Source organism: Protopterus annectens, chromosome 2.part2 (assembly GCF_019279795.1).
Source record: "Protopterus annectens isolate FY-2018-M chromosome 2.part2, PAN1.0, whole genome shotgun sequence".
NCBI lineage: Eukaryota > Metazoa > Chordata > Ceratodontiformes > Protopteridae > Protopterus > Protopterus annectens.
In genome coordinates, this window is record NC_056730.1 from 272,012,034 (window position 1) to 272,084,122 (window position 72,089).

Consider the following 72,089-nt stretch of genomic DNA (forward strand, 5'->3'; position numbering starts at 1 on the left):
CAGTGGGCACTTACCGCCAACTCTACATAGCCAGCTTCTTCAAACACCAGACCTTTAAATGAACCTGGATTAAGTCTTAGATATAATTTATTGTAATATCTTTCTTGTGTTGAGAATTCAAATGGACATTAACACAATCTGGGTTGCACAGGGCCTCACAGAGAGACCCATACTGCTTAAAATGCTGCTGATCTTAATCATTCATCCATTGCTCTTGAGTTGCACATCACGACCCCATAAACAAAGACACAGACATACATACAAAGGCACACAGACACAGAAAGACAGACCAAGATTCACAGAGACATGCACATGAGCAAGCACACATATGCAGGTGTTCGCACACACACACACGCACACACACACACACACACACACACACACACACACACACACACACACACACACACACACACACACACACACACACACACACACTTATGGAAAGTTGAGGGTGCATTGGGCGTGTGTGTGCCGAAAACAAGTACAGCTTAAGAAATGTTTTAGAGACAGCAGACTGAAGTGCAGCTGTTAGAAACAGTTTTAGAAGATCCTATTCAAATGTGGGAATAATGAGACGCAAATGAAAAATGTGTGAACATCTGCAGCTACCCTATGTAAATAGGATGCTCTTGCAGCCTTTATACTATTTATAGTGGCTTTTTGATTCACAAATATGTCATGTGCAAATGGGTTATAAAAAGTGAAGTCACACATTTTCTATCCACTTTGCCATCTCAGAAGATGCTTGCTCTTGCTTCCAGTCAAATTGCTTCCCATTGCAAATTACTTGTTTCAGTCATTCTGAGTGGTGCTTGTCAGCCAAGGAAAAGAAGATATAGGCAAAGGATTGTCCATCACATCTTTGCCAACTAGGAATTACTGGACAAGTTTAGAGTCGACTGGATAAAATACAGGTGTTGGTGAGTTTGCATAGCCCAGGGATGGGAAATGGGGGAATGCTTAGCCTTCCTATATCTGTGGATACCGCACAATATTTATCATTGGGACCTTTCAGAGACAAACTAAGGGTGCATTCGGTACCTCTCTAGTTTCTGTCTCAAGAAAAATTCTGCAGTTCCTCGATATAGCCTTGGCACATGTGCATCAATTTATTTTCCAGTTTCACCACTGGACTGTGCCAGTACCGTGGCTGCTTTATATGGAATGGCACACTCTTCTGAGGTGCCTGGTGACTGCACCCATGTTGATACCATAGCCCCATCTGGAAATGGATCACAAGAGGCACAGTTCAGTGCCTTTCTATCACCTGCCAGGTACTTATGCATGGAATGCATCACCAGCATGTCGGCCTGGCATCCTGACAGTGCCCATGTTTCTCACATTTGGCATGAAAGCTTGCTGTACTTCCTATTCCGGCATGATAGGATTTTTCATGTTCTCAGTGGATAAGTCCAAAGTATTATAATATTGATAATCATACTTATTTTTGTTTTTCAGAGTAGCATAGGTAGTATTGAGGAACCAGGTTTACTTTTTTGTTATGTGCCCCTCCTTGTTTTTTTTCTTTTTTTCAGGTGAGACTGGCTGCCACTCCAACCTTATCTAACACACTAGTCCATACCTCCTGGGAGGCTGCTGAGGAGGGTGTTAACCCTATCCTGTCCCATTGAAACATTTGGTCTGTTTACTCCCCATTTCCATTGCCTGGATGAGTTGGGATGCCTTCAGTATGAACTTACTGTTGTATGCAGGATGGTTACCACCTATTGCATCCTTCACAATATGATTGGGTCTATATTATATCATTGAACGCTTAAAAAAGCAAATGATGAATAATCGACCCCATGTAAGTGAAAGCTTATAAACTCAAAAGCTCAGAACAGTGATTTTTTTCCAAGGGAAAAAAAATCACTGTTCCAAAAAATAAATAAACAAATAAATAAAAAAATTGAAATAATACATAAAGTGGGGGGGGCTTTGCCCCCGACACCCCCTGATATGGGGGGCTGTGCCCCCCACCCCCTACTTAAATATACCAACTCTGAGAACACACTACAGTGTCAAAAACGGCAAAGTAACGTAAGCGACCAAGCGAATTCTTTCCCTGGGAAAGAATTTGCTTAAAAGCCACTTCGCTATTTTGCCTTTTCATTGTTTTAAGTTCAGCCAAGATGCATTCGATAGACTGCGTCTTCGATCATCTAATAGGAACCCATATGATCATACCACAGCCAGTCACAGATATTGGCAATGCAGCTTCATCTATCATTTGTTCCAACAGTGATAACAACAACAATGACCAGCTAATCTGTGTAGCACAGCAACCTCTCTAAAGGCTTGTGCATGGTACATGGCTTCTAGTCCACAGCAATGGGCATGGTATTCATTATGTAACAGTGAGAAGTTACAAATATAATAGCTGATACATGCAGTGTTACTCGTGGGCTGTGTTAAGTGGTGCATTGTAAACACTGTACATCGGGCATTCTTTTTCCTTATATCATAAACAAAAAAAAAATTTTCAGGAAGTATTAGTCCTTATCATTTCTGCAGTATACGGTTGTCACTAGCAGAAGTGCTAATTGTACTGGCAGATTTGGGGAAAAGTATAAAAGAACTGGAGTTATGAGAGTGTTTCACTGTGTGATACTTATTGCGCTTGTGTTGACCTACTAAGAGAAAAATAGATTCTTTTCAGCAAAGAAACATACTTTTTAAAACATTTTTTGGCAATTGCTGCCTGTTTACTTTCTTTCAAGTACAAGGAATAATTGACACATTTGTTCTATCTGCAAAGTGGCTTTCAGGGTGATTATGTTCTGTGTTGATGATGGTAAAAATTAAGCTTAGATTTGGGAGGTTTCATTTAGTGTGGGTGATGGCTGCATCAGCTTGATGCTCAGTTGCTCCATTGACAGAATCTACTGTATGCAGGGGAACCTCTTCATATTGACATATCAGTGTTGCTAGACCAAAGTCTTGAGTAAGAAGTTTACCATGTGCTGTGGAAGTGTGATAATGCCTGACTACCTTCTTCTTATTCTCCTTCTTAGAATCCAAATAAATCTCTGCAGCATTTACTTGAGTTAGACATTGTGTCTGGTCTGCTCTTCCAATATACAGACAGACACTCCATTATCCTTATACAACTGTGTCCTTAGTATGTGTTTCTGGTAAGTCCTTAGTAGTGCATGCATGAAGGCTGACATGATATCGTGTGCAGCTATAACGCACATGGTGATCATCATGGCTTTGTACATAGCTCCCACAATTCCTACAGACTGGTGAAGTTCCTCCCATATACTGTGTAGCACTCTAATCATCTCTAACTGACTCTTAATGTAGTAGAATTGGCTGATCTATATGTCACGGCACATCTGCTGCTGGGCAGATAAGGCCTTGTGTGTCTCTGGAGCTAACTGTGAAATATGTGCTCATCTTGCACTATTATGTAAAAGCATAGCAGTGGGAACTGCTACTTATAAAAGGTTAGTGTCTTCATCAAGGGGTTCAGGCTGTACTCAAAAGTAATAGACACTGAACTATATGGTGTTTCCAGTTATTATAATGCTCCTTCTTCATTGTGATGAGTGTGCCAGCCTGTGTCAGTGCTTGTGGAGTTATCCATCTGCTCTGGGATTGGGGGCCCTTCTAATACACTTTGCAACTGTATGTCACGGTCCTGAGCCTTTATCATGAAAATGAGTTATGGCATCATTGCTTACAGACATTCTGCAATCAACATCAGCCTGCTCATGACCTTCTGAAGAAATATGTCAAGATATGGCTAATGTGACCTGAGTTAGTTACACATGATTTTTTTCTTAAAGCATGATATCTGTACCTGGCATGCATTGTCTGTAGAGTTTGTGCTACAGCTGCAGTTGATGGAGTAAGTGATGAGGAAATGTAAGAATTATATGTGCACAGGTACCATGCCAAATACACGTAGCTTAAATTATCAAAGTCAGCTAAACAGTAATGTTCTACAGTGATGAACTGTGAAAGTTGAGGGTGTCTGAAAGTACTGATATCAACTCCACCTTGAATGATTCAAACAGCACTCAACTACATCAAAGTCATCATCCCTTATAGTTAGAGAAGATACTTCTCATCTAGGGTTAAAGATCAGACTGCCGACCTCTCACCACTAGTGCTGCTACAGGCAATTTCATTCTGCCTAGCCTTTGTCCTGACATGCCTCACCACGTCATTAGCACTTTTCTTACAATATGCCAAGGTGAGGTTCTTTCCCATATAGTATTTATGGCTGCCACTGCTTGATTCCTAACCTTAGCTCTCTCTGCCTACATTGATTCCCATTTCCCAAACAGGCATTTCACATACATTCTCAACACATCCAAGAAGATGTGATTTTTCTCAGGGATAATGTTGTCTCTCCTAGGTCTTGGTTCCTGCTTCTGCAACATTTTGCAGTCTAAAAATACATATCAGTAAAGAATTACACCTTCTTAATCTATGTAATATCAATTAGTTCTGTGGTATGCATTCCATTCATTATTTTAAAAGTAGCAGTAGCACAGTAAAGCACTAATCAATTACTTAAATCTATTATGACTTCAAGGTTTGTCTTTCCTTTGCAATACTGCTAGTGTTATGCTGTCATTTGCTATAGTGTGTGCATGTGAGATTTTTCATAGTGAAATGTAGGCCTATAAGGGTTTGCTGTAAAAATGTGGTAAGTATATTATTAATTAACTTGTCATGTAGTTAATTCCTTAGTTTACAGGAAGTTTTCCTGTAGTGTGGTCTTGAGCAATTCTATTGCCAGAGGCCAGTGCCTACATTAAGCCACTACATACATGTAATAATAATGTAGATGGTACTTAATATGGCAAATCTTTGCAGGTAAAAGCACACAAGCATTACAATATTTCCTGACATATCAGTAAACCAGATGCCAGTCTTGAAGATGACACACTGAAATACACTGCTAGCTGGCTTTTTTTCAACAATTGTATGTTATCTTTGAGTTTTTAAACCATTAAAGTTAATTTGTGCTTTTCCTTCATGTTTGCATAAATGCAAACCCAGCAACTTATAAAATGAGCTACAAAAGACTAGCATACATATCATCAGATGTATGAAGTTCTTATGGAAATTAAACAGCCATGCTTAGATCTATGAATCACATTGAAGTGCATATGTGTAAGCGTTATCGTTGACATAGCTCTTGAGTATTACTACTGTGCGGATGAGATAATCTGTGCTTATACATGTGCATAAGTGCATTCCTATAACTTTCTGCACCCAGCTTGTGCCGGCACAATGTGTAAAGGGGTAAACAGAGTGATGTTAGGCTATAATGGGTGTTGTTCACACACTAGTACTATCAGTTTCATACCTATATATATATATATATATATATATATATATATATATATATATAGATATATATATATATATATATATGTATATTTCTGAATTCGGACCTGTGGCAATGAAATCCATAAAAGCCGTCTGCTTGCTGCAGAAGTTATAACTTTAGATGGTGAATCAGGCCACCTCTGGGGGCACCTGGAAGAAAACTGACATTTGACAGCAGCTGGAGGATCAGCTTGCTTCAGTGTCAAGGATTCACTACTTAGAAGACCAGTGTTTCTACATGTATGATAACCTGCACATGCAAAGTAAGGCCAGCTGGCCAGGTGGGTTTTGAATGTATAGGACCAAAGGCCTGAGTTTGATAGTAACTAATCAGTTTCTCATATATTAAAGTAATATATTATCCATGTAAATATATACATTTAATTTTTCCAAGTTGTTTGGGTTTCTAATGCCATGATGGGAATGGACACAATTCCAAAGTCAAAGTATGATTAAAGTTTATGAAATTAGTATTGATTCAGTCTTTAATGTTAGCCCAAAGTGTTCTTCTCAGCACCTGAAATGTGCTGAGAACTGACTCTTTCTGCAATTCAGACAGAGTTACATGGATCGGTATCATATCTAAATACAACTGCAATTTTTTTTTTTTTTGTGAGACCTGTTGCTCCTATTGCTATTGGAACTGTCTAGGTATCCTTCTTCCACAGTGCTCTCATTTCTGCCTGCAAATCCTGGTATTTTATGACTTTCTGTCTCTCTGTACATAAGACACTGTAATCACTGGATGTAGCAATTTTAATGATCAATGCTATTTTTGTCTTCTTTTTATGGACTACTAGATCTGCCTTTCTCACATCTATTTTTGACCTTTTGGTAATGGGTGATCCCATGTGATATAAGCTTCATTATTCTTTATAATTCTTTTGTGGCACATGTTTCCAGTGCTTCTCAGCTACTTCAGTATTGTAATGTTTGCACAATCCCCAATGCAACAGTCTTGCCACATTATTATGCCTTTCAGTATACAGGCCTATGCCATTAATGTATCATACCTGGCGACAAGATGTGCAACTGTTTTTAATTCTGTTTTACAAAAACTGTATTTGTCTGTTTCTCCTACATGTTTGATGCACTTTGCAAACCAATGTGTACATAGTCCACTATCCTGGGCTGCTGATGTTAATCTTTCATCTTTTGGTTTAAATTCACCTCACCATAGCCATTCCTGCATCAGATCCTGACAGACATAAGGATGTTCCAGAAATTTTCTGTACTTGGTACCACATTTATGCCTTTTTCACATTTATTGCCTTCTCATCTAATCCTTCTTATATTCTTTATTTTGTTTTTTTTTGGCATGTTCAGTTGCTGCCTGATTTTTGGTTACTTCTGGTTTGATTTCCATTCCCGCTTGACACTAATATGCTTTTGCTAAACTATGCTGGAAATTCATATTAGACTTGTTCTCCTCGTGGTTTAAACTTTCACTATGTTTGGATCTGGTGAGGTCAGCAGATATGTATGCAGCCATATGGTCACACATCTATACCTGTAATCAATTTTGAGTAGGTCCATACCACCTTCAGAACACAAACTACATGATCTTGGTATGCACTGATTTTTTTATATATTATTTGATAAGCGTGAAGCATTTTTCTTGTTTTCCTGTCCATCTGATCCAATATCTTTTTCAGGCCTATCAATCACCACAAAACTGTAAGTTAAAACAGGAAGAGCAAATTGGTTTATAGCTTGGACTTTGTTCCTAGATGTCAGGGTTGTTTTCAGTATTAATTTTAGTCTTCTAAAATATTCCTTGTTGAGTTTTGTTCACATTTGTTCATGTTTTATTGTCAAGCCTTCAACATTTCTAAAATATGTATACACTCCCTCCTGCTCTATTTCCTTTATATCAAATTCCTATCGCAGACTGATATTTTGTTGATGATGAAACCTTCCTGCCTTACATGTTGCTTTTGCGCATTTATCAAGAGCAAATTACCCTCATATTCCATATGAGAAATTTTGGCCATTTGCAGATGTGCTTTCTGCTCCTCATCTGATGAACTATACAGTTTAAATCATCCACAAAAAAGAAGATGAGGAATATTTACACTTTGTTGTTTTGGGGAAGCCAAATTGTAACTATGACCTCATCTGTTAAGTAGACAAATTAATGGGTTAAAGGCAAGACAAAAGAGCAGCGGTGACTAGGTCACTCTGGAATATCCCCCTTTGAATGTTTATCTCTTGGATAATAATTTGTCTTTTATCATAGCTTAGCTGCAAGGTGGTTTGCCACTATTCCATGTTCACTGTGGTGTAAATAATCAGTGTAGGGTGTGTCGTATACATCTGTAAGCACTCCTTTATCCATGAATGTGGGATGCTTTCAAATGCTTTTTTTATTCCATATGACTTTCTTTTGTTACCGTTTTGTTCTATTACCATGACTGAGTTTTCTTTTAAATGACTATAAACGTTGTTGGCATAAATTCCAGTACATAGTTTATACTTTGTCAGAAGGCAATTCATTGGTCTATAGCTTTTAGAATAGCTAGCAGGTTGACTCTTAAGGAGGAGTATCACTTTTCCTGTTGTTAACGAAGTTGGTGTCTGTTTGGGGTACCCATGTAAGTAGTTCTAACTCAGGGCTAAATCTTCATGTAAAGATGTTAATACTTTTAGTCAGAAGATAGATATTCCATCTGAACCTGAAGTTTTCCAGTTAGCTTTCCTTAATATTTCTTTTTTCAATTTTGCTGGCTGTTACTTCATCCGATTTCATATCCTGTTCATTTCTTTAACTTCTATCCATTCGGCATCTTTGTTATGTTACACATGGTCTTTACAGATACTTCTCCAAAATGAGTCTATTTCTTCTTTTTTGGTGGTGTTTCAATTCCTTTGCTTTGTTTCCCCAAGTCTCTATAAAACATTTTTGGGTCATTAGTGAATTGTTTACTTCATAATTTTCCTTTATATTTATCTGGATATCTGCTAAGTTTTTCTTCTTGTGCTGATATCTTTAGCTTATTATTTGCAATAGTGTACAATAGATCCTAGTTTGTTCTCACACTGCATATTGCTTTTATCACAGCTATCTTTCTATGTACTTTTGCTGTCTGTTCCCTCTTTTATACTTATCTAACAGTAGCATTTCTTGTCTTAACTGCTTTATAGTTTTGTTTATTCAATACTTCCATGATGACATTTGATTTCTCCCCTTCCTTTCCCTTATTGCCCTGGTTTTTTTGTGGTAACACTGTATAAATTATTAATTTAGCTGCACAGTAATATATACAATTTACTTCTGCTATATCAGATGAATTTCTGTTAACAGACTTGATAACTGTTTATTTGTTTTATCAGACTTCGAACATTTTGGGTCTTAATGACTTTCTATAATTTATTTATTTCGTAGATCTTAATATATCTATCAATCAAGCAACTCTTCCATTAGATCATTATCTTCTAAACTGAGGGCACATTCTGTATTTTTCATTTCATGTGGGCATTTTACAGAAAGCCCCAGTACATTTCCATGTTTCATACTCTCTTCAGCTGCATCCTGCATCATCTATTGTTCTTTCATAATGGAGCTCACTGGCCTATCACTCCACAACATTGACTGTGTCAAAGTTGCCACTGTTTCCTGCTCCTTCCCTTACTGTGCAGCTCCAACTGAACTTTTGCACTGCTTTTCTACTGAAGGCTCCAGAGTGTTTTCTTGTGGCAAGTAATCAGATGCTTCTAGATCTACCAGTTTCTCCTTAATTTGGGGACTCGTTGCTTCATCATGCTGTGATGTTACCAGAAATGGATTTTCTACACTAAATCCTTCACTTTGCAGGTAATCCATGCTTTCTGTTTTCATTTCCTTAACTTATCTATAACTAATCATCTTTTCAACTTTCTCCCTTTCTTTTTTATTTTGCAATGTTAAATTTCCCATAGCTGGATGCCTATGCCTGGGTTTCTTTCCAAATATCTTTGATGCTACTTTTTTGGTATAGATTAGTTTTGCTTTCTATTTTTGCATAAATATTGCACCATATTAAATCTCTTTTTCTTTCTCATGTCCATATGTCTTCTTCAGATATCTCCCATTCAAACTATTTCTCCTTACTTTGTGGACTCATTGTTCCATCATGCTATGACATAATCTAAGTTAGACTTTCTTCAGTAAAACTTTCACTTTGCAAGTATTCCATAACTTCAACTTACAGTATATTTGCTTAACTTCTACTTTACTAATCTTCTGTTTTGTGTCTTCTATCTCTCTTTCTCACTCACTCTCTCTCTCTCTCTATATATATATATACATACATACATATATATATATATATATATATATATATATATATATATATATATATATATATATATATATACATATATATATATATATATATATATATATATATATATATATAAGTTTATTTCAGAATATTGAGTTTTTGGAAATTCAAACTTTATATGGTCGATACCATATGTTTCAGTTTCTGAAAACTCGCATGAAACAAAACAGCAAAAATCTACATTTTTGGAGGGGGTAACTACCCTGCACCTCCTACAAACTATATATATCAGTTCTGAGACAGCACTACATTGGGGAAAATTGTAAGTCCCCTGATTCCCAGTGTACCACAATCTGCATACAAATGCTTTGCGTTTTTGGAAACTCAAATGTCTTATGGTCTCAACCATATGAAGCTTGACTTTCTGAGAACTTGATCATCTAACATAAACCCATACCTCTCATTCTCTCTCTGTGTATACACACACACACACACACACACACACACACACACACACACATATATATATAAATATATATATATATATATATATATATATATATATATATATACAAACACACACACACATATATATATATATATATATATATATATATACACACACACACACACACACACACACACACATATATATATATATATATATATACACACACACACACACACACACACACACACACACACATATATATATATATATATATATATATATATATATATATATATATATATACACACACACACACACACACACACACACACACACACACACACACACACACACACACACACACACATATATATATATATATATATATATATATATATATATATATATATATATATGGGTCAAAAAAACATTTTTCGAAAAAACAGAAAGCCGGATCAACTTTAGGAAAAGTGCAATTAAGCAAAAGTGCACTTTCGCGAACACTAGTTTACAGAAGCATGGTACACTGCGGATAAGAAAATTTACCTTTTCCCCACTGTAGTGTGATCCTGGAGTCAGTATATATAAGTAGGGGGGGTGTGGGAGACACAGCCTCCACTCCCCATGCGATGGGATATTTTTAGTGTGTTTTTTTTTCCAATTCGGTAAACCGGTGTTCACGAAAGTGCACTTTTATTTAAGTGCACTTTCACTAAAGTGGGTTCGGCTTTCTGTTCTTTGAAAAAATGTTTTTTTTTGAAGAACAGAAGTAGACCTATATATGTACATACATACACAAGTTTATATACACACACACACACACACACACACACACACACACACACACACACACACACACACACACACACACACACACATATATATATATATATATATATATATATACACATATGTTATCTCTCTCTCGATATATATATATATATATATATATATATATATATATATATATATATATATGGCTCTACTTTAAAAGGTCGAAAACCCATATAGTTGAATTACAAAACATTGAGACCATAACAGCAAAAATCCATTTAATCAGAAGATTAAAACAATGAAGCCCAGAACATCGAAATATACAATTTACCAGAAATTTGGTCTTCACTTAAAGGAACACTTCTCTGTCTAAAGACAGCCTACACTAATAAGTATCAGTGGAGCAAGCCTCCCTGCACCTCCTATGTGCAGGACCCCCTACCCCCTCTAAATTGTATACACCAACTCCAAGATAGCAATACAGTGAGAAAAGGGTAAATGTCCCAATCCTCACTGTGCTGTGATCTCCATTTCAAACTGCTGATACGTATTCAGTGTAGGCTGTCCTTTAAGTGAAGACTGGACTTCTGGTACATTGTGTAGTTGAATGTTTCAAGTTTTGTTATTTTAAGCTTTCTATTAAATGGATTTTCGCTGTTATGGTTTCAATGTTTTGAAATTCGAATATATGGGGTTTTGACCTTTTGTAGTAGATCCATATACATATGGGTTCCGTTAATTTGGTCAACAGGGAATTTGGTTGAAATCTGTTCAATCGACCACATTTGGTTGACTACACAGATAATCGACAGGTATGTGAAATCGGCAATCCCTTGGGCGATCTCAGAGTGAATATATATAGTTAGCAGAGGGTGCAGGTGGAACAGCCCCCCACAAGATGTGATGCTGTTTATGATTTTTTTAAGTAATATTTGCATGTGCCAAGAAGCAACCTTTGTGCATGAGTACTAGGAAGTCAACATTTCTGTGTTTGATGTAGAGTGGTGTATCTTCAGTTTGACCACATTCTTGTTAGTCAACCAACTTAAGAGCTAGGGACTGGTATAATGGTTAAAGTGTCAACCTCAGAGAAATAGGGTACAGAGTTTAATTCTCACTTTTGGAAGAGAAATTGGCTATGCTTAAGATGGCTCACAAGAACAGCTAACATAGTACTTACCTAAGAAACTATAAATAGATATCCTATGTATCATTTAAAAACATATTAAATTCAACTTAATCCAATCATTCTATGAAAATTAAAGGACAAAATAATAAAAAGAAAAACACAAAAAGAAAAAATAACTGCTTTCCCCATGTAGTTGGCAAGTCCCCACGCCGCCTTGTACTTATGTTTACCAACTGTATGACTGCACAACAGCTGTAAAAGGTCAAAATTCTAATCCCCTGTGTATCCTGAGGTCCCATTAACTACTGTTGGTATTCTATGATCATATAGCTCTTTGATTGCTTGTGCAGGCATTACAAATATTCAATATTCTGAATGTTGGGCCCAAGGGAAAGGCTCCTATGTATGTGTGTGTGTGTGTGTGTGTGTGTGTGTGTGTGTGTGTGTGTGTGTGTGTGTGTGTGTGTGCGCAAGCCCCTCTGCACCACCCACAACCCTGCTACTTGAATATATCAACTCCGAGATCGCAGTGTGGGGGGGTGTAGGGGGGCTTGCCTCCTGCTTATATTTGGAGAAGTGTAATATACTTTGTTTTTATTTGCTTCTGTATGTTGTGGTGGAATTTAATAAATGTTGGTTTCCTATGTTTTTTCAATGTTGTGGGATTCAATGTTTTTAGGTTTTAGTGTATTGAACTTTCAAGATTTTGGTCTCAATGTTTTGAATTTCAACATTATGGCATTCAATGTTCTGAAGTGAATCCATATATATATATATATATATATATATATATATATATATATATATATATATATATATATATATTATATGAATACTAAACATGATCTAAACCAACATATGACTGACAGTCAATGGATCCATAACAAAATAACTACATTTTATCTAAACTGCAAAATGTCTAAACTGCAAAACATCTAAGCACAAAATAATGAAAAAAATGAAGTTGTACAAGAAAGGGTTTTCCCTTTCCTCACTGTTGTTTGACCTCAGAGTTGGTAAATATAATGATTAGGAGGAGGGGGAGTGCAAAGAGGTTTGCTCCCCCTGCAAAATATTGACAAAATCTAACTACATACAAATCTAATGTTTTTGCTGGGGGAGCAAACCCCTCTGCACCCCACACATGCCCTGAAAATTATATATACAAATTGTGAGTTCCACAAAAATGGGGAAAGGGTATAAACCATTCCCTATTGTATCTTCAGTTTTGTCAGTATTTTGTGTTTAGGGGTTTTTTTTTTCCTGTTTAGACATTTTGCAGTTTAGATATTTTGCTATTGATCTTTTGATTGTCAGTTATATACTGTTTTAGATAATTCTCCGGATTCATGAACAGTCCGTGCAAGAATAGTCTATTCCTGCACGGACTGTTCCATGTAGGAATAGTGCAGCAGCGTGCCCTACATATTAATGAGTGAGTGCTGCTGTATTTGTACACCTCCATGATCGATGTACAAGTGCAGGGGGCATGTATAAGTCCTGCATGGACACTTAAACACATCCCCTGCACTCAGAAAGTGCTGTATGGCACTTTCAAACAAGGAAGTAGCATAATAATTAGACCCTGGATCTAATACTATGCATTATTTCAGTGTCTGCAGACACTGAAATGTAAAACTGAGCGTGCCAGTGTCCATGGATACTGAAATAAGAAAACAAACACACACACAATCCCTAAGAAGTTGCCTGCACAGTACATGACTGTCCCCGCAATGGCCACATCCCTGCCCCACATGCCTGCAACCTGCTGATAAATATATTTAATAATTTAATATTTCTTTTTTTTTTTTACAATAAAAAATAAAGTTTAAGCAAAGTGCAGTGCGTTTGCATGCTGCAGCACTTAGAATTGTGAAGTTAAAGCCTTCATTGTTGATGTAGCATAGTGGTTAGAGCTCTAGTGTAACATACAAAACATGCATAGTTTGGATCCTACCTCTGGCCAAATGTTTTTATGTGTGGAAGCAGTTGTAAATTAATTTTTATGAATTGGAATAATATTGGTAAGTCATATGCCTCACGTATTGTAGTGTAGGGCTGGGAAAATGCCATATGGAAATGTAAAAAACATTTTTCTTTTTTTATTTAAATAATTGTTTGCGGTCAGCTAAGCCTGCTGCAGCTCTGCTGAAACTAGCTAAAGATTGCTTAAGCATAAACATATAAGCAATCCTTAGCAACTGTAAGCTGTACTTAGCTGGTTTAAACATTGCTAAGTAGATTTGCGCGGAGCTAAGCATAGTTTAGCATTTTTGAAAATCGGCCAAGTACAGAAAAGTGCAGGAAAATGGCCTTATTTAAACCACACAGGTGGGAACACAGACATTTCATCAAGTCTGATCAGGGCAGCAACAATGTCAGGTGTAGGAGAGGGTGTTCACTTTCGGGTGCAACTCTGGGGCATACAGGATTTCAGGGTCATTTTTGGACTCCTTATCAAAGACCATGAAGCTAGACTGCTGCAGGGCCAGTAGCATGGCTCCCAGTACAAAGCGGAGGCCTGGGACCTTCTGGCACGCAATCTCACCAGTGGCCCTGGTATTCCCCGAACTGGTGAGCAGGTGCATCATCACTATGTTGACCTAAAGCATAGGAGGGGAGAGCTTTTGGACCAGTGGATCCTAAAGGCATGAGCGGAAGATGTCCCAGACGTTTGTAAGTATCCAGTCTGTATATCTGTAAATAATTATTTAAAAATTGTATATGTTACTGTACAGGTGTGCTTAATGTGTGTTCTTTCCCCATACAGCTGCTGATGAGAGGGCTGCAAACATTAATGCCCATGCACAGCACCTGGTCCGACTGCACCGAGAGTTTGGTGAGTAAAGAAATATTTGTAATATCTGATGTAATAAATCAGAAATAGTGAAGGTAGTACTATCTGTATACATAATTGTGCTCTAACTGTACTGAATAATTCCATGTGTCAGGCTTCCAGTGTTAGAACTCAGTAGTGCCAGCTGCTGTGTAATACAGAGTTTTGGAGCAAACAAGGTACAATTGAGGAGAGGAAGAGTAGGATATGTATTACACGGTCTGAAAAAGCCTGTTAAGAAGCTGCTGTGTCAGGGCTACTGTAATAAGAAGCAGTCATCCTGTGCAGATCATGCAGTAATACTAACTGGATTTCTGAGTTATACAAAGTGTTGTTATGTCAAAATAATAACGCTGACTACCACAAACTGTTGTCTTTCATTTGACTTCTATCTGAAAAGTACAATTGTGTAGCTACTGCAGCATGCAATAACAGAGGTGAAGTGATGTAGCACTGTTCATCTGCATAGTTCAGAATGTGGATCTGAAATAACTGATAAAATGCAAAAGTAAATATTTTCTTCAGTAATGTCTTGTACTGTGTTACTGCCAGCATTTCCTTGTGTTAACCTCACTTTCAGCTGTATGTAGTGCTGAATGTATAGGGAAGTGTTAGACACTAAGAGGTGTAGACTGCAAAAGTAGAGTGTGTTGACTTGATTCTAAATTGAAGCATATTTTATTAAAATGTCCAAATGTCTAGTTTTATTAATCCGCTCATATTGTGTAAACAGTGCCATCAACAGTTTTTTGTTCTGATTTTTGTTGTAGTTCTTATGGACAAGAAATAAAAATACATTTGAAAAAAAAATAGTGTGTAAATAAAGTAGGCACTAGACAGAAATCACTCAAGTAACAGCCACCAGTAGCTCAGTCTGTTAAGGACTAGGTCTGTAGTTTCCTTTTGCACACACACGCGCATACACACACACATACACACACACACACACACACACACACACACACACACACACACACACACACACACACACACACACACACACACACACACACAAACAAACACACCACAGTTTGAATCCAGAGACTGCTACTAACATGCCTTTCTAGTTCTACAGCTGTAAACTTGAATATTGGTACAAACACTAATCTATTGTAAACAGATATTTTTTTCACAGCTAAAGACATATTTGCAGAAGCAGTATGATGGGTGTATGTATGAAATGTGTACAAATGTTCTGTTGAGCAGCTCAATTCCTACAAATAGAAGCAGGCTAGCCATCTACACTATGCAGTGTGGCCAGTACAAGCCTCTCAAGTGTCATGCTGTCACAGATAGTTTCCCCTGTTACCAAAAAAGCTGCACCCAGATAACATCACAGTACAAGTATGCGATAAGCACACTTACAGAACAGCAGGACATGGAACACATTGTTACTTGTACCAGTAAGTATGACAGGTATGAGTCCCCTATACTTATGTACGTACAGTTGTCATATATTGCACAATAATACTCCAGGTGCGCATATGTACAGGTGTATGTGCTGTAGTAGCTGCATGGCCCAAGGAGAGGTTAAGAGAGGGCAGAACTGTAGAGTATTGAACAGTAGTGTATTGAGAAGTATCACTTAATACAGTTGTTAATGGAATAATTTTCTCTTCCCCCACCTCTCATCTGCTTCAATAATAGCACAAAATGTAATATAGGTATGTTGTTACCAAAACTTACTGTTGGGAGCTTTGTTCCATTTTGTTATTATATTTGATATTGTGTGCATACTAACATACCTTGTTGAATAACCATTATTGTTGGCCTGTTGCCATAAATATAACCGGCATGCTGTTGGAATCCTGACTGCATTCCATTTCTGCATGTGTTCTGTTTGCCATGCCACTGTTACAATTCCATTGTTCTGGGTCAATTGGAACACCCATGCATGCTGTGCCAATTAATGCTTAAATGTTTGATGATTAACCAATACACCTTGTTAATTCTCACTCCATAGCAAGTTCGGGAAGGCCAATCCTAGCAGATCCACCTCTCCCACCCCACATGGCCAAGGCACCGGGTCCCAGCACGTCTGCGACCCAACCGAGACCTCCCTCATCTACTGCATCTGCACCACCCTTGGGTGGAATTGCTGCAGGCATCAGGGCTTCTCCTCCCCCTGCATGTGGGCCCAGTGAGGATCTTGTCACCCAGCAAGAGGTCAGTGGCATGGTGCGCAGTGTCCTCCAGTCAGAGCTGGATGAATAACCATGCCAAGTGAAGGGCAGACTGGCACAGCTTGATGGGCAGCCGGTCCATCCAGCTCAGCCTCCAGCATATTGAGGACATGAAATAGTAGTGGTGACTGCCATCAGGTGGGGACATCAGTCCCACTAATACCATCTAGGGGGATTATGGGCATTCAATTCCCAACCACCCTCCCCATCCATGTTGTCTCCCCCCCATGTGTCACACACCACCCCTGTCTGCTGTCTTGTGTGTCTTGTCTGTCCGCAAATGCAACCTCTCCTACCAAATGTTCCAACCCGCACTTAACTACACTGCTTCCCCAAATCCCACTCTCATCTTAAAAAAAAGAGCATCTGTCACCCAAAATAATTATGCCCCATACATAGCTCTGCATTTTGCCCAGAGACACGGTCCCCTTACTCAATCTACCCCACTAATTATCAACATTTTATGTCACCCACACTCCTCCCTGTGGGGTGTGTGGATTTGAATTCAAAATTGCCCACGGTCATATCAGTAGTTGCTGTCAAATAAATGCAGAGCTATGGTCCTATCCTACACCTGTCCTGCACATCCCTACCTGCCTCTCATTTTGTTTTACCCCCTGCTTGTCCCCATTTCACCACTTTCCTGTCTCCCTTTTTTTCCTTTCTTTATTTAAAATTAGCATGGGTTTAAGTTTAAGTGGACGTAAGTGAAGCTAAGGTGATGTAAGCGTACATAAGCATTGCTTATCTCCATGCAAGCTCATGCAAACCCGATTACAACTGCTTAAAAGTGCTTAATCACTCTGTATCCAATAGCCCTTGTTCTGCCCAGCAACTAAATAATCAGTGCTTACAAGTCTTGAACTCAGTACCCTGCACACCATAACCACAGCAATCTACCACTAAGCCATGTCAGCTGTATATATGTTCATAGGTTCATAGATGTGTACTAGGCTAATGGCCCTGGAGCCTTCAAGCCTAGCCCATAGTATTACCCCGGCATTGTGCCATCTGACCTTAGTTTCCAGTGCCTCTGTCGGGTAAAGCCACTGGAGTGATCCCTGGGGTGAATTTTCTATTTCCGATCCACTCATCAAGATTTCTCTTGAAGAGGGCCAGTGAGGTGCTCTGTTTGACATGTTTGGGAAGCCTATCCTATACCATGGCAAGTCTCTGGGTTATGAACCTGTCCCTCCAGCATGTTCTGTTAACTGTGGTCATAAGGTTGAGATATCTGTAGCATGTGGTACAGAGGGATTAGGATTTCTTCAGATGTAGCATTTCTAACAGAGCTGGGTTAGACATGGCTTTGTAAGTCAAGCAGAGATCCCCTCTAAGTAGGCGATATGAAACAGAGAAAAGCTGGAGTTTTTTTAGTCTGGCCATATAGGACACATTTTTAAGGCCTAGAATCCTCTTTGTGAGATACTTTTGCAGCCTCTCCATTTGTTGCAGGTGTTCAGTGAGGTACACGAAAAATGGGGCACTGTACTCAATCAGTCAGGTTTTCTATATCTACATGTATTTATGTATGGTGATGCATATATGTGAGCAAATATAGACAAAATATATCTATAGAGATATACATGTAAAATATATACATATATGCATACACATATATATAGAAAATTATATAGGTACACACACACACACACACATATGTATATATATATATATATATATATATATATATATATATATATATATATATATATATATATACGCATATGTATACATAAATATACCTAAATATATAACAGCTATAAACAAATGCAATCTGAAGGCCATGCTGCTCAGCACTAGAAGTTCAAATCTCAAACGGCAGTCACTCGAAGTACTCCTTAGTCACAAAGGATGCACAGACATCCACACTGGTAGCCCAACATAATGCATCACAGATACTGCAGGTGTACCTAACATATGGTAAGACAGAAATTCAAGTTGTAGCCTGCTATACGTCCCCAATCATGTCCCAAGAGTCAAACCCCATGTTCCTAAGTACCCTGCAGAATATTACTGTCCAACCTAATACTATCATACTGGTTGACCTCAACTACCCCTCCATTATCTGTGAAAGCTACCCATGAATCAATGCACTTCCCCAATGTTGCCTGGAATGCATCCATTCCAATGGCTTGGACCAGCTTGTTTCCACACCCACTACAGGTAGTAACATCATTGACTTAGTCAGTAATAACATGGGCAACTGTTGCTGTACACCAATAGTCAACTCTGCCATGGTTAGAACTGACCATAATGTCATCACCTTAGAAATCCACATCTCTCCCACCCCCTGCAAAGGTAACCACCATGAAAAACCTTTCCAAAGCTAACTTTGGCCTCCAAAGATTAGAGGTGGCTAACTTCATGGCACCCATCCAAATGGAGACTAGTTGCATGACCTCCAAACACACACCAATGCATTACAAACATATACACAAATGCATGGATTCTGCCATATACAATTGAAACCAAATGCTTCCTTCCAGAAAAGGGAAGCCAATCTGATAGTCCCCTGCCCAAAAAAACTCTACAACAGAAGGAGAAAATTGATATGGAATAAGGTAAAGTCCTAAGACTAGAAAAAAATCCCTTATCAGCCTCAACAAAAAGATGAGATTCCTCATGAAATACTCTAAAGCTATCTGTGAAAACAGAACAGCAGCCCACAGTAAAGACATCCACAAGGCCTGCTATAGTTATGTAAAGAATCTCCATGGCAATGCCAACATGTGCTCTGAGCTACTACACAATGCTAACTGCTATACTGAGGCAACAGATATTGACAAAATACTGACACACAGATTCAGTGGCAACTTTACTCCTCTCCCCACCCCCAAAGGACCAGTCACAATAACAGTACACTGCCAGGCGCCCAGTAGTACTGCTGCTTTGGTTAACACACCTCTCTCCAAGGCCAAGAGTACAGCTTCTCTTGGACCTGGCAATATCTCTGGCTGTCTTCTGCATGAACTACCGAGTGAACTGTCACCTCACCTGTGTGCCTTGTTCAATCACAGCCTCACTTCTGGCTTTGTCCTTATTGACTGGTGCACTGCTACAGTTATCCCTCTCCACACCGGAGGAGTGGCTGCAGACCCTAGGAATTATCACCCCATTAGCCTGACGAGGCTGTCATGCAAAGCTATGGAATGCATCATTATGGACCTAAGAAACAGAGATATGGGAATCTCCAGACTCAGGATCCCACACTGTATGAAGGGTAGATCATGGCTGTTCAACCAAACTGGTCAACTTCTTTGAGTCAGTCACCAGAGCTGTGGATGAAGGCAAGGTAGTTTATACAGCCTACCTCAATCTAGCCAAGCCCTTTGATAACATTCCCCACTCAGGGTTCATGGATAAACTCACTAAGCTATGCATCAACCCCTATAGTAGTTGGATTGCAAACTGTCTCACAGGTAGAACCCACAGTGTGAAAGTAATTGAGGCAAGTCAGACTGCCGGCCAGTCACGTCTGAAATTCCACAGGGTTCGGTCCTGGGCCCTCTTCTGTTTAGTATCAAGTTCTCTAAAGTACATGCCAACATGAAGGGACTCTGGCTGACAATGTTTGCAGACGATTGCAAGTTGGGAGCTATTAACTACCCAAGTGATGTTGACAACCTACAGAAAGGCCTCACTGAGACCAATGACTGATGTCAGAGCCATGCTCTTAAGCTCACTGTCAATGAATGTGTTGTCATCTTCCTTTGGGATGTCAGGCACTACAAGGATGTTACAGCACCAAAAATCAGACACCAGTGTGAAAGTATATACCCACAACCAATTCCACCACAGTCACAGTCACATGCCAGTAGGTCAGGTGAACAGAAGAGTATACGGACTGTGTGAAGAAATACATAATAGTTTACCAGTCACACACTACCCCTACATATAGTAGTCCTATTCTCAGTGTAGTCTGAATCCTGACTGTGGTACAGGACACATTTCAGTCTGCCACTACAAAGGCATACGGCCAACAGACCAGTAGACACTGGAGCAGCATGCACAGTCAGATAAAAAAAGGGGCCATAACACTTAGATCTAACATCTAACATCAGGGCTGAGCTATGCTTAGCAGGTATACACATTGCTTACATGTGAATGATAACCAGTAGTTAGCTGTGTTAAGCAAATTTGTGCACTGGTAAGCGTCGGTAAGCAAAGCCTACACAGTTTAAGTGCCTATCAGTTTAACCATGTTTTACTGCTGTTTTAGCACCATGCAAACCCATGCAAACCTGCTTACAACTGCTTAAAAGTGCCTTAATCACTCTGTATCCATCAGCCCTTCTTCTGGCCAGCAACAAAATAACCAGTCGTGTTCTGTCTTGAACCCAGTATGCTATACACCATAGTTACAGCAATTTACCACTAGGCCACCTTAGCTGTGAGATGTTAGGATGTTTTTTACAACATATCATTCAGTACAGTCAGTTTACAATTAGAAAGACACACTATGCAATCAGGAATGATTGTTATTTACAAATATATACATGAAAAAATATTTACATAAAACATAGATGGTCAACATCACATGATCGAACGTCGGAAAGATCGAAGGAGAAAGTCAACGGCTTCTCATGCGCAGAATGGGAAATTTTCCCTTTCTGCACTGAAGTGCATTCTCAGAGTTGGTATATTTAAATGAGGGGAGTGGAGGTGCAGGGGGTAAGAAAAGTTTTTTTTTATATATTTTATTATATAGTCGATGTTTCGAACTTCGCTCATATGAGTTCTCTCATGTGAGGTTCAAAGTTTTGAAACTTCAACTATATAATATAGACCCTATATATTCATACATGTCTCTAAATGAGTATAAAAACATATGCTGTTGATAGACCACCCATAACTGAGGCAGCATGCATAGTTGGATATGAAAGGACCCATGACACTCACATCTGGCCCCCTCAGTTCAAATAATAAGTGAACAGTACGCTGCTACAAAACCATGATAGGCCACACACAATGGCCAGACATATACAGTGACCTCTTAGCAACACAGCTACGAGTGAAGATAGTAAACAAAAATACAAACAGCCAGTAATTCACACAAGTTAATTTTACTCTGATGTCTTTTCCAAAACCTTCAAGGAGTAACACATTACAAGAAATACTTGACTTAATTAGAAGAAGCAATTAACATGTAAGCACATTTAAATGTACAGCCTCCAGTTACACTCCTCAGTCAAACCCCTGGGGGATAAAGTATCACGTTTAAAAACATATATTGATTCTGTACATAACAATTGTTCTTTTATGTCTGTTTGACCAAAGTGAGTAACAGACTTTTTCCAAAGCAGTACCCTGTAACCCACTACATTTAATTACATGTATATACACAGCCTCCAATTAGAATGCACATTCAACCACCTAGGGAATAAAGTAACACATTAAAGAATTTAAACCGATTCTGTACATAAAAATTCTTCTTTCAGGATTACTACCCCCATGGTGGGAATTATTGAAATGTACAGCTATAGAACTGTCTTCTTCCTCATCAGTAATATCTGTCACATGTTCTATCAGCCTATTTTTAAAACACTTGTTACTCTCCCCCACATAAAATATGTTACAAGGGCATCAAAGACCATTCTCCATACACTAATCTCTTGAATGTACAGAGTCCCACATGTTGTCCACCCTTTCCTTTCAGCAGGCATTACAGAACATAATAATAGCAGACTCTACTTATCAACCTCCTACTGTATGGCATCTGTACCAAGCCTGAAATAATTTGGGAGTGAGGCTCAAAAACATGGCCATACTTGAAATATTGCTGTTATACACTGAGAAAATTGTTGGTGTTACATGGTTTATTCTAACATAACTTTTCTGAGGGATATAAAGTCTGAAACACAAATGGATGTAGGCATGTACTGACTGCAATCATCAGAGTATGCTACTGATTTGCCAAGGACAACACCTGTGTGGGGAGAAGAACAAATATAACAGGCAAACCTCTGGCAATTATGTGGATAGCCCTACAGTTGAGAGCTATGCAGATACAGAACTTTGTCAGACTGAAACCCATGCAGAAGTAGCATGTTCAAACAAACCCTATTAAACAAGGAGTATTCAAAACAAATAACAGCAATACTCACATTCTGCCCCTAGGTCTTGAATCTTTTCCACCATTTAGTTGGCTTTTCTCCACAGGTCTTGTTCTAAGAGGTATTAGCTCACACACCTCCAGGATCTCTTCCTCACAGGTAAGGGAAAGGGCCAATTCCCACATGGAGTACTCAATTACAGGAGTGTGTTGCCATGACATTGGCTATTGGAAGAACTACACAGCTGCTCTGCATGCAATCAGCAACTGGGGAACACCAACTGGTGCTCAGGCCATCACATAGTCATGAGCATTATCCACAAAAGACAAGCTGCCATCTTTTCAAACCACCTCTGTCATAGACAGTCCATCAGTGCAAAGCTGAAGTAGTGTGAGAAAAAAGCATGAGAAAGGATACATCTGTGACATATCCAGAAAAAAAGGGTATGTGAAACAAGTAAGCATGTAATTGAATGCTGTAGGTGGACTGTAATAATGGAAAATAAGGGTTTGAAAGCATATGCCTCAACAAGACTTGCTGTACTGATGTGCTGCTGAACATCACTGATAACCATAGCATGTGGCTCTGTCTGTAGTGACTAGGCCAGCTACTGGGATGTTGTACATATCCATATGTTACTTGTGCATATAACTACGATACACATTTTGTCTTGTAAATATAAAACAACTATACAAAGCATGTGCATAGTAAAGTACTGCTGAGATGTGTATGTTGAACTGCATGTTATATACTGAGCTCATACAATTCAACTGTCCAGAGTTCTGCACATAGACCATATATGTGCCTCATATTTGTAGTAATTTACCCATAGAGTTGTGTCATGTTAGTCAAATCCTTGCAGAATCTGTTAAGACTGACATTACAATATCCCTCTTAATTGTCGTCTGGCTTTTCCCATTTGGGATTGCCACAGTGGATTATTTGTTGCCATTTCTGCCTGTCCTCTGAATCTTGCTCTCTCTCACACCAACCACCTGCATGCCCTCTCTCACCATATCAAGAAACCTTATCTGAGGCCTTCCTCCCTTCCTCTTACCTGGCCGCTACATCCTTACCATCCCTTTTACAATATACTCAGCACCCCTCCTCAGCACATGTCCAAATTCATGTAATGCTGTCTCTCCGACATTGTCTCATATCTGTCCAACATGGCCTGAGCCTGTCATATACACATTACTAAACCAGAGCACCCATGTCACACCCAGTGAAAAACATAATATCTGTAACTCTGCCATATGCAGCTCTGAGGCCCCTGCCTTTTTGTCAATGCCACTATCTCCAACCCATATAACGCAGGTGGTCTCACTACCCTCTTGTAGACCTTACATGTCACGTTTACTGGTACTTATCTGTCACATATCAATTGTGACACTCTTCTCCACCCTCTCTATCCTGCCTGTACTCTCTTCTATGCCTCTCCCCCATAGTCCTCATTACTCTGAAATGTTGATCCCAATCATTTGAATGCATCCACCTTTGCCAACTGTACATGCATCCTCAACATTCTGCTATCCTCCCTCTGATTCACACACAGATATTATATCCTAGTGCTTCTGACCTTCATTCCTCTTCTCCCTAGAGCATATGTCCACCTCTTCAGGGTCTTCAAAAACTGTTCCCTACTCTCAATACAGATCACAATGTCATCTGCAAACAACATAGTCAATGGGGACTCCTGTATGATCTTGTCTGTCAACCTGTCCATCACCATTGCAAATTGAAAGGGCTCACAGCTGAACCCTGATGTCATCCCACCTCCACCTTAAACACATCTGTCAATCCCAATGCAGACCTCAGTGGTGTCACACCACCCTTGCACATATCCTGTACCACCCTTACATATATCTCTTCCACTCATGACTTAATCATAGAATACCACCAATCCTGAATAGGCACCCTGTCATATGCTCTCTGTATGTCCAGAGAGACACAGAGCAACTCCTGACCTTCTCTGTATTCCACCAGTAACAGTCTCAGAGCAAACATCACATTGGTAGTGCCCTTTCCACGCATGACACCATACTGCTGACCAGTACTCCTCACCTCCCTGTGTAACTTAGCTTCCCCTGCTCTTACCCATAACTTCATGCTGTCACTGGTCAATGTTATCTCTCTGTAGTTATCACAGCTCTGCATATCAACCTCATTCCTAACACCATACCCAAGCACTTTCTCTCCACTCCTCATTCAACCTCACACTTCCCAAGATAGCGGTAAACAGTCTGACAAACACACCACTGCCATTTCCCCTAAACAATCCCATGCTTCCACAGGTGTGTAATGTGGACAAACAAGCATGCCAGTATTCATCCTCTTCATACCTATCCTTACATCCTCCTTGTTAAGCAATTGCAGTTCCTGATTCACCATACCCACATCATCCAACCTTCTCTGTCTCATTCTCTTCATTCATCAGCCTCTCATAGTACACTGTCCATGTGCTCAACACAGTCTCGATGCTTGTAAGTACATATACCTCATCATCCTTTATCATCCTTATCTGCTGCACATTTTTTCTAGCTCATTGCATCTGTCCAGCCAATCAGTACAATTCCTTTCATCCCTCCTTAGTGTCTAACCTGTCATTGAGCTCTTCATATGCTCATCCTCAGCCTTTGCCACCTCTCTCTTCGCCATGCACATCATCTCCTCATACTCCTGCTTACTTTCCTCATCTCCCTGACAATCTCACTCCTCCTTCCCCTACCTCTGTCTCTTTATACTGTCTAGTACTTCCTCAGTCCAGCAACATGTATCCTTGTACTGCTTCCTCCAGCTACATGTCACCCCAAGTATCCATCTAGCTGTCTCCCTTATCAGCTCTGCTGTATTTAACCAGATATTTATTAGATTGTGACTGCCACCCAGTTCCTGTCTCAACTCTTCCCTGAACTCTACCACACAAGCACAGATATCCTGCTCTAACTGGTTGAGAGGGATGACTGCATAGCAGGAGTGTGAATTTAGTGTGCTATACTTATTTATTTAGTTTTATTTACACCATTTGATCCTTGGTGCTGCCTCACACTCCTCCTTATCTCAATCACCAACATCATCTCACATACCAACATTTCCTGCTGCCTAAATACACTTCCCCTGTCACCACTTTACAGTCTCCGATCTACTTCAAACTGGCCCTCCTACACTGGATGTATTCCACCTGTGTGCATCTTATTCCACTCTTGTATGTCACCCTATGCTCCTCCCTCATGTTATAGTGCATATTCACACAGTCATCTCCATCCTTTTTGCAAAATCCATTACCATCTCACCATCTCCACTCCTTTTAACACCATACATGCCCATCAATTCCCCACTCCCTCTGTTTCCTTCACCAACATACCCACTGACATCTGCTGTAATGCCCAGTCTGTCACCCTTGGCTACAGTCATCACCACGTCATCCAACTGATGTCACATTTCTCTTTTTTATCCATCGCACAACCAACTTGCATAGCATATGCACTAACAGCAGTCATCATTACACCATCAGCTCACAGCTTCAGAAACATCACTGTCAGACACTTATGTCATCTTCCAAAAACACTTTTGGCATATTGTTCTTTCAGCAGAAGCCCTACCCCCTTCCACCTCCAGTCTACACCTTGATAGTACAATCGTGACCTGCCTACCATACACCCAGCCATAATCCCCTTCCATGTGGTCTCTTGCACACACACAGTATGTGAACCATCCCCTGGCCATCATATTAGCTAGCCTGGTCCCTATACCACTCAAACTGCCAACATCAACAATTTGTACCCACAATAGCATCCTCCTAGCCTTTCCCCTCTCTTCCTGCCAGATGACTGTTGGACAGCCTCCATGGGATGCCTGTCAGTGCAAAGGCTATTATGCAATTAAATGACTCAAATATGTTACAACAATATTGAGACACTGTCACTGATTTTGTCCCATTGCACCCATGTATACATGGCATCCTACAGATATCCTGCTCTAACTGGTTGAGAGGGTTGACTGCATAACAGAAGTGTGAATTTAGTGTGCTATACTTAAATAGAACAGACATGTATGTGAGGTATTAGCTATGCACATGTCATTATGAGTAGGTGTATGTGTCCACCTCATGAAAACAGACATGGGATGCAAAATGTCAGTTAAGACAGCTATATATGTTGTACATGAGTGTAATCTTAGTTACTGTGCACCCAAATGAGTAACATTTGTACAGCTATTGGTTGTTGCATTGCCCTGACACAGCCATGGTTAGTACAGTAAGCATGATTATCATTACTAAATTGGAGAGGTGTCCAACTGTGTTATGACTTTGTGGCCATGGCCACCACAAACAACAGATTGAACACATACATGGCTGTATGGATTCAGCAATACCTTACTTGTCATACCTGCCTCCACCAATGTACAGTAATCCCCTTTGCTGGACAACAGCATTACACAAACCACAGACTTGGTCCTTATAGTGGCTGTACAGAGCAAAGTAGGGGGAGGAACCAACCTGGCATCAAGTCAACTATTGGCTGAACAAGTATATAAGGTCACAGGTGGATTACTGTAAGGCCAACTATGATTACAAATTGTAGACATCCAACAGGGATAATCACAAGGCCATCTTCCCATATGTCTGCAATTTTGGAGGAAACATACCAACCCAACCTGTAATGGTGGACAATCAGATCACATACACACATAACATAGCTACAGGCAACCTGATGCAGATAGGGTTAGGGCAAACATCCCCTCCCTCTGGCTCAGCATAACTATAGGTGGATATGTACTGCACCTACACCCCTCTCCTCATCACCAGTGAGCAGGTACATATTGCCTACTGAAAGGCAACAAATGTAAGTATCCATAGGACATCTTATCATTCCTGTCTGAATCCTACATGAACTCAGGCATGTGCTTCCAGCTGCAGTGCACACTGTAGTCACACCAAGCCACAGCACCATCCACACACCATCTGCATGGAAGATGGCTAATGCCATCCATTTACACAGAACTGAATGAGGAATGACAGATTATGCAAACAACTTGCCCTCACTGTGGGCAATATGTCTCATCAGGAAGAGGAGTGCAATGCAAGTTCATACTGTGCTGATATATTACAGGGGTATGGTGTGGTTGTGAGTGTTGACTACTGGTATGGTTGTGACTGTTTGGCTACTGGTATTCAAGGTACATGTGCAGGTACTGGACATACTGTTGCCAAATGTATGGGGTCTTGAGATGTGTTTCCCTGTTGGTGTCTACCAGGTGCAATGTCACATCACTGGTGGGAGACCTTTTCACCAGCAGAATGCAATCTGATAACGGAAGTTATAATACAGAACCACACAGTACTGTTGGGCCGATGCCAGCAACATCTGCGGGAGACGACCGCTCTGTGAGATGGCCCTGTCCACAGGGTAAATTAGGTAGCCTACACACACGTACATATGAGCATGTGCGACATTATGCCACCAACCTCATCCGCCATGCCTGGCAAAGGGCTGCTGCCATGGCCAGGGACCCCACAACCACAGGTGGGAGACTAGCCATGCAGCCCCCACTGACACCAAATGTGGAGCTCCTTGCCAAGCTTGGGCCACCCATCACAGTACAACACCAGGGTACAAAGCTCCACTTGCTGGATGGGGTGGCACCTACACAATGGACAAGGAAATGTGCAAGTAATGTCCCAGTGGGGATTAGTAGACTACTGTATGAGACATACTTGTATCTGTACAGTATCTACATGCATGGTCCAGGTACAATTGCAGTTGTGGATGGGGATTTCTAATGCACAGAAGTGCAAATCTATGGTGAAGGACAGCAAATTGTGTAGTATTGGGTGTTGTACTGTAAATGGTCAGACATGCTGCATCCATTGTTTTCAAAGGGCAGATGTGAGCCTGCTGATAATACTGCTCTCCCACAACTACATAGGTCACTCTGGTCTGCATATGTGACAGCAGCCTGAAGTTGGTGAGTATGGAAGTGTTCATTTGTGCTTTGGCAATACCCCAGGCATGTGGAAGGCATGCAAGTTACCATGCACACAACTATGACTAATAGCCATATTGCTTTATGTGCATGTTCACTTGTGGTGGGGTTAATTGTATTGCATCACAGTGAAAAGAATGTAACATTGCTGTAGCCTACCTCACAACCTGTCAGTGCAAGACATCTGGACAGACACCAGTAAAATGTATTGGACACACTGACTAAGGTCAGGACATGTGTGAAACATTACTGCTATAAGTAGATATGAAATGTATGCACACATCTGTTAAGATGCCATTTGTTTCTGATATATACTGATTGAGACCACAATATGTCAGTCCACACATTTCCCAACCTTTAATGTAACCCATGACAGGAACAGTTCACTTGTAAAACCAAGCATCTGGACTAATGTATTGTACCTACAAGCCTGGACAAGTGTGAGGGTAGCAGATGTTGTGTCAGTATACTGTTTCAGTCAGGTATGATACTTGATGCTGCCATATGTGTCAGTACACTCACTGTGGCCTATTTGGCAACTATATCACATACACGGGCATTGTTAAGGCCGACAGAGCACTGATAGGTTCCAAACATCTGGATGTTCCAGACACATCTGTACAGAGGACTGGTGTGGCCTGTACAATGGTTTCACATGCTGCATGTGAGGCATATGCCATTACCACACTATATAAAGTAATGGTATTAGGAGGTGGTCACCTGCCATGTATGGTACACACATCAAAATGGTATCAGCCACACACATACAGTTGCCAGTACTGGGATCAGAACTCCTGCCTATCTAGTAATATCTACTATAGTGTTACGCAGTTTTCAGACACACCACAGAGCTTATACAATTTCATCTAGTCCAAAGATACTTCTAAGGTGAATGACATCAACAGGACTACTACATTGGAGTGAGCGGAAGTGTAAAGGTTAGTACACAAGTCAAACTGGTATAACCCATGCAGTACATAATTTTCACACATAAAAACACACAGACTTGCCAGTGTTCAGATGGGAACCCCTGCCTATCCATTATTTGTACTATAGTGTTACGCAGTTACTGCATGCGGTACAGAACTTACTAGCCTTACAATTGGCAAAGGTGCTGTTAACTGACAAGCTGAGGTAAAGTATTACAGGTGGCAGGAAGTCTGCCTTAAGTTTCTTCCATACATCTTGCTAGTTCTTTCTGTCTTGCACTTCAGATAGCATTATAGCTTTGCACTTCAACAGGTTATTGTATCAATAAATGAATCACACCTGGGAGCCATCAACAGTACATGTTCATCATGGAATTAGCCCCAGTACTTACTAGTTATGGCCCCCCCTCCTGACATGATTGAAGTACGATTTTCTGTGCTTTCACCCATTAACCTGGTGCCCTTGTCCATTCTGAGACACTGTTGCAACTGCCTCATATACACAGACAACCCTCTCCTCTAACCTCCAAACACTCAGACCAGTGAGAGTTACCCCTATATCATCAAATGTGGCAATATTTACTCTCCAGCAAAGACTGGACTAGCTGGTCAAGAGGATGAGATCAACACCTGCACCACACCATGTGGACCACATAACTCACCATAACACCCACTATGACAGCCCTGACATACACTGAAAAGCCACACACATACATTCATATAGGCACTCAATGGACATTTACACAAACAGCACAGACCAGCAAGACAGACGCCCACTCAGACACCATGACATAGCACATGCAAAAGGACACATATATCTCCTATACAGTGTGCCCCCTCAACCTAAGCTTCTAAGGCTGACCACCTTGCACAATACAGTGATCATGGGTGACTCAGTACTGCGGCACACAGATGTCCCACTCACTATGTTGATTATGGAGGAGGTAACAGCCAACTGTCTATCACATGCCAGCATCCAACACATGACACACCCAGTCAGGCCACTCCACAACAGCTATAAGTATCACTCTGTCATCATCCATGTGGGTGTGAATGACCTGAGACACACCTCCCTGGGCTACATGACAAGAGACATGGTTGAACACTCAGATTATGTGGTCCAGGCAGGTGTATCAGTATCCCTGAGCAGTATACAGCTGTCACCCAGAATGATGTTGCAGTACTAGCAATAGATAATTGACTGCAACATTGGCTTACATGTTGTGTGTCATTCTCAGTGGATCCAGTATCTCTCTGCTTTGGATAACATGATTGACAGACCTCAATGTCTTGCCAGAGATGTCCTAAATCTGTCAGCCCTGGGATTCCAGGTGCAGGGTAAGTGTCTTGCCATCCCTATAGTGCCTTATTAGGTAGTGTTCCAAATCAAATTACCACTGTAACAGTTAGATGTATGCAATCTGAGGGTCATGCTGCTCAACAGTAGACATCTAACAGTCAAGATGCAATCACTCAAAGCACTCCTCAGAGTAGAGGACATTGACATTTGTGCTGTAATGGAGAGGTGGTTCATAGCAGCAGACAGCAGCCCTGCACTAGCAGGCTATGACACATTCCACAGCTGTCAGCACCAAAACAGGGACCACACCTCCAGAGGTGGTGTTGTCTCCATATCCATAATGGATATGCACACCTCCAGACTAGTATCCCAGCATAATGCATCGGAGGTACTTCCGGTAAAACTGACTTTGGGGAATAGTGCAATCCACACCATAGCCTGCTATTCATCCCCAGCTATGTCCCTAGACTGTCAATGCACATTCCTCAATATCTTGGCATCTATGAAGGTCCAACCCAACACTGACAAAGTAGGAGACTTCAACTACCTCTCCATCACCTGGGAAAAGTAGTCATGCACCAGTACACTGGCTGAATGCTTCATGGAATTCATCAGTTCCAATGCCCTGGACTGGCTCATGCTGACCCCCACTAGAGGATGCAACAACCTTGACCTGTGTTGATTGCTTACATATGGGACTGTTGCTCAACCACAGTTGTCAGTTCCTGCCTGGTCAGATATAAACATGATGTAATCAACATGGATCTCAACATCTCACTCACACCCACCACAAAGGTAACCACCTTGCAAAACCTCTCCAATGCTGTCATTGCAGTCATAAATACAGGGGTGGATGACTTCACTGCACCCATGCCAATGGGAAGTAGCTGCATGAGATTTGCATCATACATATATGCACTGCACAAACATGTACATGGATGCATGGTAATAGCCATATTCAACAGAACACAGACACTGTCCTCCAAACACTGGAAGCCATTGTGATTGTCACCTGCCATTACTAATGTGTAAAACAGAAGGAGGACACTGTTGCAGAAAATGGTGGTGTCCCAAGACTGCTGAACCCCCATATTAGCCTCAAACACAACTTGGGATCCCTCATGGAATCACCTACAGGCAGCTATGAAGGCAGATTTGAAGCAGACCTGACAACAATCACAAAAGCCTTTGATAGTTATATCAACATCCACAGCAATAACCACAAGTGCTGTGAGTTACTGCACAATGCTGATTCCTATCCTGACACAACAGATATTGGCCACAGTCTTGCCAGCACATTCAGTGCTAGCTTTACCCCTCTCTTCCCCCAAGGGAATGATCACAATGGTAGATGAATGCCAGGCACCCAGCATTACTGCAGGCCAGGTTAGACTAGCATTGTCCATAAGCAAGGATACAGCTTCCATAGGACCCCAACATATCCATGGCTGTGTTCTACATGACATACAAAGAGACCTGGCACCACATCTGTGTGCCCTGGTCATTCACAGCCTCACCTCAGGCTTTGTCCTTCCAAAATGGTACACTGCTATAGTCATCCCTCTCCATAAATGAGTAGCATCTACAGACCCTGGGGATTATTGAGCCCTTAGCCTGACAAGTTTACTATGTACGGGTATGGGCACATCATCAGGGACCTGATTGACCAAAATATGGGTGATCTTCTAACTCTGGACCCCACACAGTTTGGCTTTGTGAATGGCAGATCATGCCTGCTCAACCTGATTGACGTCTTTCAATGAGTCACCAGGGCTGTATATGACAGTAAGACACTGCATACAGCCTACCTTAATCTGGTCAAGGCTTCTTATACCATTCCTCAGTCAGGAAGTATTGTTAAGCAAAACAAACTAGTCATCAACCCCTATATCAGTGGGTGGTTTGCAAATTGGTTCACAGAACACTCAGTTTGACAGTGGCAAACTCCATGTCAGACTGGCAAACAGTCATGAGTGGAGTCCCACAGGGATCAGTACTGGATAGTGTCCTGTCCAGCATATAATTCTCAGGAGTCCAGCCCAACACAGAGGTACTCTGGCTGACCAAGTTCACAGAGGACTGCAAGCTGGGAGCTATCATGAACTCCACAAGTGATGCAGTCATCCTACAGAAAGGCCTCAGTGAGACTAATGAGTGGTGTGGAAACCATGGCCAGAAAGTTAACACCACAAAATGCATCATCAACCCCTTTGGTAAAACACTCAGTTCCCAGTAAGTTACACATCAATGGGAGCCCAATGAGCACTGCAGGCATTATAAGAGATCTGGGGACACAGGTTGACAGCAACTTCTCCTTCAATGCACCACATTACCACTGTGGTCAGGAAGTCCTTCTGTATGGCACATTGCATTACCAAGGGTTTTGCATCCAGGAATATAGAGGTAATGATCTCTGTCTACTATTCCCTCATTAGACCACTCCCCATGTATTATGGCCTATTTGCCATGTATCTCACTAGACACCTGCTACAGCTGGAGAAGTCACAGAAGCACCTCACAAAGGGGTTCCTAGGCATTGAACACACATCTTACACAGACAGACTCAGAAAACCCAAGCTATTCTCTGTGTCATATCACCTAATTAGCAGCTATCTGTGCTTGATTTACAAAGCAATGTCTGACCCAGCTGGTTTAGAAATGCTACATATAATTCCATCCATACCTCACACTGTAGAGACCTCTACATCAGTACCAGAATCACCACGACATGCTGGTGGGACAGGTCCTTCACCAAGAGACTGCAAATGCCCTGGAATACACTTCCCATACATGTCATGCAGACCACTTAGCTGACTCTGTTCCAGAGAAATCTTGATGAGCGGATGGGTAATAGACAGTTCAACCCAAGGATCACTTCATTGGCTATACTTGATACAGGGACTGGGACGTAACTTTGGGTGGCACAATGGGAGGGTCCTTCTATGTGCTAGGTTTGTTAAGGCTCCTGGGCCATTACCTACTAAACACTTGTGAACCTATAAAGGGAATGACATCAACAGGACGGACAAAGTAGTGCAGTGGGTGTTAAATTTATCAAAATACGTTGTCCTGCAAACAGACTCACATGTCAGATGTGAGAATGAACCCCTGTTGAACTTGTGATTTGTACCATAGTGGTTGTTCAGTTACCGCACACAGAGCTGACTGGGCTGAGATTTAGCCAAAGGTGCTGATATGGGGAATGACATCAGCAGGGCTGATAAACTAGGACAATGGGCGAGAAACATATCATAATACTTCTACTTACAAACATACATACCCACACACACATTTGCTGGATACAAGAGTAGTACCCCTGCCAAACTAGTCATTGTTTCACCTATAAACAAACAAAATCACAGTTTCCTCAGTCTTGAATACACAACTATCACACACACACACACACACACACACACACACACACACACACACACACACACACACACACACACACACACACACACTCACACACACACTTCTACATTTGCCAAGTCTGCGATTAGAACTCCTACCTAACTAGTTGTTTGTACTGTCATGTTATGCTGTTGTCACATGAAACACAGAGCTTATGGGGCTGAGGTTTGATGGAAGACACTTCTAAGATTACTGATATCTGCAGGAATGCTAAAGTAGGGAAAGGAGAAGTGTACTGGGTTGGAATGGATGCAAAAGCTTTTAGTTGTAACAACACACACACACATACACTTGTATATTTGCCAGGACTGAGATTAGAGCTCCTACCTAATTAGCTATCTGTAGTATCATGTTATGCTGTTATTGCATGCGCCACAGAGCTTATGGGGCTGAGGCTTGATGGGAAGCACTTCGAAGATGACCAATATCCACAGTTCTGCTAAAGTAGGGAAAGGGGAAGTGTACTGGGTTGGAATGGGCCCAAAAGATTTAGTTGTGAATACACACACTTTTACATTTTGGGAACTGAGATTAGAACTCCTACCTAACTTGTTATGTACACTATCGTGTTATTCAGTTATCACACATGCCACAGAGCTTATTGGGCTGAGCCTAACAAAATTGACTTCTATGGTGACAGGCATCTTCAGTACTGCTAAGGTGGGGCAATGGAAAGTGCACTGTGTGGGTAAGGCCTGTTCATTCCTAGGTCCTACTGACATTTCTCTTTGTGTATAAGCATGCCCAGTGTGTCCTTCTATAGTACATGTGGGACTCCATTTCTGGGATTGTTGTACTCCAGCCCCGTTTGTTTTGTACTACAGCCATACCTCTCAACCTGTTGGTGCAGGATATTTGGAGATAGCCTATCCAGTTGTGGGGACAATGGGCCATACGATGATTGTGACAATTTCTCTCAGTAATGTATGGGTTTCTAGGGTTACAGGGCTTGTTTTAGCAGACATCTGTCATATATACCATTTGACACTGTCATGTATTGTTTCAGTACCTGGTGACATACCTCCTCAGATCATCACAGTAATTTACCAGAGGAATACAGGATGGATTATGCAACACAAGGTTTATGGGCTAAATGGTATGCATTCTTGCACAATCCAGCCTGTTGAGGGGTGTGCCTACAAGCAATTGACTGTTGCTGCTGTGGAGGCCCAGGACCTTGGTGATATATTACAATGGTGGAATCTCTGTGCATTTATATTCTGGCCTGGTCTGATTTCCAGTCCACAGTTGGGTAATATAAGTCAGACAGGATAAGGGTGACAATCAGACTCCAGATAGATTTGTAGGGGATAGGATATGTGGGGGGGTGTCCTGGGCAGATATGTTTTCCTATAGCTGCCAGTACTTTGCATTGGGCTCTGCTCAATGGTTGACCGCACTTGGAGGGTCTTGTGTGTGTCAGACTTTTTGACCAGCCTGGAGGTGTGTGTGTTTCTCATACATATATGTATGGCCCACTTCATTTTTCTTGGATAGCCACATGTTGGAGTCAGGATGTTGCACAGGATGAGTGATCAGGGAGGGGTGTGTTACTCCCCATGGCTGTGCTCCAGGGTTCTGTGGGTGCAGACATGTCACCATCTTCCAGGGTTAGGCCTGCCTGCAGTGAGTGCATTCCCATGTTTAATCTCCTAGCCCTGCCTATCGACTGTACAGAGTATCACAGAATGTCCACATCCATGACTCATATATCTTGTTGGTTACCCAAACAAGTGTGGTTTTCCAGCAAAAGTGTTTTGCAAGGCACTCAGGGTTAAAGGCAGATATTACTGACCGTTGAAATTCCAGTTTCAGACTTTGTACCCATCAAACATTCCATGCTACTGCAAATTATTCCATCAACTTTATAATGTTGTTAGAGCAGTATTTCACAGGTGTCCTTCTCTTTGGACCTTCAGCACCCCATTATTCATGCCTTTGACCAGATTTCTGTTTCCCTGTGGCTGACAGGTTTGTGCCTAGCAGTTGTCAGCGTGACCTTTCTTTGCATTTTGTGGACTGTGTTATGTTGGTGTTATGGACACCATGACACACCCTAATGGGCACTGTGGATGAGGCATAGGCATTTGCCAGAGGCCTGTAGGCCAGGTGTGACAGATGCAGACCATCTGTAGCAGGGCAGTGCATTCTGATGATCATATGTTCCCAGGCTGCCAGCAGGAGACACCCCTGGGATGACACCACTATATTGATTGTGAATATTACTGACAATTGCTTTATGTTACTATTGTTCCATCACTCTGCATGACAGCTGGATGCTGCTTAAGTCTAGGAACATGTTACTGACTTTCTATGGGACTATGGGGGGGTGACATGACTGTGCACGATACACATCTGCACAGACTGTGCTGATATTTGCTTAATATTTTGGTCCCATGTAGCATAGTGGTGTGCTTTATCTTTCGGCTACAGGCATAACAGTATCAACCACAGCTCAGATTGCTCTGGCATAGACATTTGTAGTTTCAGACTTCTTAACTTTCAGGGCCATATTACCACTGCCAGACCTGCTGTGATATCACTGGGTAAAAGTTTGTAGGTGAGAATTTCATGGATGTCACCCTGTGGGGGCCTTTGCCTGGTATTTCTGTATGGTTGTCTACAGCTGATCTGCTGTGTGGGGTTGGTGGTGGGTATGGGAACCCCACTTTGACATCCATGCATGTGTCATATGATGCCCCCAGCTATTTGGCGCACCACATATACTGCAGTGGTATTTGTTGACTAGGGTGGTACTGCATGGTGTGGGTAGAGCAGTACTGGGGATACACATCCTGCTATCCCACAGAGATGTCAGTTGTGTGCTGCTATCCCAGTTAGCCACCCCATTCTCTTACATGCTTGATCAATACCATAGACATGCTATCAGAAAATTCCACTCCATTAGTATAATTTATTGCAGAGACTGGCTTACCTTGTGACTGCAGCTGTTGTGAGGGTGGTGCTTGAGGCTACTATGTTGGATGTTCACAATACACTGCCTATACATGGTCAGGTATAGGTGGTGTGATATTTGGAATACATTTTACTGTGTGTGCGAGTCAGACAGAGAGAGAGAGAGAGAGATCAGTCCCTGGAGCCCTACAGTGTCTGTGTATGTGCTATGCGTTGCCTCTTTGCCAAGGCCAGGGCATACTGGGCACATCTCCTTCTGCCTACAGGGCAGGCTCAGGATGTTCCTCCTCTGAGTCCCTCTGTGCCTGTGGAGGCTTTGGCAATGGTGGGAGGCTGTGTGGCCCTCCCCATTTGTTCCTGCTGCAGCTGTTTCCACAGTATCATATTGTGTAGCATGACACATACTATGACCATGTGTACACATGTGGCTGGAAAGTACTGCAAGGCTCCACCGGATATGTCAAGGCAGTGGAACCGTGACTTGAGCATCCCAAACACACACTCTATAATGATCTCGGTTTGTGCGTCTACCTCATTATGGCATTCTTGTGTGGGTGTGTGTGCATTTCTGATGGGTGTCATCATCCACGGCTCTAGTGCATAGCCAGCATCCCCTCTGACAAACCACTGATACAGCTGTGAGGAATGCTAGAAGTGGGAGTCATGATAGCTTCCAGGGCAGCCAGCACACACATTCCTGATAATGCTCTGGGCATTGCACATGACCTAGCAGTTGATGGAGTGGAACCCCTTGCAGTTTATGTAGACCCTATCCCAGTCAACAGGTGGTGCTTTGATGTGGATGTGCATAAAGTCTATGGCACCCAGTGCCTCCAGGTAGTCTGCTACACAGTGGAACAGATACATATTGCGGGTCCACTCCTCATGGGTGATGGGGAATTTAATGTGATCCTTGGCATGTGGTCTCATGGCATCCAGGAACTGATGGAGTATCCTGAATGCAGATGCCTGTGAGACCCCCATGATATCCCCAGTTGATCTTTGGAAAGTACCTGTAGCTAGTATTCTTAGAGCTACACATAGATTGGTATCTACTGGGATGAGTTCCCCTCTGTTTGTTCTGGATGTGAGGCGAGGCCAGCACAGCTCCACAATTTGCTGCAGTATGTCCCCATCCACCCTGTAGCACTCTACCATCTCCAGATCATGTAGCCCCTGGTAGGTTACCCTGGGCCTGAACACTCTTCTCCTCCTCCTCATTAGTCTGGGGTTGTTGTCAACATTGTCCTCTTCACCACCCTCAGCCTCTTGCACATACTGATGTATGAGGGCGACAGCAGTCCCTAACATTTTGTTAGTTTTGTCAGGCAAAATTTCCCCGTCTGTATACACCGGTGGTGTAAAGTTTGTGTGAAAAAAAACAGACTGAAAGGTGTTTGCATTGTTTCTGGTGGTGTGCTGCAGATGCTGCCTGTGTGATTGGCTGAGTATGAAACATTCCACCTGGCAGCTCTATTACTTGTATTTGAGTGCCTCTATTCTGATATTTCCATTTTTTATCTTGTTCCACTTGCCATTTCCTGTTTTTTTTTTATTTTTGTGGTTTAAACCCCGGTGTGTGCCACACAAACCCATTTAGGCAAGGTAAACAATGCTATACAACCTCAGACACATCCCCTTGCTTTCATATACACAGTGCTACCATTTCCTGTGTTTTTATTTTTTGTTTGTTTGTTTGTTTAAGTCCCAGTGCACTCCGTGCAAACCTGTTTAGCTAAGTTAAACATATTTTAGCAGAAATGTCCCTACCTGGACACGAACATGCTCTTTATTTCATGGTGTAAGACATTACAGCCTCAGAGACACCCCCTTGCTTAGCTGTGCTTAGCTAAGCGTAAACCCGGGCAACATAGCTCCAATGTGCTTACAGCAAGCATGGCACACCCCCTTTTCATGTTAGTTGCTCCTCTTGCCTACATGATCCTGTACTAGCACCTACACGGTTAGGTGCAGGTTTTGGACTTAGAATATTTTGCGATTCAGTAAATTTCCCCTCATTTGCATACCCCACTGCCTTTGCCCATAGATACTGTACTGACACGGAGCCTTTCCCCTTGACAACCACTGTCCCCTGGTATTGTTTTGATTCTGCATCCCATAGACTATAATGGCAAAATGCAGATTTTCTTTCAACTTGGGTTTTCACATTTTTTTTTTATTTTCGGCACTATCATGTTTGCTCACCGCTGTGCTATGGTTAAACTGCCGAGATCGGCCACACAAAAAAAAAAAAAAAAAATATATATATATATATATATATATATTTTTTTTTTTATTATTAAGATTAAACATTTATTCATGCCAATGGCCATATATTTAGCCATTGTCATGCCTACAGATGTGAATACATGCTTTTATTTGTGCTGTCATGCCTCCATTTTCTTTTTTGCAGAAATCTGTTCATTTAGTAATTGAACACATTTCTGCACTGACATTGTTCCTGAATGGAGACCTGGCAACTTCCTGAACTGCTAATTCACCTAATTTGCATGGTTTTCACCAGCAAATTAGGTGATTAGCATGCCGCACAGTCTTCCATGCAGGAAGAGTGTAGACAGCTCGTGCACATCAGATCAGCTGTGTGCTGAATCACTTGGTAGCTGAACTCTGTGCAGGAGCTGCTATACTGTTGCTGCATGGAGTTTTAGCTATTCTGAATCCCGGGGAATGTGTTGTACTCTCCTCTCTCTCTCTCTCTCTATATATATATATATATATATATATATATACACACACACACACACACACACACACATGCACATTAGGTACAGATATAGAAATCAGTTATAGATATAGGCATAAACATAGATATAGATATAGATGTATGGATCAACTTTCTAATCTCGAAAGACCATAATCCTGAATTTCACAATATAGAGATGAAAATATCTAAAAACAATAACTTAAAACTCTACAACACCAACTTTCAAAAAATCAAAAAATGAAATATAAAACAACCTTCCTTCCTATACTATGAAAAACCACAACAACAAAAAAACAACAAAAACCTTTAAATCTGTGTTTAAGAAAGGGGGCAAGCCACCTTCCACCTCCCATGTGATGGGCTATGCCCCCCACAGCCCTCGCTAATTATATATATCAACTCCAAGGTCACACTACCATGAAGAAAACTGCAGATCTACCGTTACACAGTCTACACTTCCATTGCACACTTTCAAAACAATACCTGCGAGAAACAGACACACCATACAGCTACAAAAAGCACCACTTGCAAAACTAACACACACATACTGTCACCTACCTACTCCACCCAACTCATCAAAATTTCCAGCAACTTAAAATATAAAAAATTCTCTCCCAAATCCTTACACACTGAACACTTACCTTAACCTTCCATACATAACCACACATTGGTGGTCATTTCTATATCCCACAAACCACTAAACTTTAAAGAAACAGCATACAATTCATAGCAACACTGCACTAAAACTGCTACAGTTTTAGCATTCTCAGATTCGTTATTCTAAAGTTTTGATAAACAATATTCTTGACATTTTCGTCTCGATGTTATGAACTTTGGGATTATAGTTTTTCGAGATTAAAAAGTAGATACAGATACAGATATAAATATAGTAACAGGCCATTGTTCCACTGGACGTTGAGTGGCTTAAGTGTGAGAATTTATTGTCGCTGTGAATTCTTCAAAATATATTGTACTTTGTGAGCCAGTGGTGTATATTCATAGATTATTACTAGGCTAGCTGTCCTTATGGACCATTTTTAAGCTTAGCCAATTAGCCCCTGTGAGAATCAAACCCTGCACCTTGTGCTTCGAAGGTAAACACCTTAACCATTACACCACCTTCCCTCCCAATTTGTTGGATTTTCCCTTTTTCTTCAGGTTACTGTGATCATGGAGTTATCATATACAATTCTGGGAGATGTAGAGTGCTTGCCCTCTGGGAAAAATAAAAGATTTTTTTTCAGTCATTAATTTCTATATTTCATTTGATAAATTGTGTGCCAAAAAATTTGTCAGTGGCCTGTAGATAAACCTATAACCATGCTTACACATATACATACATACATATGCATATGCATGTATTTATATACTTTGTACATTATTAATTCTTCATGACTTAGCAAAGGTAGTAAAATAAAACTGTCAGGAAGACTGACTCATGGCCATCAGTATAATAAAAGAGTGGGAACATTGGTATATTACATGCATATTTGAATTACTTACAGAGTAAGTTTTAATTTACTGTACTTTGTTATATAATGTAATACAATAACTGTTTTTTTACTGTCAGTGCTATTACATGTGCTGATTAACATCCTCATAATATAGTCTTCTGGTGAAATTTTTAGTCAGAATTGTACTTGTATGATGCAGTACTAATGGGCAATGAAGCATCTTTCATGGAGATGTGAAATGCTATTGATAATGTGTTAGCCATTTCCAGAACATTCCTCAAGTTCTACAAATGTTGCTTAAAGAGATACCATACCCATCATGTAGGGCTGAGTTCAGAAACTTACTGAAAAACATGGTGTGCAGTAGCTTTGCATTAATGCAAACTGTAATACTTTAGGCCAGAACAAGGACATAAAAAAGATGATGTCATTGCAGTACCATTTTAGTAGTGTGCACAGTCTCCTGCGTAAATGGGCATGCCTTCGTTGAAGGTTGGGCATAGAGCTGGCACCTTGGCGTTTCGTAAAAATCTACTGCCAATCATTAGCGGACTGGAGTTCTGCTGTGGCAACCCCTTACCGGGAAAACGCCGAAAGACAAACAACAGTCTCCTCTTTCAGTGACACCTTCATTAACTACCTCAATGGATACAACTGGGATATTCTAAAATATTTACCCCTAGATGATGCTGTGACCCACTTTAATGGGACAGCCCTTAACAGACTAAATAAACTAGCTCCCATCAGATCAAAACAAATCAAATCCAGCCCCACCCAATAACTCACAAGAGAAGACAGGCAACTCATGCTAAAGAGATATAATGCACTAAAAGCATGGTCTACTGATAAAACACCACAGAATCAATTATATTTTAGACAGTTTAGGAACCTTTCTAAGCAAAAAAATCAGATCAGACAAAACTAAATACTTTTTTCAAGCTCCAAGACAACCATCAATAGAACCTGTAGGTTTTTCTGGAATGCACTCAGAAGCCTGTTTAACCCAGGACAAACTACAACTACTTCACCAACTACCACCAGCAAGCAGCAACGTAGTCCATATAGCTACCCAATTCAATACATATTTCTTATACTCTGTCCTCTCCCTTCTTAACAGCAAACCACCCACAAGTCTCACTATATCAAACAGTACTAATCACTTTTCACCCTACAACCAGAATCTACCTCTTCTATAAATAAAACACCTCTTAAAACCAAAAATTCCACACCAGCTGCAGACAACCTGTTACCTGAATATCTCAGAATTGCTGCAGATACTATAGCATACCGTGCATCGATACTGATAAACAAATCAGTTACGGAAAGCTCCATCCCTACCATCTAAAAAAAAATCCCACTTCATATCACCACATAAAGGGGGGAACATCCACTGACCTCTCCAATTGCTGACCTATAGCCATCCTACTTTCACTCTCCAAAATATTAGAAAGTATATACATTCTCAACTACTTTCTCCTCTTCACAATAACAATCTCCTCTCCAACACTCAATATGATTTTTGAGCTCACTTCAGCACCACTACTGCTCTGATCAGTTTAACCAAAATCATAAACTCTTAAAGAAATACCTGCAACCTTGTAGCCTTCTTCTTCTTAGATATGTCAGAAGCATTACAGCTTCAAGCCAATGCCTGCTTCATGAACTATTCTCTCTATGACTCTCCCATTCATCCTTTAGCTGGTTTCACAGCTATCTCACCAACAGACTCAAAGCTGGAAATGAGATCTCTCCCCCTTTCTGTCTGTCTCTGTTAGTGTACCTCAGAGATATAGCCAAAGTCCTTTACTATTCAACATATTCACCAATAATCTTCACAAAGCTACCAAAGGAGCCTCCATAGTAATATACACAGACAATATCATGCTCATATGCTCTGCACCAACTGTACTGCTACTCCACAAGAATATTTTTTTCTCAGTTGAGACCTTGCTAGATGACTACCATACCTCTCAACTGTCCAGATTGTTGGCTCATATTTTGGGTCTGCTCCACATAGAAGTTTTGGTTTTCTGGCAAATAATTGAGGATTCAAGTCACTAAATAATGACAATCTTTTAACTTTGTGACTTACTATCCTTCAGAAAATAAATGCTAACACAAAATGTTTTATTCTTGCAGCTTTTTAAGTTTATAAGAGCAATATTTAAAATTTGTCCCTGTTTTGGGGCCTTTTTTCTCCTATTATTTTTGGCTTTGTCCAGATTTCTTGTGCTAAGAGGTGAGGCCTATGATGACTACCCACTACTTTTAAATGCTAAAAAACAAATTAATGCTGTTTTTACACAAATGTGTGTCCATACAGAAACAATCCTTCAGTATCATATCAGCCAATAATACCTCAGCTGAAACAGTTTCCAACACAAAGCTTCTTGATGTCTTGATAATTTAAAATATGATCAACACATCACTCAAGCCATCAAGAAAACTCATCAAAAGTTGCATTTCCTCTACAGAAACAACCTGTTTCTCACTGACTTTTCTAGGAATTCTTTAGCGACATCTTATCTTCTCCCTTCACTTCTCTACACAGCGCCCATCCTTACCAACCTTCACTCCACCTTTAAAAATTAACTTTACTTAATTGCAGATAGTTTATGGAATTTCCTTGTAACAATTAATACATTTGCGATTATGTGAGGGATTTCAGCTATGCCATAAGAAGTAGGGCAGTGGATGTGTAACATATCCCACCACATCTATCTGGAATTTTGGAAAAAATTATAGGTCATTTATATATCAAACTGATTTAAACAGATGTTTCTGTTGAAAAATGTATTTGCAAAGCTGCTTGTGGTAAAAATGTACCAACAGTGTGCCTGTTAGATAGAAAAAGAAATGCACTTGTATTGTCAGGCTGTATTATAACTATTGAAATTAATATTGTAACAGAGGATACTGGAAGGGAAGTGATTACGCTCAGCTACAGCTAACTTTGAAAAGTAGTATGTGATTAAATTACTTAATGTAGGCCATAAAGATTGCATCTTACAGTTCTGATTGCAGCCAGAGATGAAATGTCTGTCCCAGAGAATGGTTTATTAGCTCTTATAGGAAGAGTGGACATATTTTATTGTTTTATGACTTCCAGAAGCTGCAACAGATCTTTGCAAAGCACTATGTGTGTGTATTATTGACACATATGTGCGGGATTCTGGATCAGTTGCTAGGAAAGGGGGTAGTGTGGGAACCAGAAGTCAGATGACAAGATGTATGTGATATTATTATGTAATCCATTGCAAAAGCAATGTCAAATGATGTCAAACTAGATGAGACTGAAGTCTCAGAGCAGTCTGTTTTTGTGACCTGACAAAAGAAGTATCTCTCACGCACTTCATCTTGCCTTGCTCTAGTAAGTAAATCAATGAATAATAATTCTTTAGATCAGTCTGGAAAATATATTGAGATTAGTTTAGTAGTGTTTTTCTGTATATGAATAAATCTATTCATCTGTGTTATTTTAATATTTCCTGTGACTGAAACTCTATGACCTACAGGAACTAATAAACCATTCTCTGGCAAACAGCTTTACAAATACATTTTTCAACACATACATCTGTACAAATCAGTTTGATATACGAATGACATATCATTATTTACAAAATTCCAGCTAGCTGTGCTGACATATGTTACACATCTACTATCCTACTTTTCCTGGCACAACTGGCAATACCTCACATCGTCACAACAGTTATTCATTTATATTAAAGTAAATGCTTTTAATATAACTGATTATCAATGAAAAGGAGACTTTTGACTGGATTTTCTTAAACATACCCTATCTGTATTGAATGTTTCACTATATAATGAATGTTACCATTTGCTCACTTTGTATAGGTTACTGTTGATTAGGAAGATCATAACGTATTTTCTGTACTTTAGCCTGAGTCATGTCTAAAAAGATTCAGGAGGCCAGCCCACTTACCCAATGAATGAATAGTAATGCATACACAAATATGTATATAACTTCATTCATTCATTCATTCATTCATTAATAAAATGCAGTAACAGTAATTGCAACAGACCTGATGCTCAACCAGTACTTGTCAGTATGTGCTCATTAATTCTTGAATTGCAAAATATATAATTGATTAACAACAGTTTAACGTTCAGGAATAAAAATATTGCTTCTTTTATTTTTGTAGCATTGAAATGAAGGCATTTGCTATTTGACACTTATGAGTGATTTTGTAGTCCCCACCTCTCTAACTCATGCTCTTTCTCTCTTTTTTCTCTCCCTATTATGTTCTATTTTCTGCAGATTCAGAAGTTACCAAGGCACCTCTCCAACAAGTTTTCCAAGCATGTAAACATTCTCATCTTACAGCTTCCACTGCTTGTCAGGATGGGCACATTGGCTTCTCCCTTATGAGAACCCTGAAGTGCTGTAACGTGACAAGCCAGGAACATTGGCTTCAGGATCTGGCTGAGGTCACAGTTAAGACAACAGTGGACTGGTGCTGAGACTATATGAATCTCTTCTCCGGTGAGTATAAGAGTAATTATCTCTGTCAATTCCAGCCACAGAGCAACCAGAGGCTTCATCCCCACAGCACTGGGATTACCCATGCAGGCACATCTGGATGAGGGGGTAAATAAGGCCACCAGTCTGGGATAGCACTGGGCTCTTTATTTTATTTATTTGTTTATTTATTTGGTATTTACTTAACAAGAAAGTCCAACTGAGCATGAATCCAATTTTCAGCAGAGGTCTGGGGAGAAAAGCTACAACATACATAGTTCAATTAATAAACTACATAATATTATCACATGAAGTGCAGTAACACGTGAAGTGCAATTTTTTAGGCAGTGTTCCAAAGACCAAATTACCACCATAACAGCTACGAACAAATGCAATCTAAGGGTCATGCTGCTCAACGCTAGAAGTCTAAATCTCAAAATGCACTCACTTGAAGCACTCCTTAAAATGGAGAACATCAACATTTGTGCTGTAACAGAGACCTGGTTCAAGGCAACAGAAAGCACCCCTGCACTACCAGGCTATAACTAATTCCACACCTTTTGGCCTCAGAACCTGAACCGAAGCTCCAAAGGAGGTGGTGTTTCCATATTCATAAAGGATGTGCACACCTCCAGACTGGTAGCCCAACTTAAAGCATCAGAGATACTTCAGGTGCAACTAACTTTGGGTAAGACAACAATTCAGGTCATAGCCTGCTATAGGTCCCCAATCATGTCCGAAGACTTACACTCCACGTTCCTATGCACCCTGGAGAATATTAGGTTCCAACCTAACACTATCATACTGGGTGACTTCAACTACCCCTCCATTAACTAAGAAAATTACTCATGTACCAATACACTTGCCCAATGTTTCTTGGAATTCCTTAATTCCAATGCCCTGGATCAGCTAGTTCTTACCCCCACTAGAAGTAGTAACATCCTTGACCCAGTCATTCTTAATATGGCCGACCATTGCTCTACACTAATAGTGAATGCCTCCCTGGTTAGATCTGACCACAAACTAATCACCTTGGAAATCCACATCTCTCCCACCCTCCCACCACCCCCACCCCTGCAAAGGTAACCACCGTGAAAAACTTCTCCTAAGCTAACTTTGGGATCCTAAAAACAGAGGTGGCTAACTTCACGGCTTCCATGCAAATGGAGAATAGTTGCATAACTGCCAAATCATACACCAATGCACTGTAAGAACACGCACGCAAATGCATAGATCTCTCCATACCCTAGAACCAAGACGCTCTCCTCCAACAAAAGAAAGCTAATCTGGTGGTCCCCTGCCATAAACAAACTCTACAACAGAAGGAGGAAACTGATGCGGAAAAAGGTGAAGTCCCAAGACTGGAAAAACTCCCTTATCGGCCTCAACAAAAAGTTGAGATCCCTCATCAAATCCTCTAAAGCTAGCTATGAAAACAGAATTGCAGCAGATAGTAAAGACAACCACAAGGCCTTCTATAGTTATGTAAAGAATATTCATGGCAATACCAAGATTTGCTCTGAGCTACTCCACAATGGTGCCTCCTACACTGAGCCAACAGATATTGCCAATATACTGGCCAACAGATTCAGTGCCAACTTTACCCCTCTCTCCCTCCCAAAGGACCAATCACAATACCAATAGATTGCCAGGCACCCAGTATTACTGCTGCACAGGTTAAAACAGCTCTGTCCAAGGCCAAAAATACAACTTCTATGAGACCTGACAATATCCCTGGCTGTGTTCTACATGAACTACAGAGTGAACTGGGACCTCACTTGTGTGCCCTGCTCAATCACAGCCTCACCTCAGGCTTTTTACCTACCGAATGCGCACTGCTACAGTCATCCCTCTCAACAAAGGAGGAGTGATTACAGACCCTGGGAACTATCGCCTCATTAGCCTGACAAGTCTGATATACAAAGCTATGGAACACATCATCATGAACCTAATAAACAAGGATATAGGGAATCTACAATCTCTGGATCCCACACATTTTAGTTTTGTGAAGGGTAGAGTATGCCTGCTCAACCTGGTCGACTTTGAGTCAGTCACCAGAGCTGTGGATAAAGGCAAGGTGGTTCATACAGCCTACCTTGATCTGGCCAAGGCCATTGATACCATTCCCCACTCAGGAATCATAGAAAAACTCACTAAGCTAGGCATCAACCACTATATCACTAGGTGGGTGGCTCACAGATAGAACCCACAGTGTGAAAGTAGCTGACTGCAAGTAAGACTGCCGACCAGTCACAAGTGGAGTCCCACAGGGTTCGGTCCTGGGTCCTCTCCTGTTTGGTATCTACTTCTCTGAAGTCCAGGCCAACATGAAGGGACTCTGGCTGACAAAGTTTGCAGATGATTGCAAGTTGAGAGCTATTATTAACTCCCCAGGTGGTGCTGACATCCTACAGAAAGGACTCACTGAGACCAAAGACTGGTGTCAGAACCATGGCTTTAAGCTCAATGACAAAAAATGTGTTTTCATCCCCTTTGGGAAAAACTTGGTCCCCATAAATTACCACATCAGTGGTAGTCCACTTGAACACAGAAGACATTATAAGAGATCTAGGAATACAGGTTGACAGCAACCTCTCTTCTGACCACCACGTTTCCACTGTGGTCAGAAAGCCATTCTATGTGGCACATCTCATTACTAAGGGTTTTGCATCCAGGAAAAAGAGGTCATTGTCTCCCTCTACTCTTTCCTCATTAGACCAATCATTGAGTACAATGTCCCATTTGGCATGTACTTCAGTAGACACCTGCAACAACTGGAGAGGCCAAAAAGTACCTCACTAAGAGGATCCTGGGCCTTAAACACTTGTCGTATATGGACAGACTCAAACAACTCCAACTATTCTGTACCTCATATCACCTACTTAGAGGCGATCTCTGCTTGACTTACAAAGCCATGTCTGACTCAGCTCTGTTAGAAATGTTACATCTAAAGAAATTCCAATCCCTCTGCACCACATGCTCCAGAGATCTCAACCTCATTATCACAATCAACAGAACATGCTGGAGGGACAGGTTCATAACCCAGAGACTGCCCATGCTATGGAACAGACTTCCCATACATGTCAAACAGAGCACTGCACTGACCCTCTTCAAGAGAAATATTGATGAGTGGATGGGAAATAGAAAATTCACCCCGGGAATCACTCCAGTGGCTCTGCAAGACATAGGCACTGGGAACTAAGGTCGGGTGGCATAATGCCAGAGTAATCCTATGGGCTAGGCTTGTAAAGGCTCCAGGGCCATTAGCCTAATACACACCTATGAACCTATGAACAAATAAATGAAAAAGGTGAAAAGGTGCCTCAATTCAAACCAATAACCAAAAAAATAGGCACTGGAAGGTTCAACAGATAAAACCACAAACTTTATTAGATGCAAACTATGAGAAAACAATAAAACAAATGCCTGATGAAGTTGTACTGATGAAAATGCGATGATTCAGTTAAGGTGTTCACTTTATTGTGTTCTCATAGTTTGTATCTAATAAAGTTTGTAGTTTTATCTGGTGAACCCTATTTTTTGGTTAACCTATAAACGAATAGTAGATTTGATACACAAGATAAATAAACTCAGATCAGAAAATCATACAGTGAATATTAAACAACGGTCATAGGATACTGAACACCTAGTAAAGTACAGTCAGTAGTGATGATCAATGGTAAATATTGTAAGCATTTTAAATAATTGCAAAAGACTAAGAGAAGGGAAAGAAGAGAGGAGATTGGGAAATGGAGTTAAAGTAGGGAGCTATCAGAGAAGTAACTGGTGCTTTGACTAATAAGAGAAGGGAGCAAAGCAAAAGGGGTAAAAGAAAAGCAAGGAAAACAAAAAGGAAGAAAGGAGAAGGAAGGAAGAGATGGGAGAGAAAGGAAGAGAAGGAAGGAGTTAACAGGCAGTGTCAGCCAGGTGTAAGACAGGAACAGAGCCAGAAGTTAAGGTGAGATATCTTTAGAGATTGTTTGAATGTATGAGTACTGTACATGTAATTGTTCTAATATCTGTAGAAATACTGTTCCAGACCTTGGCTACTGAATGGGAATATAGGCAGTGACCAATAGATTTTTTCGGTTTATGGATTTCGGTGAAGTGTTTCTCAGATGAGCAAAGTGGGTGATTAGGGAGGTAATGGTGAAGAATGGTGCCGGTTGCTGGGCAGAATGAGGATTTCTATACCATTTTATGAGCAAGGAAGAGTTGGGTGAACTTGAGATAGTGAGGTAACTCAAGCCAGTTTAAATATCTGAGGGTGGAGCAGTGGTCAGAGTTGTGAGACTGAATGGCTGCAAATCTAGCTGCTATATAATGCTAAATATAGCAAAGCTCAAGTTTTGATCTTAGTGAGATCTGAATTTTGGTGAAAATGGGTGAGGCATATAGTAGTGAAGGAAGGTATGTATTGGCTAGAGTAACTCTTGAGGAGTTGGTAAGGAATCTTTTTGATCTACGGAGCATGCCCAGTTTTTGGTGTGTTGTTTTTATGCACTTTTGAATAAGAAAGTAAAATTTCAGTTGATCATCTATTATGACACCAAGTAACTTTGTGTAAGGTACAACTTCAGTTTCAGTATTGTTGAGAGAGGATATTTTGAAGGTGTCTTTTATGTGTGTGTGAGGTTTGGGGAGAAATAAGAGCAGTTTTGATTTATTTGGATTTAGGAAAAGCTAACTGCCACTTAGCCAGTTTTCAGTATAGAGTTAAAATCCTGCTGAGTGATAGATTGTAACTGGGAAGGACTATTAGATGAGCAAATGACAGTGCAGTCATCTGCATATTGTATAAGTGTAGCTTGTTGGGAGGATGTATATAAATCATTTATAAATATGTTAAAAAGGAGAGGACCAAGTATGGAGCCTTGTGGGATACTTGTATTAACTGGGAGAAAAGATGAGTAAGTAGAGAGCCATTTAACTGATTGTAGCTGGTTAGATAAGTAACTGGAGAATCAAGTGACTTGTTCTGGAAAAGCATAAAGCAGACGTTTTTGAGCAAGATTTGGTATGTGACACTGAAAAGAAAGTTTTAAAGAGATCTAAAAAGAGGGAAGAAACTAAATTGTTGTTATCTCTGGGTGTAATGATGTGGTCCAAAAAGGCAACAATGCCCGTTATCGTGCTATGATCTCGGTGAAAGCCGTTTTGGGTAGCGGTTAATAGATTTTTTTGAGTAAGTATTGCAAAAGTTGTTTATGAATACATTTTTCTAAAATCTTGGAAAGAGGGGACAAGATTGCAAGTGGTCTGAAGTCTGTTATTTCAGTAGAACTTCCCCTTTATGAAGAGGAATGATGTAGATGGAACATATGACTCACGAATGGATTGACTGATCCTCATCCTCATGTTTGTCTATATATGTTGTTTCTCACTCCCACTGCCAATCCACCACTGTTCCTGTCTGTCTTGTTTATATTTTTATGTTTTATCTTTAAAAAATCATTAAATTTTCCCTAATCCTCTCTCCGGCATCCTTCTTCAACTTAGTTTATTCAAAAACATTTGAAAATGGAACAGTGCACCCATACTGTTACACCTCCTCATATACAGACCTCTTAATGTGTTCATTTATTGTTTCCCTTGCCTGCTTTCTTCCATATATATGACTGTTCTATCTTACATCTTTCAAACCTATAAGAGCCATAGCAAGGTGTCCATATATGCACACAACCAGAATGAATAAAAACCTTAAAAAATATTTGCTAAGCTGTGGGCCATTGATGCAGAGCCCAGCCTGGCATAAGATCTCATGAAACGTTTTTGAGAGATCCTCACAAAGTTTGTGCTTACTACCTTTTGACAAAAATACACAACAGCATCTGAGACACTACATACATACGGGTTTTTCTGTATATAACTACACCCATTTCTCACTCTTTTTCTAAACCACATTAATTTCTTCTTAGTTACACTGTTTAAGGTATGTAAAAATGTACTGGGCATTCCATCCCAAGGCTGAGAAGTTCTAAAACCTTTGCAGTTTGTTTGCACTTTGCTTTCATGACTATAGTCATAACAGCACAAGTCACATATTCCCTTTATGCATCTGTGAAGCATGGGTCTATGAATACCACCCTTATAGTCACAAATCCAGCTATTACCTTTGCTTGATCTATGGGAGAAAACTACAGTACCTGGAGAAAACCCAGGAGAACACAGTGCCCCCGTGCTGACCGCAGATAGAAAGATCACCAGAAAAGAATCAAACTGCAGAACCTCCTACGTCGAAGTAACAATGCTAGCCACTGTTCCACTCTGCCACGTGCTGCTCTTATTGTCCAAAAATAAACAAATAAATAAAAATGAAAGGCTGAACAAATTCACTGTCAGTTACAAAAGAAGCCAAATAGTCCATGCTCCTACAGACAGACATCAACAAGAGTCTGTAAGTCAGTGTGGATTTCCTGAAAAGTCTTTCCATAGTTTTATTAGAGTATTTTACTTCCACAGACAAGTGCTTTTCCATTTATTTTTGATGTGACAACTGTTGTAAGATTTCTATAACTTGCCAATGACTTTATTTGGGGTTATATGTTTCTGTATCATATGAAATCAGGTTGTCTACAGAATGTCCTTAATTTAACACCACAAAATTCAGAATATTTTCTTTTGGCCCCATAAACAAATAAACCAGTTTTGTGGCATAAAAACACACAAGTCTATATTTGCAGAAGGCAATAACTTCAGCAGTCTTTCATTTTGGCTGAATATACTTAAGTTAACATCCTTAAGAATTAAGACTCTGGGCTGATTTACAAAGTATTTATATTGTTTGTTTCAACAATCTATACTAGAATAAAATTACACTTCTTTGTTTATTGTAAGGCTAATATTTGCAGTCTGGAAGGGATACACAGAAGATTTACAAAGCTGCTGTTAAAGCTATAAATTGCTAGAGGATAAACCCTGGACCATTTTTTAAGCCATGGACCATTTGGGGGAAAATGATATTGGCCTGCACAGCTTATCACAGTAAACATTCTATTGCCCTTATGAAGTTGAATATTTATGAACCTGTATATATGTAAACATCAGCTTTAGAACCATATAGGGGTAAAGATCTGATCCACAATTAATCAATAGCTCAGATGTCTGACAGACCTACCAGAGAAGGCTAGAGTTGCCATCCTACAAGAGGATGTATGCTGGTGAGGGTACAGTTTTTGTTGAGCACTGGAAGAGCTTGAGACTTAGATCACTTTGCTGAGCATTCTCTGGTTGGGGAGGTATGTCACATCTACTGCCATGCCATGCCTCATTGCCCAGCCTCCCTAAATTATAAATAATGTCAGCATACTAGGTGGGTAGAGAACAGGGAAAGCCCTGCCATACCAGTCAGAATATAGAATGTTGCAAACTCTGTCTGCAATCCCTGCCTCTGCTCAAATTTGATAATGGTGGCTTCAACAGTGGCAGAAATAACAGAAGGATGCAATGATTTCCTAGTCCCCTTTTCTTCCATCAGGCCTTGGAGGAAGTTAGAGCCATGGGAAAAAGACCGTCAGCAGCAGGGTACTGGGAAACCTAAAATGAAGTTGAAACATGCATTTAAACTAGTGAGAAATATGAACCTTAAAATAGATGCATTTTTTACATAGTTAGTACCCCGACTGTGGAACAAATCAACTTCTATAATTAAGAAATATGAATCATTGCCAGGTTTTAAGTTAGGAATATGTCGGAAAATGATAATACAAAGTACTGTTTTAGAAATGGAATGTCCATCTTTAGGCCTAGAATATGAGTAATGTATATGTGACCTGTATGTAGCATTTTTCCTATTTGAGGCTTATAGACACTTTTTGATATCAAAGTAAAATCTTATGCTAATAATATGTTGTGATTGAGATAACATAATGCCCTTAGGCGATAATTGTACAAATAAAGAATTGTAAGCAGTGTTGAGTTGAAGCATTTAGAAAACAAAAGTCATGTGGACATAGGAAGAATGTGAAAGCTACTCACAAAGGCCCTCCATCCAGGATCCCGAACCAGAGAATCAGACATTATAAGGCAATTAATTACTGTACCCCCTTTATATATGTCTATGTCTTATCTAGCTATATCTTTATCTATATTTGCTATATCTCATTTAAGTCTATGTATGTATATGCATGTTTAGCAAGTCCAATGTCAATTTCTGCTCTGGAAAGGTGACATCTGTATTTACATATCTATGTTTATTCTATCTTTTTATTCAGATATAGCATATACTTGCTAATGATTAAAGGTATCACCATTGTTTTTGGAAGCAAGGAATGTGATGAATACAACAATATCCAACACAATTTAAGGTAGTTGTTGCTTAGGTTCCTCATTCTCCTGATCCTGTTATAGTTTTTAGCATCTTCACACCCTTGTATATTCCACTCATTTTGATTTCTTACTGGACAGCAGAGTCTTCCTTATTCTTTTTAATGCCTCTTCCTTTTGCCCTATATTTTAATGTTCTGACCATTGCATGGTGATTACCATATACACAACCTGCTTTTGTTTGGGTCTAATCCACCACATTTAGCTCTCTTTTACAAACAGTCATTTGTAGCAATAAGTTACAGTATCCTTTGACCAAATATGTCACTTTCGCCTGTGGTGTCATTTTTGTCCTTTGTAGGACACAGCTCCAGGGGATTGTGCTAATAATTTTCAGAGGCACTGGGCAAAGTTTGAGCTAGAATAGAAGTACTTTAGAAATATGACATATCTTTTCCAGGAAAAAGAACTCAGAAGATGAATTACTGTTACTTTTGCAGTTAAGAGTGCTGCCTCGAATGGACATGTTGTGGTTTTATTATTCACACGAGTGCTGCACTCTGCCCTTGATTTTACTGCATATGCTGTAAAGTTCCAGGCATATCCCTCAGTGATGTTAGGATCTGAACTTAGTTTCAGGTCAAAGATCTTTATACCAGACTGAAACCTTTTATTTTACAATTACTGTTTGAAGCCAAGCCTGCTTTCAAATAAGAGGACTGACTCATCTAAAGAAGTGTGTCTCAAGTAGATATGCTTTAAAAATGCAGAAAATGTATGACTGGATTTATCTTTTTTTTTTAATCTGGATAATGACTGCCAGTAATGCTATATTTTTATTTTATTTCATTTTTTTTGTAATGCTGGACTCTCAGTATGTTTTTGCTCTGTTCTTTTGCTTATGAACTGGTAAATTATAACTGTTGATAGCAGTGACAATGTTGATCAGCAATTACAAAATTGTGTGTTCCTATTGATACAAATTAAGCCTAATCAATACATGAAGATGTATAGTTTGGAAGGAGGCAGCATTTTCAGACATGAAGTTAGTTGTCAAAGCCTTGCATGTTTGTTAACACTCTTGTTATTTTCAGGCCATACTATCCATATAATGTTACTACTGCCATCAAGTTTTCTCTCAATATTTATCACTTTATCATTTGTTGACCAGGTTAGTCATGCTAAGCTAGTAGCTTCTTTTCAGGAGGAGAAGCAGGATTGTATTTATACTGGCTAGGGGAAATTTTATCAGAGAATCGGGGAAATTATCCTATTCTTTTTGGTAAATGCCATGGGATCTTTTACATCCACCTGAGATACCATCAACTCAAACAGAGGAGACTTTAGTTTAAGGTCTCACCCAAAGGATGGCACACTCAGGAGAGCATCAGTCCCTAGTGACCCACAGAAGTGTCAGTAATCGAAAGGGTTATAGCCTTCTGATCTTCCAAAAACAAAGACAAGTGCTTATAATCAGTAGGACTGGCAAGGAACTCATGTAGTTCTGCCTTTTAATAAGCTCACATTATATAGTATTCTCTGTGTTTTCAGGGCTACTGATTTTTTTGGAGATGTCACTGTACATTGAACTGGGAAATCTGCACAGCTGTCCCTATGCTGGCATTTCTTTTATCCTTCCCTATCAGTGTATTTCAGTCTCTGAGGAACTCTAAGAAAATAACGCCTCCTGCTTATATGCTGAATCATGAGAAGACCTACAGGATCTTGTGATTGTACAGTATCTGCTAAGTAAAGAAAGTTTAGTCACTGCTTTTAAAGGTGTGCCTATGATAATCTAATGTGATGCCAATGCCCTAGTCTGTGTGCAATATCAAGTCGTGTAATATTTTTGAAATGTAAAATATCTGCTAATGAAAGTTGCAGAAATGTTTTTTTAATTCCTATGACTTCCTTGAAAACACCTTTCACACTATTATCTAGGACAGGTGGTCAGGGCGATACCATTTATTCTGTCCTAACTCACAAGAATCACCATTTGTCTATGAATAAGCCATTGCTGGGATTCAGAACAGTTTTTGTTTAATACTAGTCAATATTATGCAGTGAGCAATCATGTGCTGTGTGGGATTGATTCAGACACACAGTAAGTGCAATTGCATAAAGCCAAGAAAAAACTACAGCCTGTATAACATATGATTTGTAGTATAAATACATGGAAACTGTTACAATTAAACTGAGGGAATGGGCATAGCCATGGCTAATGATACCAATTAGAAATCCACAGACCATGGTAGAGACTGCTTATATTGGTGGTGCAATCCATAAACATTTATATTCCATTTGTATAGATGCTGAAACCAGGGTTTTTGAACACAGCAAAATTATGCAGTTATGGGATGCAGGCTGCAAAAAATATATATGGAGTTTCTACCACATTAGAGGCTTCTGTCATTGCCGGTAGTAATAGTATTGTATGTCGTTGTCTTTGGTGAAATCAAAGTAATCTCTCTGTCCCTAAAATACCAAGTCTGTCCACACTAAGGTATGCGTGACATTAAGAATATTACCTAAAGGGACCTTTCAGTATCCAGCAGGAAGCGCATTGGGTGTATCCCAGGTATTTGCTTCAAGGATGTCCCACCAGTTCCATTATGCCATGCTACTGTATATGGAGGAGCATATGTGGTTTGCATGTACCATAGAAGAGACAGACAATACCATATCGGTATTTTATAATAGGTACCGAGGGCATAAACTGTACTCACATTACAATAAAGGCCCCATCTAGTGAGGAAGGAAAATAGCAAATCAATAATAGGGGGTTCTGCCCTGTGAATTGCTAGATGGTCTGTAATGAACATGGCATAGTATGCAGTGTGTCTGTAGGCCACTAGGCAGTGCACTCAACTCTCTCATGTAGCACTCATGACTTATACCAGCAGTTTGTGCAGGGCAGTCTTCCACAGTACTTCTTATTAACAATGTTGGATATGCCTTGATACATGGCTAAGGGCATCTGTTACAAACCACAGACCATGGCAGAGAGTGCCTATAGTAATGCCCTGTCATAGACATGGGTCATTGTTAAATATGTGTTTGACTTACTAAAGGTTCACTTCTGTCATCTGAATGTATCTTGCAGTGCTCTGCACTATGACCTTGCAATGTGCTGTGAAATCTATGCAGTATGTGCAGTGCTACACAGCATCCTGATATATAAACTGTTGCAGCAGGGCAGAGACATTTGGGAGGAGTAAGTGCCAGACCCAATGTGGAGAAGGCACCCAATGATGAGTCTGTGTACAAGCCAAATGCATTGGCTAAAAGGCTGTATCTGCTTCCTAAATATGGATACATGGACTGGTCACATTGTGTATCAGACATAGGGTCCTAAGGTAACACAGTACTGAAGTCCAGGCATGTGTGTGTGTGTGTGTGTGTGTGTGTGTGTGTGTGTGTGTGTGTGTGTGTGTGTGTGTGTGTGTGTGTGTGTGTGTGTGTGAGTGTGTGTGTGAGTGTGTGTGTCCTTGTGCATGTGTGTGAGTATGTGTGTGTTTGTGCATGTGTGTGTACAGATGTGTGAGTGTGCATGTGTGTGTGTGCAGGTGTGTGAGTTTGTGTGTGTTGTGTGCGTGTCTATGTGCATGTGCTAGGATGCATTTCCAGAAGATGATGCAACCCTGTGATAGTTTCTGAGATTCTGGAATTGCATCACACACACACACACACACACACACACACACACACACACACACACACACACACAAACTCACATGTGTGTGTGCAGGTGTGTGTGTTTGTGTGCGTGTGTGTCACATGTGTATGTGTGTGTGCTAGGATGCAATTCAAGAAGATGATGCAACTCTGTGATAGTTTCTGAGATTCTGGCAGACAGGCACAGGAAACCTACAAGAGATGTATGCCCTGACCCTGCACATCTGCTTTCCTGAAGGATCTATCTCAAAGGATGGTCACAGGCCTGGTTCACAGCTTGCAGATAGAAAAGAGCTTTCTTTGAAGTTGAATAGTAGCTTGTCCTGTGGAGGGCTGTGCACAAACACTCTGGCATGTGTACATCCATATAATCCTATAATGCCTTTAGCACTGGATGGTGGTTTGGTGCTGATGGCATTAAGGGTGTGAGATCATTACCTTCTCTCTCTGCTGTGGTAGCAACCCCACCTGAGCTAGAAGTGGACTGGTCACATTAAGTGTGTTGGCCATGATCTGCTGCAGCACAGGGACACATCAAGCATGTAAACTCCTGAATCCACATTCCCATGATGATGCAAATCTCGCTCAAGCAGTTGCTTAGGTTTTCACATTGAACACATATTACTTCAACCATCTCAGTTATTCCTGTGTTGTTCTCTGACTGTCCTTGTCTAATGGTCCAGCACAAATCCTGGGTAGTGGCCATAGACTCACTCAGCTTGGGAGGTGAGCAGTATCCAAGGCATCCTTGGCCACTGACATTCTGATCCATGATGTATGGAGTATGCATGATGTATGGAGTATGCATGATGCATGGAGCATGCAGATGATTCTACAGTGGTATGTGCTGCTACTACTCTATAAGAACTACAAACACTAACTCGAGTCCTTCATAGCCATAGAAAATTGTTTAACAAACTCCCACCTAGTTTTGAACCCCCCCCCCCAGAAAACAAACTCATGGTATTTCATCCCACTAAAGCTACTATACCCCTCTCCACATTCAATATTGTATCAACAAAAAACACTTATCATCTCACCCACACCCCACGCCAAACTTTTGGTATTTGAAATAGGCAGCAATATGAGATTTGACATCCACATATCCCAAGTAATAAAAAAGTACACAAAAAATTGGTACACCATATAGGAACAAGCAATACCACACTAAAAACACTAAAACTACTAGTGCCTAAACTCTTCGTATCTCTACACTGCTCTATGCTTCATCCATATTAACTAACCTAAGCAAATCTGAGTTAGCAAAACTAAACTCCTGTTATAACAAAATTGATAGGTTTGTAGCTAACTTTCCCTTTATTTCATATCACTGTACAGCACTGAGCACTCAAACACTAACTATGGCTCAGAAAATCTTCTATCAACCAGAGAAAACTCCAGTCCTACAAAACCTACTACATCCATACTTCAGTGCCAGAGCTCTGCACTCTAGTAATAAACCCTTGATAAAGGCAACCACAGCCAACAATCATGCTGGAGAACCCTTCTTGTCAAACTACACACTACCTTCCAACTTAACATCTTCCTCAACGTCAACTCAGTTTAGAAAATGCTAAAAACTCATTTATCGGCAAATTTGCCTTGCCTGTTCACCAAATCAGATTAAAACATCAACATTCAGCTGGTGCTATCACCCTTTCTAGGTTGACTTTACTACTATATATAAACATAAGTACTTTAAAATAATGACAATTTAGGTAGGACAACTTGTGTATAAATACCTCTGTATAGATTTTGTATTTCATTTAGCATAGTAGTTATGCAATGTATTTATGGAACTTGGTTTCTTTGGCTATACTCACAAATGTGTAACTAAGTATGATACAAATGTATTCAAATGTTGTTATCTTGTATGTGCTATGTGGAGCTTTTATCCCTGGGCCTCCGCTGAAAAAAGATCTCTGTCCAGTCGGACTTTTCCACTAAATAAATGTAAAATAAAATAAATAAATAATAAAATCATGTAATTGTCTTCCTCGATGTAGCTGACAGCATCAAAAGTGTGTACTGTGCAAGTGGTGATGTGACACCACTACTGTCTGCATCTCCCTGCTTGTAAGTGTCATTCTGGGTCTAAGGGTGGGTTGTACAGGCACAGGATCTTTGTCTGTGGAATAAGGTGGGAATGTGGAACTTACACTACACAAATCTACCACTGATACTCTGATCCCTACTGGCATTTGGCTGTCATTGTCCTCAGAATCAAACAGTTTCTTGATATCAGACATGCCTATAAACATAGTGGAGGACCCTGTTAGGTTATCACCTGTGAAAACACCATGAAATTACAGAAAAGTAAGTAGGAATCCATAAATAAGAATTCTTCACCAACACCTACAGCTCATTGAATATGCTACTGTTTAATAGAGTGGTATAGGAAAATAATGGTTAACATACCTTGGGTATGTTCCTTTGGGCCTGTAGATCTGATGTTCTTGGAAAACAAATAGGTCATACTTGTTCAAAATACCTGCTTGTACAACACTGCTATTGCAGATATTAATCTTTCTTTAGACATACCAATCGGGGCATCACTGTTAAAAATGTCTATGCCCAGTGCAAGTTGGCAATGATGTCTATCACTCCATGTAAATGTCAAAACTGTCTGGATTGCCATGCAGATAAGTCACATGGGAGCCCTGCCACAGTCAATAACCTTGAATGACATGAAGATTCACTGGGTCACAATTCAGAGAAATATAGTTGCGGATGATATTTCCCAGAATCACTCTCTACTCAAGAGAATCCTGTCTTTTCATTATTTGGCCAAAATATTTGAGTTTTAGTTTTACTGTCTGACCTCCGAGTTAAAGGTCTAGATTTGCTATCTTAAGCATTACCTCAATTAATTTTCATACATTCAATAATTTTTCATTTTTGTTGTCTAGCACCACATTTCAAATCAACTGATCTTCTGACACATAGCTTTACTTACAGTTCATCACTCGTAGTCATATATTATTCCTGAGAAAAACATTGCTTTGACTATATGGACATTTACTGACAACGTGATGTCTTAAATCTTTAAAATCTTATGCAGAATTGTCATAGCTTTCTGTCAATAAAGCAAGAAGGCAGGATTCACGAAGGCTTGCACGGAGTGTAAGAGATGTGTAAGACTCCATGCAAGCCTCGCGATCCAGGAACAGCCCGAAACTCCGTGTAAGAGACCAGCTAAAACGTCTCTTACACGGACTGGGCGTGGATATGCTAAATACCTCACTTGCAGCTGAAAGGCATGCAAATGAGGTAGAGTAGCGATCCACGAAGCAGAAAGCAACCCATGTAAGAGCCGTTTTAGCTGCAGAAATGTACTCAGTTGACAACTGAGTACGTTTCTGCAAAGATCAATATGGAGCCATGTCAGCTCCAAATAAAGGGTGCATATGTGTCAGGCAGCATGCCAATGGCCAAATATGTGGCCACTGGCAAGGTACCCCGATGCAAATATGACAAATAAATCTTTTTGTTTAAACGCCGATGTTTAAACGCAGCGCAGCCCCGCGCAAATGGGTTGCGCTGTATAACACATAAAAATAAAGGGTATAAACCCACAAATGTGGGTTTTATGCAATACATGGATTTACAATACAGGGACCAGCAGACCAAAAACAACATGGCCACCGTTTAGTGGTTGCTAAGGGGGGAAGCTGAGTAACTAAGCATTAGTAGGCAATCTGATGTAAATGAGTGTTAGGATACTGAATTCCACTGTCACATAGCAAATGAGCACATTCTGAGTAGTGTAAGAGATACATAAGGAGGAGGAACAGAGTAGGAGATAGGTGACATCACAGGGGGGAATGGCAGAAAGAAATGCAGTTCATTGGTGGTCAGTGTTACATGACAGATGTCAGACACATATCATGGAAAGAGGAGTGCCACAAGATAAGCATGGGAAAGTCAAGAAATGGAAGGTGTACACTGTTGCTTACACCAAAGTTTCTTGCTGGGCGTGCATGCGCACATGTGAGCACCATGAAGCGCGAGTAGGGCGGTGTGCGTGTGTCTAAGGCAGACTGAGCATGTGAGAGCCTGTTGGCAGACTTGTAAGACTGTTTGCGCTGGTGTGCGTGCGTTTTAACCCGAATAGGCAGATTCTGAACCATGTAAGCATGTGTGCGTGTAAGCCACTGTGAGCATGTTTCTGCTGGAATGCGTGTTGCTCCCCCCTGAGGAAACGGAAAGGAAAAAGGAAGCAACAAAATTAGTAGGAAGCTAGCAGGGAATACTGCTGGAGCTAGCAGGTGAAAACAATTAGAAGCTGGCAATTACACAGGCAGAATAGTAGCATAGCCAAGCACTTAAAACTATGCAAACAGCAGTGCAGGATGTTTCTCACAAGAGACACTGCAAGACAGAAGTAAGCTATTAGAAGTGAACACTGAAAAAGCTGAACTCAGAGCAGAAATGCTAGGGGCTGCCATAGCTGTCATAAGGAGACATAGGCGACTTGCTGAGGGTGGTGACAATGCAGATGGTGCCAGACAACCCACAGTGAGGAGACGGAGAAGAGTGTACAGGCCCAGGGTCACCTACCATGGGTTACATGAGCTGGAGATAGTAGAGCGCTATAGAGTGGACAGAGACTTCCTGCAGCAAATTGTTGAGCTGTGCAGGCCACGCCTCACACACAGAACCAACAGAGGGGAACCCATCCCAGTGGAAACCAAGGTATGTATTGGCCTAAGAATACTAGCAATAGGTACCTTCCAGAGACCAACTGGTGATATGATGGGGATATCACAGGCATCAGCCTCCAGGGTACTGCACCAGTTCCTGGATGCCATGTCAGCACATGTCGGTGATCATTTATATTTCCCCAATGACCGTGAGGTATTGGCCAGCAATATGCGTCTCTTCCAGCAAATACCGGAATACCCTAAGGTAGTGGGTGCAATAGACTGCACACACATATGCATCAAAGCACCAGCTGGTGAGCGGGGTCAGGCCTACATTAACCGCAAGGGCTTCCCCTCCATCAACTGCCAGGTCGTGTGTGATGCCCAGGGCATAATAATGAATGTGTGTGCTGGCTGCCCTGGGATCTACCGTGATTCCCATATCTGGCATCTGATGCAGCTGTACCAGACATTTGCCAATGGGGACATCCCACACGGACACCTAGTGGGGGATGCAGGTTATGCACTCGAGCCATGGCTGATGACACCCATCAGAAACGCACACACACCCGAGGAACGCCATAATGAGGCACACGCACAAACACGTAATGTAATAGAGCATCTGTTTGGGCTGCTCAAGTCACGGTTCCAGTGTCTGGACACATCTGGTGGAGCCTTGCAGTACTCACCAACTACATGTACCAAAATTGGCATGGTATGTGCTATGCTACATAATATGATCATGCGAAAACAGCTGCAGCAGGACCAGCATAGGGCTGGGCCAAACAGCCCCCCACCATTGCTAAGGCCATCACAGGCAGAGCGTGACTCAGAGGAGGAACAACCTGAGCGTGCCCCAGTAGGCACAGAAGGAGGCATGCCCAGTATGTCCTGGCCTTGGCAAAGAGGCAACACATAGCACATACACTGGCTCAGTAGGAACCCTGGGAATGATACCACTCTCTGACTCACTCATATAATAACATGGATGCCTAAAATGACATAACCTGCTCTCAAACATGTACAGGGAGTATAATATGTGCATCCGACAGAGGCAGCCCTGCAGCACCACCTGAGGCATGAATGCCATGTGTTAAGTAATGTAACACCATGTAGTATATGCACACTTGAGGACCCTGACTAACATCCTACCCTCACCAAGCATGATGCCACAATATGATGATGGGATGATCATTCGCAATAATTGGCTGAAGTATTGCAGTTAGTCAAAGGGGATCCAATGTGTGCCAGCCTGGGATGACATGCTGAGCATGACATGATGCTCCACCTGCTAGGGGTGGTGTGTACCTATCAGTCCAGGCCTCATCGATACTGACAAAGGCTGTCATTACCCACAGCGTGCCCTGAATAGGTAAGGCTCAAAACACAAACCCACCCCCATAGGTACCACAAGGGATAAGAACCTAGATGTAATGCTACCCAATGCCAGAAGTCTAAACAGCAAGATGCGTTCAGTGTCAACTCACCCAGTATGGAGAATGTTGATATCTGCCCTGTAACAGAAAACTGTTTCAAGGCTCACAACAGCATCCGAACAATACCAGGTTACACCTCATACTGTGCTGTACAGCCTCAAAACATGGAACAAGCAACAAAAGGAGGGTGACTAGCAATAATTGTCAAGGATAACCACACCCCCATGTTGGTACCACAACAAGAAGCAGCATGGACTAGCCATGGTCAAGTAACAGTGGCTAAAACTGCTTCCCAGTTTATAGCCTGCAACAGACTACCGTCCTAACACCAGGAACTGCACCTGACCTATGTTGGAATACATGAATATATCAAGCCCCCCAAACCACATTATATTGGTTGACTGAAAATACCCAGACATAGACTGGGAGCATTATACTAGCTCCAACACTGTAGGAGAAAGGTTCCTAGAATCCATAAACTAAAATGCCCAGGAACAACGTACCACTCCCACAAGAGTGGTAAGCATACTGGATGTGATAATCAGAAACATGGGTACTGGATGGCAAGATGAGAAGTGTATCCCTCACTGGTAAGACCAGACCATAGAGTCATCACACTGGATATACACATCCTGACCACAGTCCCTGGACAGAAAACCACAGCGTAAAACATGTGTAAAGCATAAGTTGCACCCCTCCAAAATGATGTGTAATCCATTAAAGGCCCTGTGCAGATGCAAAATATGGGCCACACCTCAGAACCTGTTATACAGGCATTCCATGAACACAGCCAGGAATGCTTGGAATATGCAATCACAAATAACAACAAGACACAATGCCATACACGCAGGCATCTGGCATGCTGGACTCCAGCCATTACCAAACCATGCAAGAGATTGAGGAAGCTACTACATGATAGAGCAAACATAAAAAGGGAAGTAATCACTGATCAGTAGTATGGCAATAAAATATGTCCACACATACAATCCATTAAGGCCAGCTACAACAAGTTGAATCTGTGAATCCTGAGGCAATGTTATACCTGCCCCAAGTACACAGACAACCCTCAACACCCCCAAGAAATACAAATATATGTGAGAGATGCAACCATTTATCCAAACTGGAGGCTGAGCTCCCTCAACTCAGTACTGCCAAAACTAGTCAGAAGGAGAAGGTAACCACACACACACCACAAACCCAGTCCCGCATAGACCCATCGCAACTGCAAACCAAACACATAAACACAGAAAAACATTCGCGGAGGCCCTAATTACAAACACACCACACCAACAGAGGCCTCCAAAGCAGACCCCCAAGCAACCACAACCTCCAAACATAGCACATGCAACACATAGCACACAAAGCTGATGTGCCAAACAGTCACAGGCCAGAAGGAGAAACAACATGCCTGATACAGTTGTAATAGGTGACTCTATAGGCAGACACACTGCTGTCTCGCTCACCAGACTGAACAAGGGAAAGGGTACAGTAAGCTGCCTGTAGGCTGCTACAATACACCACATAACCCAAGTACGCAGGTCGCCCCAAAGCAAGTAGAAATATGATGCAGTCATTGTCCATGCTGGTGTGAATGACCTGAGATGTACCTCCCTGAACTACATGAAAAGAGACATAGATGAGCTCTCTGAGTATGTACTTCAGGCCGGTATGACACTGCCCGTTTGCAGCATCCTACCCTCACCAAGAATGATGCCACAGTACAAACACAGAATGATCAGCTTTAACAGGTGGCACAATTACTGCTGTCATTCCAAGAGGATCTAATGTCTGTCTGCTTGGGATGTCATGCATGACAAGCCATGCTGCTGTTCCAGGGATGGCTTGCACCTGCTACCCCTGGGCGTCTGGATATTGGATAAGGCTTTTGCCACCTCCATAGAGCCTTATGTAGGCAAGGCTAAAAAGACTAACCCACCACCCTAGAAAACATAAGTGGTAAGAAACATAAGTGTAATGCTGACCAATGCCAGACGTGTAAACCGCATTATGCATGCTCCTGAGGCCCTCCCCAGTATGGAGAACATCGATGTCTGTGCAGTGACAGAAACCTGCTGCAAGCCTACTGACAGCACACCAGCACTACCAGGTTATACCTCATATCATGTGTTATGGCCCCAAAACCTGGACCAAAACATAAAAGGAGGGGGAGTATCCATATTCAGCACAGACAACCATATGTTCAGGTAACTGACAATGCACAAAGCATCAGGGACCACCCATGTGCACCTAACCTTAGGCAAAACTGCTGTACAGTCTGTAGCATGCTACAGACCACACTCTCACACACAGGAACCCCACCCAGATGTCCTGAAGACAGTGGACAGTATGAATGTCCCACCAAATACCAAACAAGGTACTCACAAATTACCACATAGGTGGTAAACCATTATGTATGGAAGGAGTAATCAGGGACCTAGGGACACAAGTGGACAGTAACCTGTTATGTGACACTCACATTGCCAATGTGGCTAGGAAGACTGTCTATATTGGACACCGTATCATGAAAGGATTCACATCTACGTCAACAGAGGTCATTGTGCTCCTGTACTGTTCTCTTATCAGACCCATAATCTAGTACAATGCCTCATTTGGGATGTACCTTACCTGACACCTGCAGCAGTTAGAAAGACCTCAAAGGTACCTCACCAAAAGGATAAAGGGTCTCAAATATATGTCATATGCTGCCTGGCTGTAGACACCCCAGCTGAATGCAGTCACATACTGCCTGCACAGAGGCATTGTATGTCTGTTGTACAAGGCCATGTCCAACACAGGAGTAATGGACATGCTCCATCCCAGAAAACTCAAAGCCATTGGAGCTGTGAGAGTGAGAGATGTCAACCTCAACACATAATGAAATAGGATGTGCTGGAGGGACAGATACATAACCCAGAGGCTCCCCACACCCTGGAACAGAATCACACTCCATGTTAGGCAGAGCCCCTCACTGACACTCTTCAACAGGAATATTGCCAAGTGGATGGATGATCGTAGATGTACACTGGGGGTCTTCACTGTGTCATGTCCAGACAGAGGCACAGTAAAGTAAATCATAAATGGCCATAATATTCACATAGCAAGGGGCGGTGAAAGCCACACACACTCTGGCTAGGCTTACAAATGCCCTAGGGTGGATAGCCTAGTATGAACCTATGAACCTATGAAGATACAAATTGTACAGGACACTAAGGATAATCCCAAGGCATACTCAACTGATGGTAGGAACCGTGTTGGTAATTCACAGATATGATCTGAATCACACAAATATTACAAATAACATACCAAATACACACACATATTGCCAACATACAACCTGACAGGTGCAGTGCAACCCCCCCCCCCCCCAGAATGCAAAATATCTATCCCAGCAGACTGCTGGCCCCCTGACATTGCAGATGCTGAGGTAACAGCCAGCATCTACAAAGCAAAACACACAGCAGCAATGGTATGAGATGGTGTCCTGGGCTGAGTCCAACATGGACTCCAAGAAGAATGGAATGCCAAATAACACTACTGCACAATGTCAGCCTTACCACAGGATATGTACCCAAAGAGCAGTGTACAACAACAGTGGTCCTTCTCAACAAAGGTGTTGCCTGAATGGATACTGCAAACTACCACACCAGAATCCTGACTAGCTTGGTCTGCACAGCTATGGCAAGGATCAGCATGTACCACAGACATAAAGATATTGGGAACCTACTGACACTGGACCCTACCCAGTGTGGCTTTCTGAAGTGCAGATCCTGCCCCTAAACATGTCTGCCTCATTTGAAACAGTCATTAAGGTCACTGATGAGGGCAATGTGGTCCACACAGCGTAGCTGGACCTTGCAAATGCTTACATACAATACCCTACGTGTTCATTATAGATATGCTCACCAGCTGAAATATAAACCCCTATGTCAGTAGAGGGGTTGCAAACCAGACCAAGGACAGAACTGACATGGTCAGACATGCTGCAGCCATGTCAGACTACAAGCCAGATATATGTGGCATCCCACAAGGCTTGGTCCTGGGACCTCCCTCATTTGGTATATATGTCCGATAGGTACAGGCCAACATGGAAGGACTGTGTCTGAACATGTATGCAGAGGACTACAAACTGCCCACCATATCTGACCCTCCAGCTGACACAAGCATCTCACAAAAGGGCCACATAGAAACAGACAACTGGTGCCATAGCCATGTCAGCAAGCTAATTGCATAAAAGTGTATAGTCAACCCCCATGGATATACAGTACGTGCCCACCAATTACCACATAGGTGTTAACCCATTACGTACCTAACATGTAATGAGAGACCTGGGGACACAAGGTGATAGATATCCTGCATTGGACAAACATGTGGCTGTAGCATTCACAGAAACATACCATATACCCATCTAATCATGAAGGTTGTCAGATCTAGATAAGGGGAGGTCATTGTGGCTCTGCAGTCATCCTTCATCAGCATTACAATTGATTACAATAGTCCCTGTGGGATGTACCTCAGCAGACACCTCCATCAACTGTAAGGTCCCCAACAGTACCTCACCAGGAGTATCAAAGAGCTTGAACAAATGCCATGTGTTGCCTGATTAAACAAACTGCAGCTCCACACACTGCCATACTGCCCACCCAGAGGCAAGCTGTGCCTGATGTATAAAGCCATGTCCAAGCTGGAATCAATGAACATGCTGCACCTTGTGCAATCTGAATGGCAGTGAGCTATGCACATGAGAGACCTGAACCCCAGCACTGACATACATAGGACAAGCTGTACTGCATGATCCATAACACAGAAGCCACACACACTCATGAGTAAACTCCCAGTGCAGGTTATCCATAGAGTCACTCATCGATTCTCCTCAAGAGGAATCGTGATGAGTGGATGGGAGATGGTAGGTTTACCCTGGGTATCACTGTTATGTCACAGGTAGACGGAGGCACAGTATACTAACCATGACATATGTTATGGCAAACTCCACTTACAATGTGTGTCGAAGGACAAACACACTCTCCGACTAGCATTAGAAATGGCCTAGGGCACATTGCCACTGTTTGCCAATGTACACCTATGTTGTGGAATACACTACCAATGTTGGACAAGCCTGGTATAAGTAGTTCATATCTGAACATAATGCAACATGGTCAGATGTGCACAACTGTCCCCTAACCAGGCTGTTGTGCTCACTATGGAAATGTAAAGCTGTGATAGCACTAAAGCCAGGATACTGTCCACCACAGTGAAAGTACTGAACCAGTACACTATACGGTACTACAGTGTTAGGTCAGTATGAAATGATGCTGACAACTGTATGCAAAGTATCCCATGCAAACCCTGCAGGCACAGTATAATCCCTGTTGTGTTCACACACAAAGCAGTTGGACAGTAACTACACACCATGACACACAACACACAACCATAAACGGGAGATATTGTTGAAGTTCACACTCATCCACAAATGTGGTGGGCTGCAGAGTTCAGCATATGGAAAGCACACACTGGGCATGCTCGCACACTTTGATAAATGAGACATATGTCAGACAACATGCCATGGGAAGGCTGAACTGGGCATGCTCACACACTTAAGCCAAATCTCAGTTTAGCAGTTGGCCACACATATCTGGTATGTGTACGTGTTATTCCAGGAACCAACCACATTACAGCAATCTGCCCAGTGCACACAGTTAAATGACTACAGAGACATATGTCATATAGTGGATCCCTCCCATATGCAAACATCTTCCACAGATACACACGTTGTTCATACAAACAGGGAATGCTATGGCAATAAAGACCTGCAAACAGTCTATCAGCAACAAATAATGTGCATCTGACAATTAAATATGGGTGTAGAGGTCAACACTAGGCTGTTTGCCCTAGGTAATGACAGCTTAGCCAGAGTTTGCTTGGTGTCTGCCTCCCCAGTACAGTAGGCTACTGTGCCACTGTAAAGTATGTCACATAAGGCACCGTGTGAAGCTAGTGTACTGTGCCTCTGTCAAGCAGAGACACAGTGGAGATCCCAGGGTTTGAATGTGCTAAGCCACATCCATGTTGTTGGTGTGTGCTGGAAGAGGGTTGCTGAGAACCTCTAACAGTAAGTGGGCATCAATAACAGACTGAGGGGAGACTTATCTGCATTGTCTGGACAATTTCACTGTCAACACTGTGTCGTGATGATTATGTGGGATTGAATTGTCGTACCGGTACTGTTCAGAGTTATCCTCCCTCTGTGGGCTACTACTCTGCAATGTATTAGCTCACTCTGTCTGTTGGACAGCTCATATATGGCTGGTGTACACCTGACAGGTGTCCTGTTGTGGAGCAGTCATGGGTATATTTGGGATAGCATGAGCAATGCAAACCTTCCACATGATCATAGAATGCAATTGTCAAGGATTATGCAGAGTGGCCAGTATACTCCCCCAGCATGGGTCCTTTGAAGTCTTCCTCCCCAGTCTTCACAAGTGTAAAGTCTGCTTGTGATACATACAGTTTGTTTGCAGTGACAACCTTGCCTGGGGGTGGGGATGGGATATGGATGTCCAGGGAAAGGTGGGTATGGTCAGATATCAACAATGGTGGTGTACCTCTGGTGTGGAACAGTGAGTACCCATGTTGCAGATGGTCAGGTGCAATATATATTCCCCCTTGTGGCTGTGGTGAGTGGTCTGCCATAGCACATGGACTCACAAATTGTAGTGGCTGTAGGGTAATGTTGTAGAGGACTGAGTAGTTCCCACACACAATATGCCTGTACTTGACGATAACCACTGGAATGGTGTATGTGAACACCTGCATATCGTGGCACTGTTCCCAGGGAAGCAAAGTGTGTGTCCTGGATGTGGGAGGGGTGGTCTGGACTGGTTGTGTTGTGTGTTACATGTCCTTTGGACATGAAGCATGGTATAGAACATAACCTGCCAGTGCGATATGCATATCTGACCCTGAAGTAGGTGGCTGCAAATGCATATATATGCTATCCCACACCTGACAGGTAGTACTAGATATACATACCTCTGTAGAAATAATGATGTCAGCACCCTATAAATACTGCAGGTGCAGAACAGATGCCCAGTAATTCGGATAGAGCGCTCTGCTAATGCGTCCCCCTCAAGTGTCATAATATAGGTAGGTAGGTGTTTGAACCCTGCAAATGCTCAGTGTGTGTGTGTGTGTGTGTGTGTGTGTGTGTGTGTGTGTGTGTGTGTGTGTGTGTGTGTGTTTGTGTGGGTGAGCGGGGTTGTTGTGTGTGCAAGTCTGTGTGAGAGAAATGTCCCTTTTGGCAACTGGGACAGCACACTACAGGATGCACATTCCCCTTTCTAAACACTGATGATGTCAGCACCCTATAAGTACAGCAGGAGAAGGAAAACCTCCCAGTAATGCGAATAGTGCGCTCCGCTAATGCGTCCGTCATGAGTGTCATAACATAGTTAGGTAGGGGGTTGAATTCTGCAAATGTCCAGTGTGTGTGGAGGGGGGTTAGTGTGTGTGCAAGTCTGTATGAAAGAAATGTCCCTTTTGGCAACTAGGAGAACATACTACAGGATGCACATTCCCCTTTCTAAACACTGATGATGTCAGCACCCTATAAGTACAGCAGGAGAAGGGAAACCTCCCAGTAATGCGAATAGCGTGCTCTGCTAATGCATCTGTCTTGAGTGTCATAACATAGTTAGGTAGGGGTTTAAATCCTGCAAATGCTCAGTGTGTGTGGAGGGGGGTTAGTGTGTGTGCAAGTCTGTATGAAAGAAATGTCCCTTTTGGCAACTAGGAGAACACACTACAGGATGCACATTCCCCTTTCTAAAC